The sequence below is a fragment of the Hydra vulgaris genome, chromosome 15 (genome assembly GCF_038396675.1).
Source record: "Hydra vulgaris chromosome 15, alternate assembly HydraT2T_AEP".
Classification (NCBI taxonomy): Eukaryota; Metazoa; Cnidaria; class Hydrozoa; order Anthoathecata; family Hydridae; genus Hydra; species Hydra vulgaris.
Window position 1 is genome coordinate 36959812 of NC_088934.1, and position 72089 is coordinate 37031900.

The window sequence follows — 72089 nt, forward strand, 5'->3', positions numbered from 1 at the left end:
TAAAAAAGAAAAGAAAACAAATAAAGGTTGATCTTTGATTACCACAGGCACTCCAAAGAGAAGTCAGGCTGGCAATAGACTCTGCAATATTACAATTCTTATTTTGTTTAGGTGGAAGGTTAAAACTATTAATTATAATCTAATGTTATTAAAAGTTTGATAAATTAAGAATCGTCGTGTGCCCACTGGGTAATATATAAGCAAAACTAATCATTTCAATAATTATCTGAATGTATGTAACCCAGCAAAAATTGTTTTATTGGATTTGCAGTAGACCTATATAGGCATTTTTTAACGGTTCATTGGAGTTTGCTCATCGGTTACTTTGTGGACCATTAGTGGCAGGCGCTATTAATAGAAAGCCGATAACTTTCCAATATGTTAATAGTGGCTAGTCATTGGTTAGCCCTTTTTGGTGGCTGCCACTTATAGTCGGCTAAGTAAACAATGGGAAAGACTACAGCGGTCATATCGCTCTGTTACCGCTCTGAGTGACACCAACCTTAGCGACGCCACTGAAATGATGTAAATATCGATCGCATTTAAATTTATATAAATACCAATCATATTCATATATATTGATTTCAATATTAGTTATATTCATATTTTAGCGTATATATATTGTATACATATATTTAAATGAAACTAAAAAAATCAAAGAATTATAAAATCAATTAAAAAGTGCCCTCAGAAAAAATATATTGTTAACGCAGTGTTTAAAACAAACCATTGAGCTAAAGTAAATTAAAAACAATCATAAATAAAAACAGCTAAAAGTTGAAAAAACTTCAATTCTTGAGATCAAAAAATCTAAAAATAAATTTTATTTAATGTAATTTTTATTTTATTTTATTTAATGTAATTTTTATTTTATTTTATTTAATGTAATTTTTATTTTATTTTATTTAATGTAATTTTTATTTTATTTTATTTAATGTAATTTTTATTTTATTTTATTTAATGTAATTTTTATTTTATTTTATTTAATGTAATTTTTATTTTATTTTATTTAATGTAATTTTTATTTTATTTTGTTTAATGTAATTTTTATTTTATTTTATTTAATGTAATTTTTATTTTATTTTATTTAATGTAATTTTTATTTTATTTTATTTAATGTAATTTTTATTTTATTTTATTTAATGTAATTTTTTTTACATTACTTCATTATTATAACATTTTTTGAGATGCATATTTGAAATTTTAAACTTTAAATAAAATTTGACTTGAATAAAATAATGATTTTAATTTAAAATTTAATTTTAATACAGCACTTAGATTAAAAAAGCTAAATAACAAGAGTCAAATTTCTTTTTATAAGCAGAGCATGGCAATTTATACTGAAAGCCTATTCATTGCTCACGTGTACTGGGTATATGGCCTATTATTACAGTTTAAGAAATTGCGAAGATTTTAGCACATACGATGAAGAGCTTTCCAAGTTTTTAAAATTAGGCTTGTTTATTCTTTTTTTATTTTAAATAATTTTGCATTAGTATTATTTAATGTTATAAATTTTATTAAATAAGTTTACTCTGTTTTATCGCTTCCACCTTTCTAACTTCTAACACTATTAGGAGTTAAAAAGATAGTACCATAACTGTTGTGGCTAGCAATCTATTATAGTTGACAGACATTTTTTAAAACACCTTATGTTATGGATTGCATATTTTTATAATTCCTTAAATAATTATACTTTATAGATGCCAAAACAGTGTTGTGTATATGGCTGCAAAACAACTATCAAAACATCAAAAATAATGAAAAATGTAAAAAGATACCGGTTTATTAATTTACTAAAGATAAGGAACAAAGAAGTATTCAGATTCAAATTATTAGAAATTCTAATAAATTAGTTACAGATGAAATGATTATTTATCAATTGCAATCGCAAGAATGTTTAAAAGATTTATTATACATGGTTAAACCAAAGATACTCCTACCTGAATGGCTAGGAATGCCTAAAATTCAAATAACTTCTACATTACCACATATTAATAAAGAAGGCTTTTAAAGTTTGAAATATTACAACTGGTAAAATTACTGCTTAATAATCAAATATTTTCAATTTCACTGGTTAGGTTTGAAATTTCACTGGTTAAATAGATTACCGTAAACCAGGGTTACTTTGAATAGCGGGGTAACTTTGAATACAAATCTATTTTTTTTTCAAGCTGTAATTATAGCAAGAACTTATATGAATCTGTTCAAACCTTAAATATCAAAGTGTTAAAAATAGTTTATATTTTGATTATTTAAAGTTTTACTTCTTTTATTGGTTTTTATTGTTCTTTAAAAAACGAATTATATATTTCGAATATTTTTCTCAAAAAAATTAATCAGAATACCTTGTCCACTGCCTCAGCTAGTGTACAGCTTGTTCTCTAAGTTGCACAATTTTTGTTCATAAATTTATTAGGCATGTAAAATCTAAAGAAGTTTGTTAGCCTACTATGGTTATGTTCCATTGCTATAGCATAACATACTTTATTGTATACATTTTATCGCATAGGGTATTTGTCTGTGGGTGTCTGTGTATCTAAATATTTTTGCTGCAAAACACTAAAAAATTTTAAATCTTGTATGAAAAATATGTCATATAATATGTGTATGTACATTCAATATTGTGTTGAATTAAGATTGTTGAATGTACTGTTATTTACCTTTAAATTTGTTTTTGTTTAGCATTTCATCGCAGTACTATCCCACGTTTATACAAAAAAAAATTGACATGAGGCAATATATAAATTATACTGAGTACCAGTTTTCAAACTTTATGGTAACAATAAACATTATAAGATGAAAGCATTAGATGTTTATTGGGTGCAAGTTAACACCTTGTATAATAAAGTTTAAAAACATAATCCAAAAACACATAGTATACAAATATACACAAATGTGTATATTTGTATACTATACAAATATACCTATATACAAACATAGTATACAAATATACACAAATGTGCTTCTAGTCAAATTGTCTCTTGTTATGTTTATAAAGCTGACCATTTATGGACAACATGGACCAAAAGTGGACCACCTAATGTAAAATACAAATATACAAACATAGTACACAAATATACACAAATGTGCTTCTAGTCAAATTGTCTCTTGTTATGTTTATAAAGCTGACCATTTATGGACAACAAGGACCAAAAGTGGACCACTTAATGTAAAATACAATTAAAGTCAGTACGGTTTGATTCTATTCATTTTTTTGACTGGTTTGTTATTGTTTTTTGTCATATTATAGGAGTTAAAGGTCTTATTAGTTATAATCTATGCAATTTTAACAGTGAAAAGGTACGTCAATTTACTAAAGAAAATAGTATCTTGTTGCACAGAAAACAGTATCTTGTTATATAACTGTTAACTCTACCCATTTATTGCAACCTCTTGATGTTACATTGTATGGACCTCTTTAATAGTGTTAGAGGAAAATACTTGATCAATCGAAAACCTCTTGTTCCTAAAAAAGCATAGACAATTAAAAAAAATAAATCTCCTTTGTTCTTTCTTTACTTATAAACATTATATTTTTTTCAAATCAAAAGGTAATTAGCAACTTAGTAGCAAAGTGGTTTTGAAAGACATATGGGATTTACCCATTAGATATAAGTATAATCTTCAATCATTTGCCAGATGGTAGTTGTAATTTTAGTAAGCCAAGCAGTTTTTAATATACTTAACAATTGTTTTATGTTGATGTCAAGGAAAAAACAGGCTCAAAGGAAAGAAATAAAAATTACTTTTGCCCTTTTTTAAAAGTATTTTTTTTGAGGATTTTTTTTGTCCGCTTAATATTTACCCATTAAAAAAAAAAAAATACTAAATGGGTGTTTGTTATGAAATAATATTAATTTATTTTAGAAAAAATAAATTAATGTGAAACAAGACTGTTGTTTTTATTAAATATTAAAATAAAACAGTGCGTTTTTGAATAGGTTTTGCTTATACAGAAAAACGCATTCAAAGTTTCCCCATTTGTAGGGTAACTTTGAATGACTAATTAAATTAATATCATACAAAATCCTATTGTTTAAATATTATTTCGAATTTGAATTATGTAATAGTCAATCTTAGCCCTATATTCATTTTGTTAAATTTCAAATATTCTCAATAGTGAAGGAAGAGCAAGTAAAAGTATCTCAAAAACGTTCAAAGTAACCCCCGGTTTACGGTACGTAAAATGGTTAGAAAAACAATCGTTATTTAACATATTACATTTTATTTCTCTATTTCTTGTTGACGTTTTTAGAAAAAACATCCCATTGTGGATTGAAATGTTATATTATCTAGAAATTGTACAAACATTGTAGATTTATGATCAAAGTTTGAGGTAATAATACATTTTTTAAATGTTATGGAAACAGATCTTTACAAAACCATTTAGCAACAAGAATAAGCTATATCTGTGAATTTAATTAGAAAAAAAATGGTTCAGATGTAGTTATATGCAGTTTTGGTACATATAGTCTTATATTTGATATTTTTTAATATCTTGTGTTACTATCTGCTTTGGAGATTTTTCAGACTAGACATATCGTGCCTTGCTGAGCCATTTTAAATATCTAATCGTGCTTTGCTGAGCCATTCTAAATTAATTTAAAACTCTAAGGATACTGTAATATTTATAAATAAAGTAACAACCTCGTTTAAAATTTTAAAATAACAACCTGGAGTAAAATTTTAAACATAAAAGGTTATGTAGCTCGTGTGAGATAATTATCCTCTAGAAGCAACTTATTGTCCTAATAGTTATCGTCTTCATGCTCTACTTCAATTTAGCGCTATCGTCATTAAAAGATATTATCGTTGAATTGAGTTGTCATTTTGACAATAGGTATCACTAATTAAGATATAATTTTTGTATTAAATGCGTAAATTACTAATGTAGTAGCTAGAATTTTGGTAGAAAAATGATGGATATTACTGCATTTTGTATTAATAATACAAAAGAGTATGCGCAAATTCTTTATTCTTAGCAAAAGTTGCTAATATAATAATTTTGTTTTGCTTGACATCTGCACATTCTACATGGTACCATCCTTGACTAGTAAGACAATTTAACATTTTTTTTTTACATTTTTTTTGCAGAGGTAGTAACCAGCTTTGACTTAGAAGAGATTCATTTGTTTGCTTTTTATTGGTTGCATTAAAGCTCTACAAGAGAGTGTATCTTTATAAAGGCTACTACTCAATACAGTTGTACTAGAATTAGCCTTTTCTTTTGAGAGTAGAAGTTCGTATTGGAAGTCGAGATAATGGTTTTATTGGTATATCAAAACACTGCAAGCTAAAGTCACTAATAACAATTCTGAAAAATTTTCTATAGTCTTTGGTTAGTTTCAATGTATGCAAAATGTTTTTAGTTCTTATAATGTTCTCATAATGTATGCAAACGGTTTTTATTTTAATTTTATCTTGTTTCATTTAATAAGCGATAAGGTTTTCTGTAAATTTTTGAGTGATAGATTTTTAGTCTGAACTTCGTTTTTTTGAAATTAACCGGAAAAATTACAATTAAATTAGAAACAATTATTGTGCACAAGTTACACCAACACCATTATCACCAAGATCCAATAAAAAACTTGCAATAAAACTATTGTAATTGTTGTAAATTTGTATTTAAAAAAATGTATATTTGTTGCTGTTAAATTATATACAAATTGTTTTTAACATTTTTTTTCTTTTTTTAAAATTATTCTTAAATTAAGAAAACTCATTAATAGTCAATATTGACTCAAACTTATCCTTTTTTATAGCAGTTTTGCTAAAAACCTTTACCTCAAAAAAAATTAATTGGCTAATAGCGGCGGCCTACGGTTGCGTGATTAATAGGTCTTCAGTATTACCAGCAGCCGTGGTCTAGTGGTTAGAGCCCTGGCTTTAGAGCTGGAGGTTCGTGGTTGGAAGGCGCCTCTTCCTAAAAGAAAGGAGGCGTAATCTTCCTAGTTAAATGCTACTTTGCGGTGCTTTGTGATAAGACCACAAGGACTTCTTAGAGCTCCTAAATAACTAATAAAATAAAAAAAAATGCAGATTGCCATGAATCATAGCTAACAAAACTATCTTGTTCACTTTTAACAAAAAAAAGTTCCATGGTATAACATTTATCCATAAATAATCTAAAAAGTGCTTTAGCCTGAATATTTTTTTGATTGTAATGAAAGAGAGAGAGCTGTCTAATTTAATAATGAAGATTGTAATGAAAACTGCTAAAACCGCATTACAATTGAATAAAAATGTGCAGTATTTACTTTCTAAAAGCTCACGTTTTATACAGATATAATCAATCTTTTTGTCAGTTTGAGAAAATGAATTTTTAACATTTATCATCCGATACACTAAATATTTAATCTTGCTTCAAACATTCTTAAAATTAAAACGGCTAATTTTAATTAATTTTACAAAAAACCATAAGTCTGTGTTAGTTTTACTATTTATCTAATTAATTTTGCAATCGTTGCTTATGTTTAGACACCTAATTACTGCACATAGTTTGTATATTCTATTTAAATGCCATAAAGAATATTTTTAGATTCGTGATATTTACAACTGCTGCGAAAATGAATGCAATGGTTTTACGGTATTTGCAATTTCTTGGAGTTTAACAGCCCACCTTTTGTTTATTCTCTCAATTATGTGCTTAGATAATAAGAGACATTGCCACAGTCTAATACCTTGAATGTTTAAGCAGCAACAAAACATATTTTAAGCACTAATTTGAGAGACCTCATTATCTTTAGATAGTATTGAAAAGATAACGGGGGTTATCTTTTCAATACTATCTAAAGATAATGAGGTTAATTTTTAAAGCTTGGGAAATTTAGTGAATTTTGCCCATAAATATTTTCTTTTAATTTTACATAAGTTTTTGTCAATTTTTAATTGATAACTTCAAGTAAAAACTCATGAAATTTCTGTTTCCTGAAATAGATAGTCATAACTCTTCATCATACCCAAAATAAAAACTGAATAAAAATGCATTTGAAAATCTTACAAAACTACTTTATGGTAATAATGCTTTATTAATGTATAAATACTTGTTTAACGTAAAAGTACTTTAATTTATATATTTAAATTATCAAAGTAAGACAAAAAATAAAAGTTGATCTTGAGTCATGACCCCATCAAATTTGCAATTATATGACAAGCTGATCTAGAGTTATGATATTTTTTGTTTGCTTGTTTGTTATTTAAGTGGTTTAGTTCATTACGGTCTTATCACAGAGAACCGCGAAATAGTATTTAACCAGAAAGTTTAAGCCTTCTTCTCTACCAATGATACATAAATGATCAGTGCCAGATTCAAACCACGGACCTACTGTTCTGAAGCCAGAACTCTAACCACTAAACCACAATTTTTCAAACACTGCTGCATTTTGAGACCAATCAATGCTGCAGATGGATATCATGAATATATTGCAAGTAGAGGAGAGTATTGCAAGCATAATTGAAAACTAAAAAAGAAAAAATTCAAAATAAGAAAAAGACGATTTTATAATATACTATAAAATTTATAACAATTGTAGTTATACTGATGTAGAATTATTTGTCTTTTGTGGGATTATTGTAATATTATATTACATTATTGGTGAAAATATTATTTTTTGTAATTTTATTAGAATTCAACTGTAAAAGATAGTTTAGTTTTAAGAATTTAAGCTCAAATACTGTTTAATTTACCAAGATTAACTTGCTTTATTTGATTGTTACGTTTATGATAATTTGAACAAGGTTTGTGTTACAATTCAACTGAAATAATGATATAATTCTTGAGTTTATATGCGACTTCCGGTGATTATAGGGCTCAAATGATTTCATTGACAGACATTTCAGCGTAAAGAAGAATATGGTCTGTATTGATTCAGGCAAATCATTTACATATAAGACGAATAGATTTCAGGCCGAAATGCCGAAATCTATTTTTTAACTTTTTTTTTATAACATGTTCCACAAACTGTTAAATTATATCAAAAAAATCATTGTCCTACAGGACAATGAAGAACTATAGGTAAACTTAGGTAAAAAATACAAAATTCTTAACAAACGCAACGTAGTTTTATTTGCAACTATGTAATCAATTATGTAAGGATTTCTAGAAGTTTAGGAATAATGTGGTTCAAAAAGAGTTGCTATTTAGTTTTGGGCAACAAACTAGCTCTTTTTCATTGAAAATATTACCTTTCTCAGAGAGTAGTCTCATTTTAAATGTTACTTAAATTTTAAATAGTTAAAAAGTAAAGGATGCCTAATACAGGAAATATTTCAATTTTAACCTAAATGGATAAATAGAAAACAAAGTAATAACTTTAAATATAGATATTATGCAGGTTAAAACTTTCAATAAATAAAATTATGAGAAATAAATAAAAACAACCTATTAGATTTAAGTGAAACAAGAATCAAATTAATGAAATAAAGGTTATATATATTATAGATTATAAATATATATTATGGAGCCACGACGCTTAGGCGGAGTCTTTCACTTTCAATCTTGAATGTGAAAAATTGCACAAATGTAATTCTCGTTCCGGTCGGAATTCTGGCTGGAATTTTATTAACGATTCCGGTAAATCTGGTTCCGGCCGGAATTTAGGGGTGTACCGGATTGGAAAATTTTCCAATCCGGTACATTCCTAAAAACGTCAAAATAAAAATAATGTTATAATTAGAGATGGGCCGATTCCGACTCCGATTCTCCCGATTCCACCGATTCTCAAGGAATCGTAAGAACCGCGATTCTCAACTTTTTTTAACGATTCCGATTCTTTTTTAAAAGACTTTTTAACGACTTTACTTCTTTTATTATTACTCCCTTGATAATTTAAGTTAATATATACACTCTTTGCCGTTGAGATTTTTTTTTGTTTAATTTACGTTAAATCTTCACTTTTGCATTTAATATCGTCGTTGAAGTTAAATAATTGTGAAGGAAAACCTTAACAGCAGTAAACGTTGAAAATAAAAGTAAAAGTTTATACTCTAAATTTCAATTGATTTATTTTTTTCAATTATAATAAATTTACCGACGGTAAGTATTATCATAAAAATCTTATTTGCTTGTTTTATTATAATAATTATTATTGTTAGTATTATTATTTTGTATTATAATAAATGCTGTTTTAACTTCAGAATATAAACATGTATTCTGAAATTAAAACAGCATTTATAATAATATATATGTTAATATTCTGAAATTAAAACAACATTTATAATAATACAAAATAATAATACTAACAATAATAATTATAATAGTCCCATACCTCGCTTTTTTACGTTTCGGCATGATAATGACACTATATATTATATAGTGTCATTATCATGCCGAAACGTAAAAAAGCGTGATAATGACACTATATATTATATAGTGTCATTATCATGCCGAAACGTAAAAAAGCGAGGTTATGAGACTATTTTGTGATTAATTCAAATGACACTAACTCTGCAATATGCAACTTTTGCAAAACTGTTTTATCCAGGGGTGGTGGCAGAGTTTGTCAGTCATACACAACATCGAACATGCTAAAGCATTTAAAAACCTTTCATAAATCTAAAATCAAAAATCAGAAACATGATAAAGCTAGCGTTATCGATCTTAATATATGCGAGGATAGCTCTACCGCAGGACCATCTTGTAAATCCAGTCCTAACCCCGCTTTTGAAACTCCTATGCCAAGAGAACCTCGATCTACTACACTCGCATCCGCATTCACAAGTCTCAGTCCTAAGTCTGAGGGTGCGGAGATCAATACTAGAAGCTCTTCTTCCACAATTAGTTCTATAAAAATGAAGCCTAGATCTTCATCTACTAAACAACCAACAATACACCAAGTGTTTGCAAAGATCAGGCCTCTCACATGTACAGATCCGAAGGCAATAAAAATTACAAGACTTATTGCTGAAATGATATGCACAGATAACCAACCTGTTAGTATAGTAGAAAATCCCGGTTTCAAGAGGTTACTACAGTTTTTGGAGCCAAGGTATACGATACCAAGCAAAAAATATTTCTCGACTATTGAAATTCCTAGCATTTATCAGAAGGTATCAAGTAAAATTCAGTTCTTGGCAAAAAAAGCTAATCATGTTAGTATAACTACCGACATGTGGAGCTCAACAGCCAATGTTGATTACATGAGCCGAACAGCACATTTCTTCACAGAAGATATGAAACAAATTCACATTTGTCTTGACATGGTACCTTTTCCTTATGAGTCCCACACCGCAACCAATCTTGTTAACTTTATGAATGAATCACTTGAGCGTTGGGGGCTACTTGAAAAACTCAATATAGTAGTAAGAGATAATGCCAGAAATATTGTTTCTGCTATGGAAGTCGGGAAATTTACAAATATTCCTTTTCTTGCCCATACACTTCAGTTGGTTGTGAAAGACGGCTGCCTCGATAATGAACGCATATCTTTACTAACTGCTACCTGTAGAAGAATAGTAGGACACTTTAAACATTTGGTTAAGTCATACAAACTTTTGAGACAATATCAGGAGATTCTGGGACTGCCTAAACAGAGCATTATTCAAGATGAGCCAACTTGATGGAATAGCACCTTCCACATGCTGAACCGTTAAATTGAACAAAAAGATGCGATTCTGTTGGTAACGCCTTATTTCCCAAAAGCTACTCGACAAAACAAGGAGTTGTCAACCGGAGAATGGGATAGTTTGGTTCCTCTCGTTGCTGCTTTAAAAGTGTTTGAAGAGGTCACGCTTAATGCAAGTTCATCGAAAGTGACCGCATCAGATAATATCCCAATAATAAATGCAGTTAACATGTCAATTGATTGCATGAAGGTTTACGGAAATTTTAAAGAATCTCTGTGTCAATCTTTGCATCGACGTTACGGAGACTGCGAGAACGAACCTATATATGCTTTTGCAACTACTAGATCCCAGATTTAAAAACAAGATTTTTAGGTGCAGGACGATGGCTAAGAAAGCTGTTACTTTATTAATTGGCGAGTTAAATGCATTGGACATAGACGAGGGTCATGAAATTAAAGCTGCTGAAAATCAAGAACCTACCACACCTGCTACAGGTGCTGTCTGGTCATTTTATAACTAATTAATCATCACAAATTCTGTAGTAAGTATTGTGCTTTCGAAATTAGTATTGTACTTTAAACATTGCAAGCCTATAAATTGTTTTAATATTTTAGATTTATACTGCACATTGCACAATGTCAGACGAAGTAGCAGTGTACTTGAAAGAACCTCTACTTGCAAGTCACGAGGACGTCTTTGAATACTGGAGGAAATCCAAATTTCTTAACATGAAAAAACTAGCACAGAAATATTTAGGGACGCCTCTATGTACATTGTTTTCGGGGCGGTTGTTTAGTACTGCGGGTCTTATCTGCGACCGGAAAAGAAGCCGGTTAACTCCGGAACGAGTGCAAATGCTTGTGTTTTTGAACAAGAACCTCCCGTTTCTTAACTATCAGTACTAACGGTACTAATATCATATGTAAAAGCTGATTGAAAAGACAACATTCTGTGTATCTGATCACTTTTACCATTACTTATGACTATATTATTTGTTTCTTAATAATAATAAGTTCCATACAAACATATATATTGTTTAATATTATGTTACTTGTTTAGTTGTTATTATTTCACAGGGCCGACGACACGGTTTTCAAAATAAAGGGGGAACACTCCCTTATTTTGAAAAAAAAAAAGTATTTATAGGTCAATTTTTTTAAAAAGGGACATGTCTCTCGGCCTTGGTGTCTTTGGTCCTGCTTCACCTGGACCAATATAACTAATTTTGGTGTTTTCACTTTTAAAATCTGCATATGTATTAAATTAACATGATATAGCGATTAAATTATTAATTTAACTACCAGTTTTAATTAAAATAATAAGAATTGCAAAAGAATCGGAATCGGTAAAGAATCGGAATCGGTAAAGAATCGGAATCGCAACAGAGAATCGGAATCAGTATTTTTTGGAATCGGCCCATCTCTAGTAATAATCTATTCATTTTTATGATGCTAAAACAGATTGATATTGATTTTATTTCTTTAAAGTGAAACAATTCGATTCATCTGTAACTTTCTTTTAAATAAGTTTACCTAGATAAATCCAAGAAATTTTTCCATACAATACAGAATGTCCCGAATCTAGGGTAATTTTTTACCTATTTGTTTATAGAAATATTTTAAATAAATATATTTACAAACTTTGCAATTGAAAGGTGCAAGGTAAGAAGAGGGGATGTCAGTTTTTCGCAAACTGAGATAAATCAAATTTAGTTTTCAAAGTCTTCCTGTACGTTATGTTTTTTCCTTTCCTTATCACTAAATTAGACCATTAATTTTTATGTATTTACTTCAAATTTAACACTGAAGGTAGTTTATGATTTGCACAACATGTTATTAAAAAAATCTCCATATTTTCCAAAACTGACAATCCCTGTTTTTCCCTTGCACCCTTCAATTGTTTTTCTTTGAAATTTTTTGTGTAAACCATCAACTTACAAATACAAAAAAATAGCATTCCAAATAATATTCAATAGTATTTCAAAAATCTATTATTAATTTGCAAATAAGTTTCGCATTTTTCTACTGTATATTTACCTAAAGCCTGTATATTTACAAGAAAAAATGTCGACTAATTATACGTGGATTTTAAAAAAGGCAGCTATTTAGCAGCTTGCCACAAGTTTATGTACTAGGGCTAGTTCTTCATATTATATTTATTAGCAAATAATCAAATGGGTTAACTTCGGAATGCAAAATATATGCTGAATAAAGCGAATTAATTTTACTTATCAATAATATTTACAACTATCAATATAATAGTTCTATATTTATTAATTATTATTGATAATAATTCAATTATCGATAATAATTAATAACTACAATTATCAATAAGAGTCTTTTCACGAGCGTTCAGTTCATTTCTTAGCTGGGGAATGATTAATGTGCAGGATAACTTGAGTTATCAAAACTGATTTTCATTTATTTCTTGTTGTGAACTCAAGGTCGGTGCATAGGAAGGGTGAAAGGTGTAACGCCCCCTTATCAATGAGTTTTTGTTCATTTATTCGGCAAATTTAACCCTTTTAGACAAGTCAGTTGGGAAATGTAGACCACTTAGACAAGTCAGTCAGCGAATTTAGATAGATAGTCGGCATATATAGACTAGTCAGTCGGCAAACTTCAAAAAATCAGGCTCCTTTTTTTTTTTAATTAGCAAAAATTGTAATGGCACCTTCCTCCCCCACGTGACACGTACTCGCTCCGGCCCTGTGTGTACTCATTAAAGTAATGTGGAGCTATAAATCTTTTGCTACGTATTCACATTTCATAATTTTCATTATAAATGAAATACCTTCTGCCACTTATATCCATTGAACACAATCAAGAATTGGAACAGACTCAGTGCAAAGTTGACATAAAATATCAAACGTGAATAGTAACAACATTCTTCATCTATAATAGGTTTACGATAGGTTATTATTAATAAAAATGATACATTATAAAATGATTAATGTATGATGAAAAAATGATAAAGTAAGTAAAGAATTTTGTATATAGCTAAACCGCATTAGTTGATACTAGTTTTCTCATTGATATTATTTTTTTAAATCTATCGCAACTATACTTGATTTTAGTTTAATTAAGGAATGTTTTGAATCTTTTCTATGCATTGAAAGAATCGCATTACCAACTCATAACCCGTAAAGATAAATAATATATGTCAGGAGTTAAGGAGATGAAACTTTTGAAACAACGTTTGATTTATTCTTATACTTGTACATAAATAATAAAATCTAAAATCAGTTTAGTTTGGCTATACCTAAGACCTTCATTGTTTTTATTACATTGGCAATTGTTCGTTTTCTTTGCATCGGCTGTAACATTATATGAGTAACATAATTTATTAATATTATTTAATGCTTTACATGCTTAGTTTTGTAAGCTTTGTAATTTTTTAATTTTTTTTTGAGTGCTTGCCTATGCAATTTTGGCAAATGAAAAATGACTATGAACACGGTTAAAGTACATATATATTTAAATCTAAAATCAAATACGATGAAAACAAATTATAAGCAAAGCATTTGAATTTTGCTGAATTTTTATACTTTATGTCATTCTTTGCTATTTCAAAAAGATCAGAATTGAAAGATGTCACGTGCCCTTTATAAAATGGTTTGTTAAGGGCTACAAAATATTAGAACTGTTTTCAATTTAACACAGAAATCTTGAAGTTCTTTGAAAGTTTCTATAATGGGGTCAGTTATGGAGAATTTAATAACATAAAATTTTAAATAAATTGAAATATGAATTTTTTGTAAATAGATCTAATTAGCATGTTTATTTTTGCAAAATAGCAATTCTTTAAACAAATTTTCAACAAATTTAAGCTAGTAACAATTATTTTTTTAATGAGAAAGTTTGTGAGGTCAAATTTAATTGATTAAATACAAATTATCAACACCATCCATTATAAAACATAATGATTTAGAAATTTATTAAACATTGTCTAATTTTGCTGAAAGCAAATGTCAACCACCAACAGCTGTTTATGAAGCAAAGTTATTAAAAATTTAAACTATTTCGAAACAGTATTAATATACTTGATTTGAAAAATTTGCTAAACAAAATTGAAATTGTTAATAAATCTATGCAACAGCCTGTTATTGAGTTGCACACTGTAATCAGATTGTATGACAGACTCATAACAGGCTTTTGTGACAAGTGCATTAACTTTGTATTGCAAAAGTAAAGTAAGTAACAGTCTTAAAAACATAATGAAAGACTTTGTAGCAAAGACGTTTCTACTATGGAACCGCATTTTCAAAATTTAATCAAATTAGTTGCAGTGGTTTGAACTTTTAATTCAAATAATTTATTTCAAGCATAAAAGGTGGTGCGCGTAACTGCAAAATTACTACTAAAAGTATCTGCAATAATAACTACTGCTTGTAATTGCAATAATGACTATTGCAAGTACCTACAATAGTCAAGATTGCGAGTACCAAACAAAATAAAGAATACTGCGAGTACCTACAAAAATGAGTATTACGAGTACCTGCAATAATGACAATAGCGAGTACTTGCAATAATAACTTTTGCAATTAACTGGAGTTATTGCGAGTACCTACAAATAATGACTTAATGAATAGTTATCGCGAGTACCTGTAATAATAGCTATTTCGAGTTCTTGCAATAATGACTATTGCGAGTAACTGCAATGATAACTACAGCACAAGCCACACAATTATTTGTAAAATCTGTTTATTTGTAAAAATTGTTGCATGCAGTGTTATTAAATTAAGGTAAATTCTATGTTATAAATTTAATTTTTAATATTCTTTTCAAATATATATTTTATGTGTATCTACTTTTAGTTTTTTTTCCTTTTATTTTATAGAAAAGAAGCATGTCGAGTAACAAAGATGCAACATGTAAAAACCATTTTAAAGATTCGGTAGAATATACTAACAACAGCTTTTTAATTTTGTGTTATATTTTTAACGCTGTATTTACACTTGCTGCAAATGGTTTCTTGATTTCAGGCTTACATATTACAAATAAAAACAAAAAGTACACTCGGAACGAGAAGCTTATTTTTGTTTTAGCCATTACTGATATAGTAAATGTTATTACAGTTTTGTCATTTCAAACTATATTACTTAAACTGATTGATAATTTTGGTTGCTTAGAGATATCTATTATATCATTTTTTCGAGTTTGGTTGTTAGGCTTATCGAGCTCAATTTTTTTATTAATATCTTGTGAGCGTTATCTTACTGTATTTTACAGCAATAAGATTTGTGGTGTAATTAAAAACTATGATTTATTCAAATACCTTTTAATTGTTATTATTTTTACATTTACTACTGCTGTTATTTATAGTGTAGTTAATGCTACTTCAAGCTTACATCTGCAGTTCATACTTTATATTGGAACTGGTTGTTTAACGCTGGCTTTACTTGTTATGATTGTTTTTGTGAATATTTCAATGGTTATTCGAGTTAAAAAAAAATTGAGAAAGAGTTCTATTCAAGTTCAGAAAAAGATTGAAATTGAAAACTATATCACAAAAGCAGTTGTGCTGATATCACTTACGCATGTATTGTTTTATACACCATGCTTGGTGGCGCAGTATTATTTGTCATTTGTTTTCTACAAAAATGTTACTTCTATCATTCCCACAGCTCATCAGGTGTTTATGTGGACCTTAGTCGTTAGAGAAGTTAGTTGCTGGATAAATGCAATGATTTATGCTTATAGAAATAAAAAAATTTCCAAAATAATTGGTGCAAAAATAAATTCATTATTTGGAAATAGAGTTCTTAAAATTAGACCAATTCAAGAAACTAAATCTCATGAAAAATTAACATGATTGCGTCTCATAGCAGATTATCATCTATGAGGTAACAGCCCAAAGCGTTTTTTTAGTTTAAATTAATCAAATTATTAACTAAAGACAATGTTAATAGAATGTTTAATATTCTTTAAACTTTTATTTTTTGTTATTTTATTATATTAATTATTTTATTATATTGATTATATTTATTATATTGTTATATTTATTATCTAGTTTTTCTTACATTTATTATATTATTATTTTTATTTGTGTTGAAATTGCTACACAAATAAAAAAATACACAACAAATAGAGTTTCAAAATAAGGTTTAGCAAACAAGTATTTATGATATTTCTATGGACCCAGGAACAAAAGTTTTATAAAATTTCTATAAACATTTGAAACATACGATATCTCAAAAATTTAAAGAAGTTTGTTTAAAAACTATTCATTTCTATAGAAATTACTTTTAATAAAAGTCTCCATATGTTTGACTTTTTTTTTACATTTATTTATATAGAAAATAAAGTTTTCGTTTGATCAATTTTTTTTAAAAATTGATTGAGTTTCTATAGAAATTGCTACTAGAAACATTAGAATTTATATACATGTTTTAAAAGTTTATAGAAATCTATGAAACTTTTCTTCCTGGGAATAAAAAGTTGCTTCGGTTTCAGAACTTATAATTGATTTTACAATGATTATTACCCAGCAAAGAGTTATCCAAAATTGGTCAATAATTAGCCGAAACTAATCGAAAAATGGATAAAACGTTTAGCAAATAATTATTGACCAAAAATAGATCTCTTAAAGCTTTTTAATGTATACATTTTTTAAGCGTTAATTAAACGTTTACAATATTGACAAACATAAGTCAATATTGTAAACGTTTAATCGATGTTTAATAAGCGTATTCATTAATAGGTTTAGAGTGTACATTACAAACATTTCCATGTTAAGCTTACTAAAAGTCGATTAAATGTTTTCAATAATCACTAATAATAGTCGATATTGTAAACATTTTATCAACGTTTAACAAACTTATACTTTAAAAGTCATGAGCAGGAAGTTAATTTTTGTCCAAAAATCTCCCGATGCCAATTTTTTGCGCGACTATCAAAACTAAATTTCGTGTAGACCGGAATAGTTTTACGTTTGTTTCAATTTACACTAAAATATGCAATTAATTAACCAAGGTTCATAGCTTAATTAGTCAAAAAGTGATTGTTAAAATGTAAAATATAAGTTATATTTTATGTTCATGGAAGAATATCTGTATTTTTATATACTCTTTGTATTATTTAAACCGGATATACCAGATATTTATTTCCATATCCGGCCAGATATTTCGGATATATTGAATTTCAGAATTTAGCTTTTTTTTTTTACATACAATATCAGTAATAGTGGCAATTGGCACAATAATTAAAATTTATATCTTACTTTCTAAAAAATAGATATTCAATGTGTATTGTAATTTTTTTTCTCTGCAGCAAAAGAAAACAGTATTATTGTAACTATCATTAAAGATAATTAAATAAATTTCATGTTTTCGTTATAAATAAAAGTTAAATATTTTTAAATATATAACAGTTGAATGTTTTTAAACAAATATGAACTAAGACTAACAAGCATTTTTTTAGAAAACAGCAATTATTAACAATTAAATAAGGAAATTGCAAAATAATGTGTAAATCAAAAAAAAAATTAAACTTGCATTAAATTTTGCATATCTGTCTGCATCATTGCATTATCTGTTTTTATTTTGTTTAAAAGTTAATTAAAATTTAATTACCTATCAACAACCTAAAAATTACATTACTATCTAAATTTCTATACTACATATTATAAATTATATATTATTTTTTTGTTATGTTAATTTATTGTCTTCATCAAATGTAACAATGCCTTTGGAATCAGCAATATTTACATTGAAAATTAACAATTCAATGTTAATTTCAATATAGTGTTTATACCATTTATAGATACTATACCAAAATTGACATCTGTAAAATGCAGATAAATGAGTTGGTATCAAATTTATGTGTATTTTATCATGCAACAACTTTAGGCAAATTCAGCAGCAACAAAATCTTGACCCTCTTTGTCTTGTTCAAGATGTCTTAATTGTTCAAGATATGCTTAAATAATACAATGCATTAACTGTCCGCTTTTCTCTATGCAACCTTTCTAACACGACTTTTAACTAAAAGCATTTTCTAAAAGCTCATCTACTCCAGATATGATGCTCTTTAGTGAGCTGACCTTTAGGCATCGAGACGCTTAAAAATTGCATTGAGACGGATCGATACGGCTTAAAAGCTTAAACCTAAACGCTTTTTTTTTAGTTTAATAATACTATAAAAGTTGCTAAAAATACGTTCAAATATGAACGTTTGAAGGAGGTTTGTATTAAATACGTATTAAAGCGTTTTTAGACGTTTTATGTTCACTAGGTAATAAACCATTGCGCCCGACGATCCCCGTATAAAACTTGTTCAACCACTTAGTGTTTATCTCGAAAAAAGGTTGTAAGTGTGGACGCCATCATCATGGTGCATTATTTATTAATATAAAAATTTTTATTTCAGCCGTGGCGAAGTGGGTTGAGTTTTGCCTCAGAACCAAGAGGTCCGACGTTTAATGACGACTCTGGCCAGATAAGCAACATTAGTAAAAAAATTTTTTTTAGTTAATTGCTCAGCTACAACACTTGGGATAACGTTAATTGCATTTTGCAGTACTTACGCGTTGCACTGTGATAAAACCGGGTGGACATTTTACAGCATCTTGCTCAGCTACAAGACATACATTGGGATAGCGTATGTAAAGCCATCACAAATGTTTTTTGTTTTTAAAGGCAAGTTTAACGTTAATCCATTGTATAATCCCCAACATTGGTTCAATGTAGTTCAAGGAACTTTGATGACATCTTCGTGAACATAAAATGTATTAAAGTCATCTGCAAATAAGATAGCATTCAACATTTTTGAAGCTAAACACAACCATCTATATAAAGTAAAAACAATAATGGTCCTAAAATAGAATCATGTATCTCACATCCTAACAGGTATTTTTTTTAACGTTTTGATACTTTAAATTTGAACTTCTTCCTTCTAGTCAAGTATTCTTTAAACCAAGTTTTGGTTTAAGCCATAGTAAGTTTCATGGTTAACTGTCTAGAACTTTGGATAAATTAATACAACCTTACAACCACTATTAAAGTTACAATCACTATTAAAATTATAATCACTATTAAAATTATTTGAAATATGTTTAACTAATTCTATTATTGCGAGCTGAACATCGGCTCTGCATAGAAGTGACAAAGAGTTTATAAATCTTTTTTTTAATTAGAAATGTCTCATTGTACATTTTACAAGTTGGTTAAAAATAAATCATAAGTAATATTATCCTCGTGTGATTGTAATATAAGATTCCATTCAACGTAATCATTTAATAAAATTTGAAACTGGATATGGAGTTTTCATTGAACTATCTCATGAATACTGTTGATTTGAGGGAAGTATTATTAAGAGTTATACTATCAGCAATTAGAAATATTGGAAAGTGATCAGCTCAATTGATTTTGATAATGGACTTTTTAATACGGATTCTATGGAAACTGTTATATATTATGAAACAATCTTATGAATTTATTAAGAATTTAGATGAGGTAATATTTTAGAAGAGTTTCAATAAAGTATATGACTATAAAGTCAAATACTTTATTGATAGGGCCGACGCACAGTGGTCTGAAAACTTGATTTTAGGCCAAAATTGAAAAAAAAAAAATCAGTAGTATTTTGTTATTATCTTTTTTAAACGCAAAATTATCCAGGTTATTCAAAATTATATAAGTTTTATATTTTTTTTTTTTAAAGAAAAGTCAATAATTTTATCCAAGAGCGATTAAAAATCGATGAATAATTTCTTGCAAAAATACAACATTTTTTCATTTGTGTATAAATTTATGCACATATGTATAAATTTTTTTTTAAACAAGTGTAATAGTTTAGAATTTAATTTGAAATAATAATAGTTTTTTATTATTGTATATTTGCAAAAGTTATTTATGCTTGAAATTAGCATAAAATAAAAGTTTTTTCTTTAATTTCAACTTCTTCCTTATATGGTCAAAACTTAATTTATTAAAAAAATTAATTTTTAGTTTATTAGCTAACTTTGTATAAAATTCAACTGGTTTTTTAACCATATAAAGCATGATATGGTTTTAATAACAAAAAATAGTTAAAAGATTGATTTTATTGATTATGAGTTAAGAAATTTACTTAGGTACGTCCATAACAACCAAATTTTTTGTTGATATATTTATCAAAGAACTAAATTTAAAATAGTTGTTTTAAATTTTTAATTTTGGGTTTGTATAATTACTAAGCTACTTGAAAACCAAAGTTGTAAATCTGATAATGTTGTTAGATAAAATGAGTGTATGAAATTTTTAATTAATATATTGTTTTTAAACTTTGAAGCTTGATTTCTAGTTTTTTCTAGTTTTTTCTTTAGTTCAATTGAATTTTTTTGTCTGACTGCGAACAGCAAATGATTTATTTCTTTTTAACCAAATATGTAATTAAATTTTCAGGGTTGCTTCTTTATAGATAAAACTGCAATACCTTACTATAACTAACCTTAAACTTGCTTCCATTTGAATATATTTATATTTTACCAAAGGTTTTTGCACCAATAATCTCCTTTAAAATTAAAAGAGCTGCCATTTTAAAAATAATAATTATTTTATGTTTTTCTTGTAAGGTTTTGTTTATTATACTATAATCTACCAGTGTGGTAAGTTTTAGCTTGTAATTTCATAAAAAAGCTGAGAAAATGCAGTTTTCTTTTTTATTGGTTTTTCTGCATTTTATATTGAATCAGCATAAAAAAGAGTAAATAATTTTTTTTTCAGAATTTTAAATTAAATTAAGCATTATTTAGCCTTGCTACTAATTTTGGTAAATTTGAAATCCATGTAAAATGCAAAGTCCACTATTAAAAAACTATATTTATAGTATATTTAGATATAATTAAAATAAAGGAACCGGTGTTCATTGTAAACTATACTGTATTGACACTATATCTGTGTTGTTTTTATACCACATTTTTATCATATCATTGTTATTCTGTATTGACAGCTCTAGATCATTTAGCGGTTTGCGTGGTCAACAATTTGTGTGGTTAAACAATTAAAATAGTTTTTAATTGATAGTTATAGATAGATAAATAGGGTTCGGGTAATATAATAATAATTCACATATACAGTTATAAATGTTCATTTTTGAAGTTTATAATTCAATATAAATTATTGCTAAAAATGATGAAAAACTTGTGATAAATAAACGGAAATCATCCCCAACAATTTTTAAGTAAGATATTTAGTTTTGGCTCGATATTTATTTGATGTGAACTTTTTTTTCTGTGGACGTGGGAGGGGGCGGGGGTGGCTTTGCCTTTGACCCGCCCCTTCCTTCCCTCGCTACATATATATATATATATATATATATATATATATATATATATATATATATATATATATATATATATATATATATATATATATGTACATATATATATATGTATATATATATGTATATATATATATATATATATATATATATATATATATATATATATATATATATATGTATATATATACATATACATATATATATATACATATATATATATATATATATATATATATATATATATATATATATATATATATATATATATATATATATATGTATATACATATATATATATATATATATATATATATATATATATATATATATATATATATATATATATATATATATATATATATATATATATATATATATATATATATATATATATATATATATGTATATATATATAAATGTATACAGCGGTGGCCAAAAATTAAAGACCACTCTTTTTTTTTTCAAAAATTATTTATAACCTTAGTATAATTTTATTTTGGAAAAAGGTGTCAAAAAAAGAAAAACATTTTTAGAAAGAATTTTTATTGTATTTTATATTTATTATAAAAGAATTTATAATTTTTTTACAAAATAATGTTAAAAAATTAAAAAACTGACTAGTAAAAAATATAAATGGGAAAAAAAATTGGGCAAAGTTTTAAGACCAGTTTCAAAAATATTTCAAAAAGCAATAAAAAAATAATTTAGAAACATGTTGTTCCTCCATTTGTTTTCAAGCACTCTTGTACTCGTTCTGGCTTTGAATTCATTAAAGTTTTGATTACTTCATCAGGCACATTTTTTAAATGATGAGAGATTTCAAATCTTCCAAATTGTAAAGTTGTTCTTTACCAAGCTTGTGATTAAGCCACGACCATAAATTCTCTATTGGATTGAATTCTGGACTATTGGCAGGCCACGGAAGCACTTGAATTTTATTAGAATTGAACCAATCGCTAACAACATGCGCTTTATGACACGGCGCATTATCTTGCTGGAAAATAAATCCATTTTGCAACTGCCATAAATCAATGCTAGGAACAAGCGAGTTTTCCAAAATTTCGATGTACCTTTCCTTGTTGAGTCTACCATCGAATAAATGAAAAACGCCAACTCCACAGGCACTCATACAGGCCCAAATGCCTATTGAACCACTGCCTTGTTTTGTTCGTTTCAAAATGCATGATTCATCGAACCGTTCGCTTGGAAGTCTAAGCAACATTACGCAACCTTTTCTGTTGTCTACCTCAACGTTCATTTCACCACTAAAGACCACACGGCTCCACTGATCTGTTGACTAATTTTATGTAGTTTGCACCACTCTTTCCAGGCAAATTTTTGTTTTTTATTTAAGCGTAGTTTTTTTGCAGCAGCACGCCATAAATAATTTAAATTGTGGAGGACCCTTCGCACAGTTCTAGGGCTTGCTTTCAGACCATTTGACAGTGTCCATTTCGTAGACAAGTCTGTAGATGATGCTTGTCTGTTTTCTTTCATTAATTTCACTTACGAGCGAACATCACGGTCATTTGAAATTTTATTGCGTCCAGTCCTATGACGATCATTAATTGACCGGGTCTCTTTGTATCGTTGAATTATGTTAATAATGCAAGAGTGAGACCTTCCGAGCTTTTCTGCTATTTGTCTGATGCTATAGCCTTCTTCTTTTAATACAAGAGCCGCGTATCTGTCTTTTTCTTCGATCTTTGCGCGCATTTTTGCAATATTTTGATATCCTTATTTTTATTCAAAAAATAAATGTTTGTTTGATATCGAAACTCAGGTTTCGACATTTTATTTTATAGCCAACGTAACAAGCAATTAAGACAGTTAAAAAAAGTAATGGATTATTATTTTTAATAAGTGCAAATTAAAGATTTGAAAGTCGCTAAATTTTGTCCAATTTATTTAAAGAAGATTTATAAGTACTCATCAGTTTTTTTAATAAGTTAAACGCTATTTAATTAGAATTAGAATAAAAAAATTATATCACTTTAATCCGTATCTTTTAATTAACAAGATATTAAAAAAAAAATTTCATATGTCAATTAGAATCTTCTTAATTTTAATTTAAAGATTAAGAAACCAACTAAAAAATGAGTGGTCTTTAATTTTTGGCCACCGCTGTATATATATATATATATATATATATATATATATATATATATATATTATATATATATATATATATATATATATATATATATATATATATATGTATATATATATATATATATATATACAGTCTGTCTGTCTGTCTGTGGACATATTCGTTTTCCAAACTATGTTACATAATAAAAAAGTAAAAAATGAAGTTTGTTTATAATCAATGTAAAATTGATCTTAGCAAAAAATTATTTAATAAAGATTTATGGTCGTTTTGGTAAAAAAAAAAAAAACTTGGACTAATTCTTCCTCGCGATTGCGTGGGTCATCCTATAAACTAAATTAACGCAGATAACTTTTGACTTTTACTAAAATTAAGTAATTCAAGTTTTTTTTTACTTCTGCAACTTTTGTTTTTACGTCACCAACTAAAGTGTCAAATATTTTATAAAATATTTATTTATAAAATACTTTATAAAATGCATTTCATATTGGTAGGCATATAGGGGATTGTTTTTTTTTTTCATAGCTACTACATAAGTAAGTAGCGGGCTGCATACATATGTAGTTCCTTTGTTTCGTGACACGTACTATGTAGTAGCTATGTAACTGGCTATGTAGTAGTTATGAGCAAACGTAAAAGGTATGAAAGAAAATAATTAACTTTTAACTAATGAACATATTTTCAGTTTATAACAAAGGCTTTCTCTGACCAAAAATAAGATTAAAGGGTTTACAAAAATGAATACACCTTCCACGTTTAAATTATGAACTTGTTTCAAATTAATACAATACTCCTCACTTTAAAATTAGATCCAAATTACAGTAAAAATCAATTGTATTTAAATAAGTCTAGAGTAACAATAAATGCATTTAACTAATTGTATAGTTTGAGTTGGGGACTCTTTTAAGATGGAAAAGCCAAAAGTTACAAATTAAAAATTTTTTCAGTAATAAAGAGCTACCAACATCTTTATTTCAATATGGTTTAATATTTGTTGCTAAAGAACTGCATCCTGACATCGAAAGAATAACATGAGGTTTGCGAACCCCGGGTAAACTTTTAAAATATAATGTAGACTATGCATTTGGATAAATCTTTTTTGTTTGCATTAACCAACTGCAACTTTGAAAAAATAATAGTGTTACGAGTAAACATCTCGTGTGTGCTTAATTAGTTCTGTATATGTCGGGTCTTTTTACAGCACAACGCGGTTTTTAAAAAGTAGGAATATAAATAGCTTTGTTAAAATACTGAAGGTTAAACAAGGATGTAATACAGGACTGCAAGCACTGCCTAATTTTCCGTTTTTTAAATAATTAAATTTATTTGAAAATAACATTGGTGAAAGTAACATTGTTGACGTAAACTTTTCTTGACCTCCACTTCCTCCTTGTCAACAACTGTCAAAAAGTTCAAGCCCCTCCTCCCCCTATTTTGTTGGCATCGTTAATGAACAGCCATTTAACAAAATATGTACCTGTTCATCAAATGCGCAATATTTGCTTAGGTGGTGGTGTGAGCATTTTTATTCACAATTTTATTGACTTTATTTTATTTTATTTTTTCTGTTTTAATGTAACATAAGAATTTTACAACTTCGTACTTCATAATAAAAAGTAGGCAAAACACATAGGGGCTCAAAGAAGATGAAGATGACAGTACGTCATCGAAATCTTTTTATAGAGATCCTTTAACAAAATTTCAATAAAACATCGTAATATGTAAAACGTAATAAAATTTCGTAAAATATTTACGTAATAAAATTTCAATTAAATATCGTAATAAATATCATAAGAAAAGGCGTAATTCGCTAATAAGATTGTTAAGCAGCAAACAAAAGTAGAGTTGTAACGTTAACCAAAAACGTTTCTTAGGTTTTAAAAATTTCTTTTTTTGTTATAAACTTGAATGAAATTAACGAATATACAGTACCTTTGAATGCTTTTTTAAAGATATTCCATACTTTAGGACCTCGATATAAAATGCTAAATTCTAAATATTTATTAAAAATCCGAGGTAGTTTATATGTGTTTTTGACGTAATAATCTTAACATAAATGATACAGATTCGAGTAATTGATACAATAAATTTGTATATATATATTTTATATATATATATATATATATGTATATATATATATATATATATATATATATATATATATATATATATATATATATATATATATATATATATATATATATATATGTTAGGCTCGTAGCAACCGGAGGAGGGGTAGCTGGGGCATTTGCCTTCCCAATAAATTATCAAATAAATAATTTGGAAAATTTTGACTGAAAAAATGACTAAAAAAAAATAAAATAAAAACTCAACAGTATACCGAAAGAGTATCTTTCAAAGGAAATTGTTACCAATAATCAATGGTCCACTTAATGACTTACCAAGAATGCCAAAATGAAAATTACAAGAAGATATCAATTTCTTTAAAAAGATAAAAAATTGAAAAATGTCAGAATGAAAGTGATAGCTGATGAACTGATATGAAATTGGAGGAAAAGTTAAATTTTCTCCTCATTAAAGAAAAATCAATAAATATTGATGTATTAATTAAAAAAATATGATAACTTTTTGAAATACCATCAGGAATGTGCTCAAGTTAAATTTGCAAATGTGTTCGATATTACAAAAACAGATAGCATTTGGTTAACAACTAAAGATAAAAAATTTTATGAAATGCAGATTTCATAAAATTTTTTATCTTTAGTTAAGGTAACAAATAAAATAAAACACAAGAAAAAGTTGGATAAGCAACAACAATAAATGTTAAATTGCATCCATCCACAGTTGACAGAGAAAATATCTCAAGCAGTAGTGCATGTAATCTTCCTTCTTCAAATAAAAATCAAATCTGAAAATACACTGTTATCACGCTTTGTATATATATATTTGTAAAGTATTTTTAATAGTTTATTTTATTGTTTCACGACTAACATTGTAAACTGAATAAAAAAAAAATTGCTTCCAATTAATAAGAATATTCGGAAACTTCTGATTATGATACTAATAACTGTATGTACATACTGTTGAACCGCCCGTTAAAAAAAGAAGGACCAATCAATATTCCACTACATAAGCTGCAGTTCATCTAGTGAAACAGACTAATTTTTGTTCCTCTAAATCAGCAAGAGTTTGTGAACAACTATCTGACAAAGATATTGATATCCCTATACCAATTCAATTTGCAATATATAAGGCAGTTTTAAGAGATTCGTAAAAAAGTTTTAAAAATAAAAATTGGGCTCTGCACTTTGATGGCAAAGTTCGTCTAGCAGCACTAACTCTTAGGGATGGAAAAGCATTAACATTGTTTAATAGAATAACTGAGGTGTACACCAATACCATTTGTGGGAAAACATTAAAGTTTCTGTGATACCACAAGTGTCAATACTGGAGTGAAAAATGGAGTTGTTGTACTGATCCAACGGCCAATTATAAAAGAAGGCTTTCCTATACCTCAGTATATAGGATGTTCACATTGTGTATTAAATTTATTCCTAAAGCATTCAGTTGACTGAATTCTTAATGGAAAGACAACATCTCATACTATTTCATATAATTTGTGCAAAAATTCAGTGATAACTATGCGAATCTGAGAAATGACATTCGATAAAGTGATCGAACTCAAGAAATGTTTTCTAATTGAAGTGAGATGCTGACATGATTTATTGCTTCAAGAGCTTTGAACTAAAAGTTTTTTATGATGATGAATTTAAATGACTGAATCCATTTCATTCAATTTTCCTTCATTCAGTATATCAGCAGTTAAATCAATGTTATGAGACTTCTAAAAAAAATATAAGGGTTTTCAGAGGTCACTTAACCAACGGCTTCACAACCTCAATACTAAATTGTCGTGATGACACTGTGGATAATTCCTCCGCACCCTTCGATAAACTCATTTTAAAAACATTCTATTTTAAATAATAAGCAATAATTGATGACAAATCAATAAATTTTTTGATACTCTATTATCAAAAAGATAGCCTAAAATTGGTTCAAAAGTTTAGAGTATTGTATGATATATTGTACTATTATAATTTTTATTCACTTTGTTTGATTAATCCAAAAAGAAAATTTAAGGTTTTAAACTTGAATGCAAGAAATTTATATAACTATTTTTCTGATAACTAGCAAATTCAAAAAAACCTGAGAATCTCAAGTATGTAATACATTTTAACCATATTTAGTACTATGTTTTTTGTAAACAAAACAGCCCTTATATATACTTTTTCCGCAACTGCTTCAACAAGTCTCAGATAACTAAGTTAAATTTTATCATAACCTAAATTACTAAACTAAAAAACTAACTTAAATTTTAATATAAGGAGCCTAACAAACACAATCATTAATGGCAATCTATTTTATTAAAGTTAAAAATTAATTTTGGCCGCTGTGCGCCTCTTCTGATCCTGCGCCCAGGTACAAAGTACCCAGTGACCCCCCATCCTTCCGCCTTTGAGGGAGATATATATGTATGCGTAAATTTTCAACAATTTTTTTAAATTAAATCCCAACCACCTGGGTTAGTTGACCGGTTGGATAGAAATGATTTTTACGCAGAAAAAAAATGGAGGGTTTGTTTATTCCTCCCCCTCCCCCACCCACTCCTCCATCTATTTTTTTTTTTTTTACAGAATATGTATCTGCCTTGAAGTTTTATTTTTACATAAAGTTTGATTAGATTATCATATAGGCGCTACAAAGTTTGCATTTTAATGAAACAATTTTATTTTGCATAATCTCATGTAGCTTGGATAGTTAAGGTGAAAAAATAAATTTTCTGCTTAGAAAAATATATAACAACTTTGTTAAGGTTGAATTGCAAACTGCCTTTTATAATCTTAAAACTAACAAATGTTCTGGATTTGATAAAATTAACGTTAATGTTGTAAAATTTGTTTATGATATAATTGAACCTCTTTTGTTTCACATCTTTAATCTTTCTTTTAAAACTAGGGCTACCATAGTCCTGATTTTCATCAGGACTATCCTGATTTGAAGGGTCTGTCTTTGGAAATCTTTGCGGGACTAAAATCTTTCTTCTGTTCTCAAAAGCAATCTCCAGTGATAATTAGTAAGTTCTTTAGCGATGAACGTGGTGAAATGTATCTTTGGTTTGTTCATGGTCAGCTTCAGACATTCAACAAAACAATTCTGAGAATTGAAAAAACAAGAGCAAGTGCATGTGATATTGTTAATGAGATAAAAGTATTGCAGAATAATCTGAAGGAGAGATTTGAGAATAAGTTTATTCCACTGGAAGCTAAAAAGATACTTGCAAAACTATTTGAAGACGGAATTATTGACGAAACTGCTGTCAAAAAAGAATTTACTGGTTTTTACGAAAGATGTCTTTCTTATATTGACCTTTGGAAAGATAGCTTTGCTGATGCTGAAAAGTTCATGTGGATTCAAAACAGTGCAATAACATTTCCAGAGTTGGAAGAAGCTGTAGAAAGATTTAACCGAAAAATTGGACGTACAACAATAAATACTGATGAACTATTTGATAAAGTTGTTTTGGTCAAGGCATACTTGTCAACTAATTCTGAAACTTGGAAATCTGATGATATGAGTTGTGAAGAAAAATGGGTCCTGATGATGAAACATTTTGGAGAAAAGGGCATTTCAGTAGCAAATTTTTCACTGGTGTTGGAATACATTTTCAGTCTTCCTGGAACTTCAGCTGCTGTGGAAAGGGTGTTTTCAATGATGAACAATATTTGGTCTCCTGAAAGAGGTTCTTTGCTAGTTTTTACTGTGAAAAGTTTGCTTTTTTGTAAGTTAAATATTGATCTCAATTGCTCACAGTTCTATGAAAAGATAAAAAATGACCAGTTGTTCCTGAAAAAAGTACACTCTAGTAAAAAATATGACTGGTTTAAAAGCAAAAAAAAAGAAATAATTCTTGTAGTCATTACAAAAATGTAAAATAAAGCTGGTTTTTAATGTTGTATATTTTGTCATTTTCACTTTTAGTGTGACGAGCTTTTGTCCTGATTTAGACTTTCTGCTTGTTTATATTGGTCCTGATTTGACTGGTTAAAAAAGACATAATGTCCTGATTTTTCCAAAATTTCATATGGTAGCCCTATTTAAAACAGTTAATGTCCCGGAAAAATTAAAAATTGCACGAATCACACCGGTTTTTAAGCTTGGCGATGACTCTATTATTTCTAATTATAGACCTTTATCTATATTACCGTGTTTCTCAAACTTGCTTGAAAGAATAATGTACAACAGTCTATTTAATTATTTATCAGAAAACAATATGTTTTATTCAAAACAGTTTGGTTTCAAAAAAAAATGTTCCACTGAACGTGCAGTGGTTGAAATAGTCAATCAAATAACAAACGCATCGTGTACTAACTACTTTACATTAGGAGTTTTCATTGATCTGTCGAAGGCTTTTGATACTGTAAACCATAACATACTAATAAAAAAATTTGAATATTATGGATTAAAAAATAATAACTTACTTTGGTTCAAAAGCTATTTGATCAATAGAAAGCAATTCATCCAATATGAGCAAAAACAAACAATTCCATATGCAGTAACTTGTGGTGTCCCCAGGGCTCTATTTTAGGACCCTTATTATTCATAGTATATATTAATGATTTAAATTTAGCAACAAATTTCTTAAATTGTATTCTTTTTGCAGATAACTCCAATCTTTTTTATTCCCACAGAGATATTAAAACACTTTTTGAAATAGCTAACGAAGAGTTGGGTAAGGTTAATGAATGGTTTATAAGTAATAAACTGTCCCTAAATGTGGATAAAACCAAATATATTTTATTTCATAAAGTGAATAAGTTTAAAAATATTCCCATTAAACTGCCAAATCTAATAATTAATAACACTAACATTAAAAAGGAAAATCCAGTTAACTTTGTGGGCGTAATATTAGATGAACATTTACGTTGGAGTGAACATATAAAAAGCATTGAGAAAAAAATATTGCTATGATATATAGGGGTGAACCATTTCTAAATAATAAGTCTTTAAAAAGTTTATATTTTTCTTTCATTCATTGTAATTTGATTTATTGTAATATTGCATGGAGAAGTGCAAATCATACAAAATTAAATAAATTGTACAGTAAACAAAAATATGTGTGGAGAATATTATTTGAAGCTGATAAAATTGTACCATGTGAGACTCTTCTGCATATACTAGATGCATTAAACGTTTATAAAATCAACTTACACCAAGTTTTAATGTTCATGAATAAAATAACGATGGGACTATCTCCTAAAATATTTCAGTCCTATTTTGAAAAAGTAGTGCATAAATACCCGACAAAATTTTCAGATAATAATTGTCCCTAAATTTTCAGATAATAATTGTCCCTAAATATAATTCAAAACAAATTACGCATTCAGTTCAATATAGTGGGCCTTATTTGTAGAAAAAGTTTCCTTATATTACAAATACGAAAAAAGGTAATAACACCTGTTTCAATTCATTTTTAAACAACAGTTTAAAAATGAATTGAAACAGGTGTTATTACTTATGGATTTTAACGTATCCGATTTTAAATGCTTCTTTTAAACTAAAACTCAATTATATAAAATATGTCTCAGAATTTATCAACTTTTTTTTCTCATTAATTCAGTTATGGTGTTTCCCATCTTAATAGTTATTGTTGAAATCTAATCTGAGTTCTTGAACTTTTTTTTTTTTTAACTATTAATGAATTCTTATTTATTTTACTTTTATTCAAATTGGTTTTAAAATATACATGAATATTACGGTTTTTGTAAATTAAGTACTCTTTTTTTTTTTAATTTTTCATTCTATATTTAAATATTACTTTATAATAAATTGTTATATATTTAATTTTCATATTTTTCAATACTTTGTATAATATACGTAGACATTGTGGCTATCGTAAATAATTTATTTATTTAATAATTTGTGCTCTTTAATTAATTTATTTTTTGTTTTTGTTTTTTACTTTTCTTTCAGTTTTTCTTGTTTACTTGATTATTACTCTTAACATGAATATTGTTCATGAAGTATTTCTTAACCTAATTGTTATTTATTCTTATATTTATTATTTTCAATAAATAATTTGTAAAGTATAAATATATTATACGGTTATTGTAAATACGTGCGATTGGGGCTCGGTGATAAGACAAAATGTCTTCTACTTGCCCCGTCAGTTTTTTTTTATTTATAAACTTTTAAATTGTAAAAGTTATTAAACGGCGAAATAAACAAACAAAAAAAAAATAAATAAATAAACAAACAAAAAAGGTCAACAATTATAAATTAGTAAATAATCATAACAAAATTTTCTCAAAAACAGCTTCTAAAACTATAACTCAACAAACCTTTCTTCGTGTTTTTGTAAAAAATCGAATAAATATTCTCCAAAATTATGTTTTGTAAGCGCCATTTTTTTTCCCGCTCTCCTCTGTTTGTACTTTTTTGAACTCCTTGAGTTGATCCCTACTTTCCTGAGCGGCCAACATTATATCTTACCTGTCCTCTTCATTGTTAACAGAACTCAAAAACTCTGAAACAAGCTTAATTGCCCGCTCAGAGCAGTTGTTGACTGTCACTGACTACATATATTTGGTGAACAAACTCAATGAAAGTTTTAAATTGGTTGATAGTGCCCCAACAAGACGAAGGACAGTTCAGCCAAGGTTTATCATCATCTTTATTTAAATTTAACAGACTGAAAATAAACCCCTAGTTCCTTCCAATTAACTGTGAAAAACTAGGTGGTTTCTCCTGGGTGAAGTCAAGAAAATTTGGTAAGATTGGATTTTCAGACTTCTTATAGTGTGTAGGAACAAATTGTGAGAAAAGAACTTTTAAATTTTTTCTTTCTCATCATCTTCGAGTTTTTTTTATCTGTGAGACATAATGGAATCAAGGTTTGATCCAAAAACCACGTATGTCTCTCCATCTATTTCAATATTTCTTCAATTCCCCCTAGTAAATCATTAGCTCATATTGGATCATAAGATTCAACCCAACTTTTATACTAGACCATCTGCCAGTATTCTTTTATATCTTGAAAAGGTGCTGATTTCCTTTTGTAAACTAGCTGACAATTGGTAGGGTCACTGATTATTTAAAAATGAGTTGTAAGATAGTATGTAGACTTTGCCATAAAACGTGCATGGGAAGCTGATCCCGGAGCATAAACATTAAAGCTTACTTCTGGGCATAAGTAGGTGAGTGTAAGTTATACTAGTTTTTTATAATCACCTCTTGAAAATACTATGTTGGCAAGTGTATATTTGAAAAATTAAACCGTTTCTTATATTTGTTTTTCTAGATACGTTCTTTTAACTGCAACTTTGTAAAACTTTTTGAGCTTTGATTTATCCATAGTTTTCTTTGTTGCGTTTCAATTATTTTGGAAAACTTTGAGCATCTAATTTTCAGAAGCATAAGTTTTACCAATGTGAACTTTTTCCCAAAAATGTTTACAGTGAAGCTTGTAAACATGTCTTCAACATGCGAGCTGTAGTATAATTAAACCCTGTGTTTGACAAAATCTAATGTTTGTGCCAAAATGTTTTCCTGTATTAGCTGCAGTTGTGTCAAAGCACAGACCATTTATATTCTTAGCATATACTCATGTAAAATGTTTACTAAAGTATCATGATGAGATTTTTCAGTACTATGTTTTATTGGCGATTTAAAGTTTCTTGGCATTATTTATATAATGTCAAGAAGTTTTAAACCACCATCGATATTTACAAGAACAGCAAAACGATCTCTTTTTTGTTTTTTACTGTTGGTAACATCCTGTAAAATTTTTCCATCAAAGTGTGCAATTATTGGAAATTTACTTTGCCTTGCAGGTTTTATTATATATTCGCGATATTTAGCTGCACTTGTACTTACTGCTTTCTTTTTTGCACGTCTGATGGTGGATTCAAAAAGCGAGATAAATATCAAACTGCCCCCAGAAGTAACTACGTCAAGTAACTATGTCAGAGAGCAAGTGCATCATATTTCTAAATGAAATGTTTTTAGAAACAACTTCTTTTGCAAATTTTTTTTTTAGTTAATACTGTTGAAGCACTAGTACCTGATTTAATTTTGTTTTGCTGAATAGTCAGAATCCTGACAGGAAGAGACCTCACTTTGTTCTGATGATAAAAGTTTTCTCAGTTTGATCCTCTTGTCGCTCAATAAATATCGCAATCTTCTTTCTTATATTTTTTTCATCTTTCGGCAATAATCTAAATCCTTTGAACCAAGTGTCATTTTACGTTTCGTTATTTTATCGTTTAAAAATTAAAGATGTTTTTAGTTAATTCTGCTGCGTTGCCTTTTTTTTTTTTTAAATGTTGCCCATTTTTCAACAAGAGCATTTAATAGTTCCGTATTAAATACATAATATTTATTGAATTTTGAAACTGCTTTAAAACTTTTTAATATAGTCTCATATCAGAGTGAAAATAGTCAAGTTAACAAATTAATAAGCAAAATTAAAATTCGGTAAAATTAAAAATAAACTATAATTATATATTATTTTGCAAACCTGATGTGCTTGTCATTAAATATATCGCTATCATATCCTCCATCAATCGAAGGTTTTTTAATAGCAAAAGAAATGCAGTTTTGAGGATATATTGCTAAAAATGTCTTTGAAAGTGATCTCGTAATTTTTGGTAGCATCTTTACTTTTTTATTTAAATCTTCTTTTTATTTTTAATTTATTTTTAATAACGGCAGTTTATAATTAAAAAAATATTCTTAGCTTAACTAAAGTATGGCACGAATTCCTTTTTTAATCATTTTTAATTTTTTTAGAATATGTAGTTTGAAAACTAAAGTTTGCAAACAAAAAGCACAGAAGTTATCCGACAACTGGTAAACAAAGAATATTTTTCCACTCTGAACAAAATAAACAAAACAAACAAGTAGCCCAGTGAAAAACAAAAGACTTTTTTCGTTAAACAACGTAAATGTTCCAGTTACTATAAAACTAGTCCATAAATACAGAGGTTTGATCAACATAAATATGACAAGCAGAGCTTACAACATCAGAACAACTGTTATGACATAAAAACAAAAACTGGACAAATTTTTTGGTGTTAAAATGACAGCTTAAGACAAAACTTTCAGATAATAACTAAACTGTCCATTTTTTGATGTTAGAGGTAGCTAACTTCCAAACATGGAACAAACTCCAAAAATTTATATGTTTATACTTATGTCAAATAAGGATGCTTTGCGATGATTGGAGTCTGGGAACAAAAAAGCCTTAAAATTTCGGCCGCAACTACCCTAAACAAGAGAGTAACAAGTTGATATATTTTTTGAACTATTCCTAAATAAATTTATTTTCAGTCATAAATTCTAAATTTCATAACATAATCTCTAAAAATAAAATTAGTAAATTAGTAACCCCCTCAAATTGAAGGGATTCAAACTTTGTAAAGTCATAATTTTTGAACACAAGGAGATTGTAGAATGAAATTTAGCATTTATTGATGAATATAGATTCATTATTTATAAGAATAATTCAAAAATTAACTTGCTGGATCCGCGCCTGTTGTCCCTATATTTAATTCAAAACAAAATACGTATTCAATTTAATTTCGTAGATCTTATTTGAGGAAAAAGTTTGCCAAGAAAAAAAATTAATATACAGCAGTTTAAAAATGAATCGAAACAGGTGTTATTACTTATGGATTTAAACATACCCAACTTTTAATGCTTCCTTTGAACTTAAACTCAATTATATAAAATATTTCACAAAATGAAATAAATTCAACTTTTTTTTAGCTGTTTTGTCACCATTTAGTTTTTTTAGTTGTTTTGTCACCATTTGGTTATGGTGTTACCTCTAATCTTGAAGGTTATTGTTGAAATCTAATCTAAATTCTTGAATATATATATATATATATATATATATATATATATATATATATATATATATATATATATATATATATATATATATATATATATATATATATATATATATATATTCAAGCGGCAAAGACTAAAAAAATTTATAGTCTACAAAAACATGCCTGCAGAATCATTTACTCAAAAAATAGGCGTGAACACGCTAAGCCCTTAATGAAAGATATGAAAATGATGAATGTGTTTGAAATAAATATCTACCAGCATTTAATTTTCATGTATCGTTATAATCACAATATCTCTCCTATAAGCTTTAATAACAAGTTTAAAATAAATAAAAATGATAGCTATAATCTTAGAGCGAATATGTCCAACACATATAAACTGCCTCGGATAATAAACAAATAGTCAGAGTACAGCATTCTATATCGAGGTCCAAAAGTATGGAATACTTTTCAAAAAGGATTCAAAGGTACGGTAAATTCGTTAAGTACATTCAAGTTTTTAACAAAAAAAGAAATTTTTAAAATATAAGAAACGTTTTTGGTTAATGATACTTTAAATAATTTCTCATAAATCTGTTTTTGTTTTATTTCTACTTTTGTTGGTTGCTTATCAATTTTATTAGCGAATTACGCGTTTTATTACGATATTTTATTGAAATTTTATTACGCATATTGTAACATATTACAATATTTTTTTGAAATCTTGTTATAGAGGCTCTATGAAAAGATTGCGATAACGTACTGTCATCCTCACCTTCTTTGAGCCCCTATCTGTTTTACTTATTTTATTTATTGAAATTTTATATTACGAAGTTGTAAAATCTTATATTATATTAAAACAGAGAAAGAAAAAAAAATATATATATATATATATATTTATATATATATATATATATATATATATATATATATATATATATATATATATATATATATATATATATATATATATATATATATATATATATATATATATATATATATATATATATATATATATATATATATATATATATATATAAAATATCTAAATAAATTAAAAAGCACGCATTAACAAGAGCCGTAATGTATACTTATACTTTGCAACTTATTTTATTGAAAAATATAAAAATAAAATATATAATAATTTGTGGCTGGTTAAGAAAAAGTTTTAAAACCAATGTTCATGTAAAAAGTAATATTTAAGTAAAGAACGAAAAATTAAAAACAAAAGAGTACTTTATTTACAAAAACCATAATATAAATGTATAACAACTCATTGATAGGTAATATATAAAAATTCATTAAAAGTTTTTTATATATATATATATATATATATATATATATATATATATATATATATATATATATATATATATATATACATATATAAATTGCCACACTGCAAATTATGAAGGAAGGCCCTCTTTAAGTTTAAGAAACGACACTATAAATCCAGGAGACATTTTTCCTAAGTTTCCGATAAAAACTAGATAAGAAATTGAGGTAGCCTACCGAATTTAAGGAGAAGTAAGTTTTGGGTTTCAGATTATTCCAGAGATTGTAGCGTGTTGTTAAGAAAACAAACGTTTTGAGGGCAAAGAGATTTTAAAATGTTACGGATATGTTATACTGGACATGGATCATACTATCGATCAAAAGTGTTTTGAAACACAGAGCAGAAAATAGGGAATCAGAAACAGTTGGATATATCAATTGGAAAAAAATGTTCTCATTTCTGTGAACTTAAAACACACTCTTGAACAAATTGCAATAGACAATATATTATCGCCAAATTATACTAGTTATCCGGTATCACAGAAAAAACCACTTAGAAACAAAAAGATTTTGTTTCTTATTGGTTTGGCGAGATAATATTTTTCCTGCAATTACTAGGAGTTGTCAAGAAAATAAAAAAAAACAGAGAACTACTAAATATAATTCAAGGTGGAACAGTATGCGGTAGTATTTCAAAGACAAATTATCACAACCAAAAGCAGCTGGAAACAATGCTGACTTGAACTGTGGCAGAGAAAAACTTTTGTTGCTATCTGGACTGAAATTTTAGAAGCATCGATTTGCAAGTAAAAAGTTTTTTCTTTCCCATTGTTGATCCGGGCTCAATGAGGTATGGAAGGACTCCAATTATGAAATTCAGAGCACATACAGTAATATTGTGCAGGCGCAATAGACTAATCTCATTTGCAAGTTGGAGTTAGAAAAACAATTGCATAAAAATGTGTGGTGGAACTACATTAATACAAACCATTTCTAAAAAGAATATAGAAAAAACCAATGCCTACCTGCTGAACTCAGGTTTTGGATTTACCTAGATTTAAGCTAGAAAAGAATGTTGGAAATTGGAAAGGGCATGCGGCAAAGAAAGAAAAGTCCGGCAGGTGGAAGCTAATTTCTTAGCTACAGTGAAACAAGAGCGTTAATTGAAAGTAATTAAGCTTTAGAAATTGAAAATAAAGAAACAAGGAAAAATGTTAGCGCTTTTTGAAAAATGCAAAGAACACAACGGTCCTATAACTCCAAAAAGTGTTGATGTTTTAAACTCGCTCAACCTGAAACAGCTAATCAATGAGATTTTATATCTGCGTCGGACAATATTGTCTGAAATCAAACAGCAGCAATAACTTTAATTAAATTAATTCAAGAAAATTAAAAATAGTTAGCTTCACAGTTGAGATGTACAAAGGTATTCAACATCTTGCATGAATATCAGTATGAGTATCAATGTGTGCATCAATTTGTAAAGTTATTTAAATATTTACTACTATTAGTAAATTATAAAATTGATGTTAAACATCTTAGTTCAGTTTAACTGATTTGAGTCTTGTATAGAACAGCATCAATACACCGCTCAACTCAGTCCTGTTATGAGCAATGAGATGTTTGTTCATGTGAATTATGATAAGGATATTTAAAATGGTGAGATTTCATGATATTTAAATAGCAATAACAATTATTTGTTGATTCAGTTAATTAGTGAGTCATGCTATAAATATTACATTGCTACTTTAACGGAGCCAGTTCGTTTTAAACGGAAAAAAATCCAGATGACGTCGATATTGGATTGTGATACGTAGTATGCATGAAATAACTGCAGATTTAATTTTATATATGCAAACTACCTTTATTTTTTTGCATTATGTAAAGAAGATATGCATCTTCTTTAAAATAAAAAAGTTTACGACAATATTCAGTTGCTAAACTGTTGAATGGCTATGTTAAATTTTTATTTAAAATCTTCAGCTGAAGTTACTGGTTCTTCAAGTCTTTGGTAAGTTTTAACAAGACGTTGTCTTGTTAAAACATCCACTCCAAAGGCGGATCCATAAAAGAAACGAATACCCCCATTCCTCTCCTTTAGATATTTTGGAAAGAATTTTTTTTTACAAGTTTTATATTTAACACAGCATGTTGCTCAAAAACGGCAGTAAATTAGGGCGGCTGTTTAAAAGTAATATTAAATTTTATTAAATTAAGTGGTGCCAATTTTAAATCGGATAGTTGGTACACCAATAGATGACGTAATTTCATTTTTTTTTTCAATATTTTTTTTTTGTATTTGAATTTTAAGCTATATTTTGCTATGATATGCTCTTATATCCGATAATATTGTTGGATCAGCATAGGAGCAGTCACAGATACTCATTAAGACTGATGGAAAGTAGCGTCCGTTATTGACAAATATTCTCTCTGCTCAAACACTGAGTTGGCGAAGACCGGATTTAAACTCGTATCGCCCAGCAGTCTTAGAAAATACATTTTTTTGACTCCCTAACCAACATAGTTATATAGATTAAGACAGTATAAGACTAATATTCTAAGAAAAATTAACTGTAAAGGTTTTATGACTTGTGGGTTTGCTTACAAATCATTAGTCCCAAAAATAGTTTTCCCTGAGCTTAACTAGATAGTCTTGATTTCCTGAATCAAAAAAACTTGAAAACTTTGGTTTCTTCTTCCTTACAACTAGCCTGGATACAAAAATAGCCTCCTTTTAGTTGATAAGGTTGATCCGCCCCTAATCCACTTGGGCTCGTTCCCAAAAAAATGTTAGACATTAAATCATTTTCAAAGTTGTCAACGTATCAATGTTGATCCATTCGACCGTTATATAATATATTTTGACTTAGGCCATCATATCGGATCCAACTCTAAATATCAACTGGTATCACCTCAAACTTATAACAAATATCAATTCTAATTTGTGACAAATACCACCTCCACCTTGTAACTAAATACTACCTCTACCTTGGTACAAGTAAGCGTAAAAACAAAATAAATAAATTTATTTAGTTTTTACCATTTAGGAGGTTTAATTTGATTCATCACTGAAATAAATTTTTTTTAATTTATAAGGACTTGTTTTAAAGTTGCTTTACAAAATTTAATTTGTTTTAAACGGACTATTGGTTTTAGCAATGCTTTTCTGACATCAACACAACACCAAAGAACGGTCAGTTAGTCTTGCTAATTTGTTTTGCCAAGTTTATTTATAAAATTTATAGTTTATTATAAATTTTTTTATAAACTATAAATCCTTATAATACATAAAATTTATAGTTTATTATACGGATTTTTACTAGTGATATAAATAAATAAGTTCTATAAATAGAACTAATCACCAGCAATACTTTTAGTCATTCTTGGTCGTCCAGACCACTTTACGTCAGCAGGACTATCAGCTAAGTTAAATTTAGTAATGTTTCTACTTATAACTGACATATAGTTTAAAATTCGAGGTATCTCAATATCAGAGAGACCTCCCATATTAGGGCCAATAATATGCTGTTTGATTTCTTGACCAAATGTTATTTTCCCAAGGCAAATTTTAAGACAATAATGAAGCAAAAAGGAAAAATTAATTCAAAACAAACTTTCAAAATACTTCAAGTTATTTTAAATATATCGTTTAATATTTTATTAAATAGGAGAGTTTATTTTACTTTGATGCACCTTTTTCCGCAATAAAAGCTCTCCTCAAAAGCTTTAAGGAGAAACAACGTGCATTGAAAGTCTTTTTTAAAGGCGTTAATGTATGCACTTAAAAAAAAGGATATACTTAAGAAAAACTTTTTTAAACTTTCTTATTCTTAAGTCTTTTTTAAACTTATTCTTAAAACTTTTATTCTTAAAACTTTTTTAAACTTTCTTATTATTATTAAGTCTAAATAATTGATAAATAGAGAAAATATTTTTTAATAATTATGAAAAATAGTAAATTTATTTCTGCTGTGTACTAAACTGTAAGCACTTTTATATATATATATATATATATATATATATATATATATATATATATATATATATATATATATATTTTGATTGCAAAAAATAAAAATAATTTAACTCAAAATTTATAAATTAATTTCTCAGTAAATAAAGCAATGTGAACGAAACTTGATAGATAATGTAATCGAAACTACATTTGAACTTTTTTTTTAAATCGGAGATGTTGATCTGCCATTAGACGTGGTTTCATAGGTTGGCTTTGGCTTTAGATTGAGATTTGAAAATAACGACCTTATTCTTGAACCAAATATTTTGGAAATTTTTCTGTTTCTAAACGCATAAATTAATGGGTTAATCCATGAATTAATTTCTCTAATGACTATGGTCCACATAAGTACCCGATAAATTGCCGGAATTTGAAAAACATTGTTTTTCGAGAAAATAAACGATAAATAAAACTGCGTTACCAAGCATGGTGCGTAAAACAATACATGTGTAAGTGATATTATTACTACGGTTTTTGTTATATAGTTTTTGATTTCAATGTTTTTCTGAACTTGAATAGAACTTTTCAATTTTTTTTTGGTTTGAATAAGCATTAAAAGATTAGCAATAACAATCAGAAAAAGTGAAGCCATTGTTATAAAACCAGTTCCAATATAGAGAATAAACTGCAGATGCAAGCTTGATGAAGCATACACTACGCTATACAAGATAGCAGTATTAAACGTAAAAATTATAACTAATGAAAGGTACCCAAATAAATAGGAGTCTTTAATTGTAACTCCACAAATCTTGTTGTTATAAAATACAGTAAGATAACGCTCACAAGAAATTAATATAAAAGTTGAGCTTGATAAGCCTAACAACCAGATTCGAAAAAATGATATAATAGATATCTCTAAGCAACCAAAATTATCAATCAGTTTTAGTAATATTGTTTGAGAAGGTGAAACTATTAGAGCATATAGTATATCAGTAATGGATAGTGCAATAACAAGCTTTTCGTTTCGAGTGTACTTTTTGTTTTTGTTTGTAATATGTAAGCCCAGAATCAAAAAACCATTTGTTGCAAGTGTAAATACTGCGTTAAAAATATAGCATGAGATTAAATAACGGCTGTTAGTATATTCCACCATATCTTTATATTGGTATTTACATATTGCATCTTTGTTACTCGACATGCTTCTTTTCTGTAAAAACAAAAAGTGGTTCTAAAAGATACATTTTATTAAACGTACATTTTAAAATTTTTATCTTGTATATTTTTTAAACTATGCCTAATAAAATTTGCTTAAGGTGACACACAACTGAAAGCAAGTTTTTTTTTGAGAAGAAAAAATTTATATTAAAGAAAAATTAAAAAAATAACAAAAAAATTATTTAAAAAAATTCATATTTTGCAGAAAAAGCGTTGTAAAACTTGTATTAATTGCAAAACTTCAAAAGCTATTTGAAGTTTTGCAATTAATACAACTTGACTCTGTCTTTATAACTCAAAATAAAATTTTGAAGATATTTTCCAAGAATATTTCATCCTGCTAGACCTTAACTTGGTTTTCTGTTATTCAAATTCTTTCAAAAAATATTGCATTTTTAACAAAATTACTTTTTGCTAATATAAAATATCAATAATTCCAACCTTTTAAACAACAATACTTCATTTTTTACAGCTTTGCATAAAAAACTTCAGGGGCAAAAAAAGTATAGTATTGTATTAAACAAGTCCTGAAAATGTTATAATTTAGCAGAGTTCTGATAATGCGAAAATGTGTTTCTAAGTTTCATGAAAGATATGTCGCTAAAACAATAAAAATAAGAAAAAATATATATAATAGTAGCATAAAAAAGATCAAAATCCACCAGGGATGTAACTGTCACTTGTTTCTTTTACTTGCTGATCATCAATTGTTTTTTTTTAACTACTCTCAGTTTTTTTTTTTTTCATTTTAATTTTATCCGTTGACTTTCACATGTCACACTCTGGTTTTTCCAATTTTACTTTGTGATGTAAATGAGACAATTCCCTTCAAGCCAACTTTAAAACTTCTAATACTATATTAATATTCTCATTATAATTTAGCACTGCTGAGTATGTTCTCATTTCCATTGCAAACTTACTAACAAATAAGTGCCATTTGATACTTATGGGGCAGATCCAGTATTTTTCGAATTAACTTCCTGACATGGAGCCAACTCCAAACATTTATATTTTTATACTTAGTTAAATAAGGATGCTTTGCATTGTTGTAATCGACATAAGTATAACTGAAAGTAATAAAGTTTGATGATTTAATGAGAAGATTTAACATGCAACATTAAATAAGTGCTATTCAATCTTGATGATCACGTTATTAAGTGCACGTTGATAATTTACTAAAAATGAATTGAAACGGTGCGAAAAGATTGCTGTTTTTCAAAAAGTATTTGGTTTAACGCCTAAAAGGTTTGTTGCAATTTGTTGCAAATTTTGAAAACATGTAAGGCTTGTTTCCGAGTTGATGAAAGGTTTTTAATATTGTTTTTTTTTTAAGCTTTCACTTTTAAAAAACATTTGAATCAAAAAATTTGCAAGGAACTGTAATGTATTCATTTAAAACTTCTTTCATAATATAGTTATCATAGTTTATAGCTTATTTTTTTATATTTATATTTATTTAATTATAGTTTATTATAAATTATAGTTAGTTCAGTTTATTATAGCTTATAATGTTTATAATATTTATTATATTTTATAATGTTTACAATATTTATTATAGCTTAGAAATGTCATATATAAATATCGCTAAGAATCACCTTGGGATTCGGGCATCCTGGAGTTAAAAACTAGATTCTTCTAAACGAATCTATTTAAGAGAACGTTACAGGTAAATTAGTTTTTTTTATTTTCATAAGAAAATAAAAAAAGTTAATAATCAAGTTAATTTAATAATTATACTTATTTTATTGTGAACTTTTTTTTAACTTTATTTTATTCTTAGCGACTTTTAAACAATATTTACTTATCGCGACGTTAGAATTATCTTGTTCTATCTCCACTTTTTGAAAAAATTGAGTTATTGATAGTGTTGTGTACCTCAGAGTAATGTTTTTCTACTGTATTGAAATCTAAGAAATAAATAAAAAAGTTGCTGAGAAAACATAAATTATAAAAAAAATTTTGTATGCCGTCTCCTAAAATCTTTATTTTTCAAATCGTTTTATCTCAAAACTCAAAAATGTGGAGATAGAACAAGATAATTCTAACGTCGCGTTATTAAACAATATTTACTTATGACATTGAAAACATTTTTATTTGTCTTCATAATATTTTAACTAGTTCTATTTTCAATATATTCATTTTTTTTTTTTTACTTTTTTGACTAATTTTTTCTTGCTTGTCATTTTTAATTGTTATCTTATTAATTTTATGACGACTGATACATTTTTTTTTAACAAATAATTATTCAAGGTTACATTTAAATTTACGAGAAGCCAGCCTTTAGAAAATATATTTTGGCAATCGATCATGATTTTGAGGCGTCTAATGTTTTTTTATTCCTTTTTATGGGAACACAACCAATTACTTTTAACTTTTTTTTATAATTAGAGTCATTACCAACATGATCTAGTTCGCTGAATTGCGTCGGAAATGGTTTTTTGAGGTAAATCTTTTTTATTTTAAAGTGGCCCATTGTAAACTTTTTTTTCGTAATATCAATGCGCTAAATAAAATTCGCAAATTCTGTTACCTTTATGGTTTGACATTATTTCTTATAGAAGTTTACAACTTTTGTACAAAAAAAAAAAAAAAAATATGTATAAAGAGTATAATAAATTTGTAACAAAAACATATATTATTAAAACTCAATAAAGCTTTTCGGTGTATTATATTTTAACCTTTAAACTTTTCATGGATTTTTATTAAACACCTGTTAAACAAGAAAAGACTCAAAACACATGTTTAAATGTAATAGATTTAGAAATGGTAAAACAGCCAGCAAAACATAACAAAAGCCTTGAAAAGTTTTAGCTAAAAAATGCTTTAGTGGAGAAAAAGAAAAAAAGGAAACAAGTTTTTCATAAAAGTAAAACTGCGGCAGTACAGCAAATTTTTGCATCAGAGGGTACTTAATGTTGTGTCATCGTGACATTTTTCTGATAAATCAAATACTTTAAAAAGTCACGCAAACCAGCTGGCTACCTTTAATGATGCTAGAAATTTTTTACTCTTTTTGTGTAATTTCAGTTAAAAAGCACAAACGGGTGATACGTAAGTTATTGGCAAAATAAAAACGTCAATAACTTATCTATAAATGAAGAAAAACTATTTTTTTAAAATAAAGTATTTATCTTTAATAAAAATACGTTATTTTTTAAATGAAAAAACACCACCATCTGCAATTGATCTCAGCGCCTTTTACAAGCGACTGTAAAAAATTTAAATCGGTTTCTTGTAGTTTTAATTTAATTCGATCAGTGAAAACTTGTTCTGTTGAAGCTTGCCAACATCCCTCATAAACCTTCTGTGCCAAATGTATCTAAAAGTTTTCAATTGGTCGTGCTTGAGGCACATTTGAGGGATTGTATTCTTTATCTACTTAATAGAGATTTTGGTCCATCCAATTTAGAGAATCTTTAGAATAATGGGAACTTGCTAAATCTGGTCAAAATAAATAGTTAAAGTCTTCATGATACTTGTGAATGAATGGAAGAAGTCGTTTTTATAAACATTCATCAATATAGATTGATGAATTAATTGCAACAGCCTTGGAAGTGCAAAATAATAGCTCGGACATACCACGATCAGATTTGGCTATCCACATAAATAAATTTTTTTGAAAATTTCTCTTTTCCTATAAAACGAACACTTTCTGGACATGTTTTTTTGTTGTTTGTGTAGTATAAAGAATTTCCAGGCATGTTGTTCCCTGCAAAAAAAAGTATTTTTTGTCATCAATGACCAGAAGAAATTTTGTGTTATAGAGTTGCTTAACTAGTTTTCAGCTTCTTTTCTTTGCCTTTATTTGTTGTTCTATAGTGTATTTTGAAGTCTTTTCACGTTTTCTATATTTAATATTCATTTTTTTTTAACTGATGACCCATTGTTGATTGATTTACACCGAATTTAAAACCTATTTTTCTCTGACTGACCCCATTTCGATTGTTGACAAGTCTCTTTAACTCGGCTTTCTTTTCTCTTGTCCAGAATGTTAAACAACCCGAGTGCTTTCTATCAGAAAAGGGTTGAACAATTTCAAGTCTTTTTAGGTTATCATATAATGTACTTTGAGCAAATCCTTCCTTTTCAAAATGATTTAGAACTTTTTATATTAGATTTGTTTACAAAAAAACATTTTGAGTTGCTTACGAAAAGATTCTTGTTCAGCTGGATTTAACCTCATTTTAAATAATTGTGCTTCAATTAATAAAGTTTATATTTTATGGAAAGTTTATGCATACACATAAAACCACAAAAACAAATTATAATGCTCAAATAATTAAATTCAGATTTGTCCACATCACCCGTTATGCTGCTAAGTAAAGAAGAATACAAAAAAACGTTCCTCGTTACATTTTCTCCAATTTAAACCCAGCTATTTAGGGAAAATTGTAATTTCAGAAAAGCACCCAAATTAATATTTTACAGAGAGAGCTGGACTGGACAATTTTTTGTTATTTTCAAAAAACTAGTTAAAAAAACAATACTACTTTCACAAGACCAGTCAAAAATAGAAAAATCTTGTTGAAGATATCTTATACCTTTTTCTTCATAAAAGTATAAAACCTACACCATCTTGATTTTCATAAGTAAGATGCACACGACTACTTTTTATACCAAAGAGAGGATCGATCTTCTCACAATTATTAAACTTGTTTGCACATTAACAAAAGACATTTTTGTTAATGTGCCAAAAAAAATTAGTTTGTAAATATATTTTTTAGTTCACAAGTATGCTTTTAATACCTTCTTTTACTTGTAATATATTTATATCAACTGTAAAAAAATAATGTCTCTTTTCATGTATTTTTTTTCACGGGTAACAATTTTAACAGCTTACGCTAAAGCAGTATTTTTACATTAAAGAAGTATTATTACGTTAAAAAAATATGCAAAGGGTATCTGATGCACTTCATTTTGATCGTAGTTAAACGTTTTTGTTAACAATAGCTAAACATTCGAAGTTTTCCTGGATCTAAATAAAGCATTTGATACTGTCAACCACAAGATTCTTATCTACAAACTACGCAATTATGGGGTTATTCACTCTAACTTTAAGTGGCTGTAATATTAGTTTGTAAACAAGGAGTACCATATGATTTAACATGCACACGATTTGAATCAATAAGTTGCGGTGTTCCAAGGTTCAATAATTGGGGCTTTGCTGTTTTTTATTTATATAAATGATATTTAATTGACGTCAAAAATACTTAACTACGTTATTTTTGCTGAAGACACTAATGTTTTCTTTTCAGACTCAAATTTAAAAAATATTTTTCATTATGTAAACGCAGAACTAATATATCTTAATGAATGGTTCATAGCAATTAAACTTTCATTGAATATTGATAAAACGAAATATATTTTGTTTGCTAAACCGTCTAAATCCGAGAACCTTCCACTTAAACTTCCAGAGCTTACAATTAACAATATTAAAATAAAAAGAGTTTTTTCAATGGAAATACTTAAAATATTTTTCGATAAACGTTTAAATTGGAAAAGCTAAAAAAAGTAGGTCTAGGATAAAGTTTTAAAGACTCTGGGGATTATGTTCAAGACAAAAGGCCGGGTAAATAAAAAAAAAAAACAATTGCTTTTACTCAGCGCTTTTGGAGTAATTGCTCAGTTTTACTCGAATAAAAATTTGAGCAAAGTTGCTTAAATTTTTATTCACGTAAAGCTGAGCAATTTACTCCAAAAACGCTGACAAAAAGCAATTTTCTTTTTTTTATTCACCAGACTTAGAACATCTTTTAAATAAAAAATGTTTAAAAACTTTATAGTATTCATTTATACATAATCATATTAACTATTGTAATATTGCCTGGGCAAACAATTATTCATCTTTCCTAAAAAATATTTATACAAAACAAAAGCAAGCAAGTCAATTAGTTTGCCAAGCCGTAATTCAAGAGTACCAAGCCGTTATTCAAAAATAAATAAATGCTCTAAACGTATACGAGCTAATATTTACCATAACTTGTTACTTAGGTTTTAACTTCAAAATGAAATAATTCCAAAATTTTTTTATCAAATTTCTAAAAAATAATATGAAACAAGACACTCAATAAGTAATTACTACATTCCACTAACATCACTAAAAAATCCGACTTCTCAATTAAATATCGGGGACCACGCTTGTGGAACTCGGTTCTTGACGAAAATATGAAAAAAAATATATATCTCTTGATATATTTTAAAGAACTATAAAATAACACTTACAAAATTTAAACAAATAATACACTCTTTCATTTTTTTTTAAAAAAAGAACTTTATTTTATGATAAACCTTTCTTGTTGTTTTTGTTTGTCTGTCATAATTTTGTATAAAAAATATAAATAAATGAATTTAAATCTTCAAAAACTTTTTAATCTTTTTTAATATATAAAATCTCTTTTAAATATCTAAATACATTTAAATATATATTACGAATTGCATTAAATATGTATACCTATATGTACCGGTTTGTTAACTTTTTTCTAAAGATTTTTTCTTTTTTGCAAACTTTTTAATTTTTTTCAAACTTTTTAATTTCACTCTTTTGCATAATATTAGAACTTGGAAAATTTTAGTTTGTTATTCTCTATTTCACGTAGGGGCTTTGTGATAAGACATTTTGTGTTCTACCTGCCAATAAGATTGTAATTATATATATTTATTTGAACTTGATTATATATATATATATTAGGGATATGACTTTTTAATTTTTTTTCAAATAAAATGTTTCCTGTATCATAAATCGATGAACTTTTACCTAAAATCATGAAAAAAGGCCCAAATAGCTTTCTGCAACAAAAAAAGGTCACCCCCAAAATAAAAATTTGATTTACCATTTTTATACATTCATTTTTGACCGATGTTTTAATCTTAAGCTTAATTCTCAGCTTAATTCTATTTATTTCATTATTTTGTTATGAATTTATAAATATAACGCCACACGTTACCATGGCAACGAAACGGCCGTGTGCCGGCAAATACTTGGAATTGTTATGTGATGACGTCATTGTGTTACCACGGTGATATAGACGACTGTAACAGGCTGTAGAAGATTATAGATCTTAGTAGAACATTCTGGAAGCTCTAAATAATTATATAAGCGAGCTGCTGTCAGAGCTCAGTGTTGATAATGTGAATAGTTCTATGAAGTACTCTGCGTGTAACTGAGCTAATAAGGAACTACTGTAGCGAACTAAAGACGCTGTAAGTGTACGAAGTATAAGTAGTTGTAGCATTATCGTTAGGATACGGACTGGATTATCGAACTGTTTTCAATATTGACTGGATTATCGAACTATAATTGGATTACTATACAGTTAAAGTATTTTATTAATTAAACGACTTTATTAAACGGATATTTTCGCTCAGCTATCCGTAAAGTCGTAACAATATTATATGATGTCTCACAAGAAAAGTCATACCACAGTAACAAAGAACAAGAAGACTTGGACTAAAAATTTGGTGAGATTTCAAGAGTCACACAGAAGAAGAGGAAGCGTGGCTGTAGAAGAACATTCACTTGATGAAAAATTCAGAATACCACTTCAATTGCAGATCGTAGGAAGATACCAGTTTCTCGGAGCATATGTTAAAGGAAGAAAAGAACGAATAGACCAAATTTCTAAGGAAATTACAAAATTGTGGGACAATAAACTGAATTTTCCACGTGTGTCTGATCAAGTGATAAAAGCAAAGCTTATGAAGGTGCTGAAGGTCTATGATGAATGTGTCAAGCGTGGAAAATATGATGTTCTCAATGCATTATTTGACGAAAGTGAATGGCCAGTGGTTATCCTCGGAAGATAAACGTCTATACCACCTACAAAAAGAAAGTAAAGGACAGGTGGGGTACTCAACAGGACAAGTGGCAAGTAAAGAAACCATTCACCCTTCCAAGAGAAGGAAAGTCCAGTCTGGAACAGCAATACCTTCCACATCACAAGTCCTGTCTACCACAGACAGTGGTACTGAATCTGAAAACTGCAAAAGTAAGAGTGAAGATAATGAAGACGACGACGGTGATAAAGACGATGATGAGGACACTCAGAAAAAAACTAGAAAGCACTACAAAAGTAAATTTGCTGTAAGTATGGTTACATCAAGTGGAGTTTCCACAAAGAAAGCTGCTAAAATATGCAATGTATTATCACAACAAGGTATTGATATTCCAACTCCAAGTCAATCAGCAATTTACAAGTCCATATTCAAAGAGGCAGGTAAATTAAAAAAAGAAATGATACAACAACTTAAAATGGAACAGTGGTCCTTACACTTTGACGGCAAATGAATAGATGATAAGGAATATCAGGTAGTTGTACTTCAGAATGAAAGAACTGACGTGAAACTTGATGCACTGCGTTTAAAAGATGGCAAAGCTGAAACTGTTGCTGAAAAAATTGCCAAACTTATTGATGAATACAATTTGTGGAATTCAATTAAGATGATCATTACTGATACAACAAACGTCAATACTGGGAAGAGAAATGGAGTTGTTGTGAAGTTGCAACGTATGTTTAAATTAAAGGGTGTCACAATACCACAATTTATCGGTTGTCAGCATCACGTACTAGACAGGATTCTCCGTCTGGTGATGGACGAAGAACTTGGGGGTGATACCAAATCTCCAAACATTGAATACCCATTTGTGTCTGAACTGTTGAATAAGTATGATGAACTGAAGGATAAGTTTGTGAATGGAACTGTAGAAATTCTTGATAAATCAGGGTGGAGAGACGATATGAAGTTTTTGTACCATTTAACAAGAGTGTTTAGGTTCTATGAAGAACAAAGAAACTTCCCTCTGATTCACTTTCAGAACATTCCTAATATGAGCAATGCCAGATGGAACTCAAGAGCCATTCTCGCCATTCTGGCGTTCATTCTTATGCCTGAAGCGAGAAAGAATTTGGAGAAGGTTTGCAGGTTCATTTCATATGAGTGGGCAGAACATTGGTTTAGTAGTCAAAAGTACAATGACAATGACTTCAAGAATTTATCTGATGTATTGAAGCCTTACAAAAAGGCATTGCAGTCATTCAAAAATCACTGGAAGAAAGAGCCATCCGTCATCGACATACCACGAAGTAATCAGATAGCTGAACGTGCAATCAAGGTGATGCAAGACCTGTATGCTTCCTGCAGAAAGAAAGACAAACTGCAACTTCGATTCATTCTAAGTAATAAGCGCTAGACTCTTTATGAGACGTGAGCATCATGTGACCCATGTACTAAACACAGTAGGCCTATAGACACAGACAGTTATGTATATTGTTGTACTAGACGCTTTGATACTGTTAATTTTGTAATACTTGTATAATTATATATCACATAATGTTTTTTGTTATATCACAGTACATGTTGCATAAATAAATAAAATAACAACAGGAGTATGACTCTTACAACATCTTCAGCCTTTAATATTCATTTACTGTACAAAAGTGTACCTATTGAAAATTCGATTTTTTGGTTTTGGGGTGACCTTTTTTCAAAATATGTCAAAATGAAACATCTATTCGTTCTTTTTACATAAAAGTTCATTGAATTACGATACAGGCCTAGTAGGTTGCAAAAAAGTCATATCCCTAATATATATATATATATATATATATATATATATATATATATATATATATATATATATATATATATATATTTAGAAAGTAATTATATTTATTAGAGCATTGTAAAATTTATGCGAGTTGGCAAAATATTTCAACTAAATAGTTTGTGAAAGACATTAGCCACTAGATTATTCTACTGTTAATGATTATGGAAAGCTGAGACTTTGTAATGCCTCGGCCAGTAGCGGATCTCCTATTAGGCTAAGTAAGCTGAAGCCTAAAACCTCCAAGAGAAGAGGGGCACCCAATCAGAAAGAGTCCAAGTACCAACTACAAACTACAAACTAATGTTTGCCTGCGCTACGCTAAGGAACAAGATAAAAAAAAAAAATAATGCTTACCTCATTATAAATTTGCAAAATTAAACAGCCTTTTCCTATCCAACGCTGTCGAAGTAAGTTAATCATTCAAAGAAATGACCTGTTCGGAAAAGGTAAAATGTCTTCGACATTTTACCTTTTCCGGCCATTTTAGTTTTTTTTAAATAAAAAGGAAATTGATTCATATCCAGAGTCTAAGCAAAATTATAAAGATCAAAGCAGATTTTTTGCAACATTTTTTTAGTAAACTCATGAAAAACGATCAAACAATGGTAAGATCCTCGCTTTGTTATTCTTTATGCATAGGAGCAGCATTTTGTATACCATGTAAATTATTTCCCCATTCAGGAAACAGTAGCGTTGGCATCTGACGGTTGCAAAAATTGGAAAAGCATAAGAAAAAGTCTTGTATCTCATAGAGAATCTAATGACCGTAAGAAAACCATGCTAATCTTCTTCATACGAAAATCAAATTGGAGCAGAATAGATATAGAGTTAAAAGAAAAAGCACTAAAACTGCAAAATATTTTAGAACTGGTAGTAGTATCAATAAAATTTTTATCTAAGAGAGGTTTGCCACTACGAGATCATGACGAAAAGTGGGTCTCCACGCAATGAAAATTTAATGGGCCTCATAGAACTGATTTCAGAACTCAATCCGTTCTTTAAAGTACATCTAACAAAGTGTCAAACAAGGGCGATGAAGTATACTACTTGCTTATCCGAAACTGTATATGAAGAGATAGTGCAACTCATGGGAAAAAATGTTTCAAAACAAATTATTGAGCAGATAAACGATGACAATACTAAATATTATATCCTTATTGTAGATTCCACGCCAGACATTGCTCATACAGATCAGCTGGCAATAATATTTAGATACTGTTATATCGGAAAAATATTTAAACGATTTACTACCTTTCTACAGATGGAAAATCTCATTAGCGAGATACTAATTACAAAAGAATTTCAGTTTTTAAATAATGCTGTTAAATTTAGCTATCAAAAAATACTCGATACCCTTAGATGTGTATTTGATAAAGGTTCTGAAAAAGCATAGTAGTAATTAGAGGCAAAAGGTTTAATCAAAGGTTAACGAAGCGGTAAACGGCTGTTTTAACTGTGATATGGAAACTAATCTTTGATCGATTTAATAAAGTTAACAAAATGCTATAAACTCCTGGAATAAATATGTGAAGAAAATACTTTACTCCATTAACTGGAGTTATATATAAAATCTTTACGTGAAGATTCCAAAAATGAGTCCAAAATTAGAAAATTTTAGCGACACGCATAAAAGAGTAATAACAAAAATATATTCGGATGGAGAAAAAAGAGGAGATATTTTTACTAGAAGGGATAAGCTTTTTATAGAGGTATTAACGTTTTGTTAGATAAGTTAGGGGCTGAACTTGAAAAATTAAGCGTTGCATACAAGGTTATTTGAGATAAATTGCAGAAGAGAACAAACTTTTTTAAATTTATTGTTGTTATAATCACTTATAATTATAATTATGTAAATGTTATTTTTTTAGTTTTAATAGAATTTGGTTTTCAAGTCTGTCGTTTCATTTGTTCACAAAAACATCAGGTTATTTCAAATATTTAGAAAATTTAGCTTCTAGTGTGCTAGGTTAGAGCCCTAAAATTTAGATCAACCGTATTGATAGAAATGAATATAATCAATATAGATATCAAACAATTTAGCTAACGTTAAAGATTTGAATTCATTTAATACTGTTTTATGCATGCAGACATAAAAAATCTTATATATATATATATATATATATATATATATATATATATATAATATATATATATATATATATATATATATATATATATATATATATATATATATATATATATAGTTGGGTATATTAAATATGCATTTATTTACATTAATATATATTTATGTTAGATGGCTATAAATATTTGTAGGTCTTATAAATTTATGTTTTTATAAGGTATGAATGGAAAATATGTCATATTAACAAATAATGATATCTAAAGACCAAGTATTTTATTTTATATGATTTGATTTAAAAATTTGTCGAGATAAAAAAAATTATATCTAATGACCAAATATTTTACTATTTATTTATTTTTTTAATAATATCATATACAAAGATAAAAAGCAACAAACTTTTATTATCATTTAACTATTAAATATTAAAAATGCAGGCAAAAGTGTTATTAAAGGTATGCCCATGCGCGAAACAGCTACAATCGTGTGATATATTTAGAGCAGCAGCAAAAAATTTCAAGTTTGCAAGATATCAAAAGATGTCTGGAAAACTTAAATATATGACAAAAACTGGAAAAAAAAATCTTACTTTTGTTGAATGTATGTAAAATTTACTGATAATGTATGTTATCAGTGTATACATGCAGTTTCTTGAAAAGTGGATTTATTCGAATATCAAACGATTTTAAATGTTTTATTTAAGTATCATAAAATGCAAAATTTTGTCAACAATTGCAACCTCTATATAGAACTAAAGAATTTTTCAAAATTTATTTTTACTTTCTGATGACAACCCACAATAATTTCTCGATCTTTGATCAGGCGTGTTTTATTACCCGATTTATTTATAGTTATTATTTATTTTGTTTTTGCCTTACATAAATTTATTTTATTCAAGCTCTCTGTGTTTGAAAAGGATTTTTTTACCTCCTATAATTTTAGATTGTTCATATACCTTTTTGTTAACAATACAATCCACAAAGACATTAAAATCACAAATGAGATTTTTTTATCGTAAAAAAAAAATATATATAACTTTTTTGTTTTACAAATATAAATTTTTTATAGCTGACGTGTTATCATTATTGTTGCATAATGTAAAATTATTCTAAATAATAAATAAAAACTATTTTTTAAGTTGCGCTGTTGCAACTTGTCCCTGTTGCAATATCCCCGAACTTTTTCTACGCGCGAACTAATGGTTAACTCCTCGCAAGCTAAACAACTAAATTAAAATATTAAATGTACAAAATTATGCAAATCATGCATAAAAAAATCTTTTGTTTTAGATCGTATATTGTTAAATAATTTTCAAGCACTGCACGGATAAAAGTGAAATACACCGTTGAGGCAAACATTCGCGCTATGATTCAATAAAAACGGTTAAAATTTGAATACTTTTAACTTTTTTTACTTATTTAATAAAAATAATTTTCATGTAATTAAAGTACTTTTGTATTTAAAATTTCCTTATCTTTTGAAAAATCTCAATTTACATTAGGAATCTTTTTATCGATCTTTCAAAAGCATTGAAACTGTCGATCACGATATTTTGCTTTAAAAAATTAACTTCTACGGAATAAATAAAATAGTAATTAAATGGCTTCAAAATTGTTTATTTAAAAAAAAAATCGTTTCGTGTAATGACCTTAAACAGTTATTGTTTTCTATGGTTTTCTGCAACTTTTTATATTTGGGCCACTTTTGTTTTTAATAATACATCAACGACTTGCATAACGCAATAACTTCAGTGGACACGGTACGTTTTTTGGACGAATTTTTGAAACGTTCTTTAAACGTATATATTAGGTTTAAACCTAAAAAAAACGTTTTAGAAACGCACCGTGCCCACTGGGATTCTTTATGTATGCAGTCACTAATAGATAAAATATAGTTTGCTAATGATGCAAACTAATTTCTCTCTATTAATAATATTTATCTATTATTTTCTATGAATGAAAATCTTTAAAACGTATCTAATTAGTTTAAATGCAACAAATTAACTTTAAATGTAAGCAAAACAAAATCAACTCTTTTTCACCTGCTCTCTCAAAAAGGTTTCTACTCACAAATTTAGCAAAAATTCTTTCTTTACAAATTGAAATAAAACGAGATTTTGTCAATTAATATCTGAGCAATTTTCTTGAAAGAATATCATCTGGAAACACCATATTGACTATGTAAAAAGTTTAAAAAAATCTAATCTAAATCTTAAATAAGACGCGACCTTATTTAAACAAAAAAACTTTTTTTACTCTTTTATTCATAGTTATATAAAATATGGAGTTGTTGCCAGGGAGTTGTTGCCAGGGGAAGCACTGATAAAAGCAAGTTACAATGTTATTATCGCCGTCAGAAATAAGCGATTTGATTAATTCTGGGGATCGATTCTCACATTTTTTTTTAATAAAACGAGAATTCTTGATATATATATATATATATATATATATATATATATATATATATATATATATATATATATATATATATATATATATATATATATATATATATATATATATATATATATATATATATATGTATATATATCTACGCCAAATGTATATGGGAATATTAATCTTTTATTTACATGTGGCAGTGTTGTTTAATTCCTTCAATTTTTAAAGACTTATTTCAAATTTATTTCAAAACCATTGAACAAGTTTAACATGAGAAATAATAATGTTTTGTTCTCTCTATTGAAAATATTTTACAATACAAATATTTTACAATAATTAATTTATCTTGTGACGTAATTATGTTTTATTGTTTTAAGCTATGTATGTTTCTTATTATATTCTTATAATAATGTATTGAAGATTTCTTGTTTTTATGTTATTCTTACGTACTCTTCCTTATAAAAGGTTTCTAACGATAATATGCCGTTTATCATTGTGATCTTCTTTTAGCCTCTTTTGTATTTGTAAAATATGCAATATATATTACGTCAAATGTAAACAAAACTAAAAAATAAAAGAAAGGAAAAGTACTTCAGGTCTTTAATTCGTTATGCAATACTCAAAACCTTTATGGATAAAATGTGATCATGAAATATAGTGAGATAGTGAGGTCTTTGATTTAATGAGTTGAAATTTATGCACAAATACGCAATGTTTAAACATAAACTTTCAGTTTTCCAAATCCCTAACTTTTTTTGAGCCAAATAAAAATTCACATTATTTTGCATCCTAACAGCCTTTTTAATACCTATAATATATAGGGTGCCATGATCATATTTTGAAAAATAATTTTTGTTTTCTTGTGAAATATTTTGAATAAAAATTAGAAAAACTGTTTAATTATCATTACTTTGTTTAAAAAAAAATTACAATACAAAATTACAAACGCTTACACCAATTAAACGAAAGAAAAAAGCTACTAATATATGACGAAACGACATATTGTTTGAGCCCTTGTGTTTCGCCAAAACTTACTTTCATAAACAAGTTTTGTCAACAACAAAAAAAAGCATTAAAAAAAAAAGATTTAAACACATAATAAAAGATCAAAACATCCTTTTTGTTAAGCATTACCTAATTTTGATTTCGCGTAAGTAACTATTATTTGTAGCACAGTCGGTCATGTACCCCCTCATTTAAAAGTCGCTCAAAAATCGTAAATTGACAAGATTTTAGCTCGTTTGCTGCTTTCATGTTTATTGGTACCAGTTATATCTTTTGCGCTCGCCGCCAAAATGTGTCTAATTTTAGAATAGTGGAGAGCCGTAACCACAATTTTGATATTAGGGGGGCCTATGGTTCTTTTAAAGGAGGGAGGGGATAAAATATTTGTTAAAAATATTTTACATATATGTTTTTCCCTAATAATGGTCCCCTGGCCCCTCGGTGGTTACGGCTCTGTAGTGTGATGAGGTTTAATTAGGCTAAAACTCACATCTACCATTAATGTGAAGTTCTGAATGAGAAAGACACTTGGTTATATACTTGTTAAGATTTTACACTTCTTAGTTGGATATTATTGCATGCCGGAAAAATACTTTCGGCTCATATTTTGTTTTTTTAATGCCTAACGTCATTAGGTGTTTGATACTGATATATTTAAATAACACAATGCATTAATTATAAGAAGGACACTAATTAGTGTATAAAAGCTCATGTATTTAATAATAAATCTAGTAGCTGTATGAAGTACAGGCGAAAATAGGTTTATTCCTGCTCCTACATATATTACCCAAATGGTTTGATGGCTATTATTAATTTTTTTGTTGTTGCGGTTTTTCTAAATCAGCTGTACACTTTTTGTTCAGTTTTCGTATTTATATTATTGGAAAAGACTAGAGCAAGAGTAAGATGCATATTTGTCTTGTTGTCATATAGACAAATAACATATATTTGTACATGAAAATATCGACAAAGACATATACATTGTATATTAAACATAAACTTTAAAAAAGTAAGTTTAGCAATTACTCTGTGATTAAACATTTATAAAGTTCAAAATCCTCTTGTTTTGACCATAACTAGAAGTATTAGAGTATATATTTTTTGGTTTCTCAATTGGTTTATTTAATTATCAAAAGTTCATAGCACTTATCTAAATATTTGTTCTTTGGTCAAAAAATATAAAAGTTATTAATAACCCGTTAATATTACGATAAGATTACAATAAAATAATAAATTGTAAATATTAGATAAAATTCAAGTAAAGTTTTTTTTGAGGACAATATATACAATTGACGACAACCTTTTTAAAATACAAATAACTTTTTGATAATTATTCAATTTTCGGCTCCGTAACAATAATTTTTCTTTCTTCAAAAAGTAGACGTAAAACTCTTGTAAGTGACAGTCAAAAAAAAAACACCTAATGCTGTAAAACTTTTTTGATCTAAACTTTTCAAGCATTTTTTAAAAAAATTGTGTTTCCCATTTTTGGTAAAAATGATGTTGAATGAAACAAGCTAATTGTTAGCTTGCATTATATATGCATAACCTGCATTATGTATGCATAAAACCTTGTTTAACTTGGTAAATGCTTTTGTTAATTTATCATGTCTAAACTGACCAATTAATCTCTGTAAAGTTTTCTTTTAAATTTATATTGCATGTATTAAATTTATTCAAATATAAAATATGCACACAATAAAATTAGGAAAACGCCAAAAAAATTTTAGTTAACAAAGCTGTTGAATCAATCATATACCAGTAGCAACCATTAACTGGCGTGTCAATATTATAACTGAAACAATAAACAGTTATTCAAACACGAGACAGGTGTAACAACTTGAATCAACTGTGGTAGATATGGTCCTCAAATTATCCAATCGAGAGTTTGGTAGAACTTACAACGACGTCGTAGCGCAAGTTATATATTATTGAAACAGTAAAGCAAATCTTATCTGTTTTCCAAACGGTACACCGGGGAGAGAATAGTAAAAGAATTTTATCAACCGGTAGAGCTATGCGCTAAACCTAAGTCAAAAGCACAATTTCATTAATCAGAGCTTCAACTTGCAAGCAAGATATAGTAGCAAAGCATTTCAACACACTGCAAAAAAAAATTAACGATGTAGGCATAAACAATAACACTTGCCAATTGAGGAACTTTGACAAAATAGGTATCTCTGGTGATTAAAGAAAACAATTTATAATTTGAAGGCGTGATGCTGAAACTTTGAATATAGTTATCATATAACAACAATCGAAAAATGAACTATGCAGTTAGAAAATGCACTATTGCTGCTGAAGTGTTATGCGCCATACCGTAATTTTTATTCAAAAAAAGGTAAAACATCCTGAATAGATATAAGGTAAACTTTTCGTGCAACGGCATACTGGCATACGCCAGTGATACTTCTATCCGTTCCCGCCACTTGAAAACATATTGGCAATTAGTTTAATTTTTAGTTTAATCAATTATTCATTTATTTAAATAAATAATCTTAAAGAATTTAAATGCATACATACATATATATATGTATATATATATATATATATATATATATATATATATATATATATATATATATATATATATATATATATATATATATATATATATATATATATATATGTATATATATATATATATATATAAGTTAGTAAAAAACACTTATCTAACTTTTTCTTCTACTTGAAGTTTTACCATTGCTGGATCATCAAGAAGAGTTAGTATATTACATATATATATATATATATATATATATATATATATATATATATATATATATATATATATATATATATATATATATATATATATATATATATATAGATATATATATATATATATATATATATATAATAGATATATATATATATATATATATATATATATTTATATATATATATATATATATATATATATATATATATATATATATATATATATATATATATATATATATATATACAGTATTGGGCAAAACATTTGCAACCAACATCGAACAATGCTAAAAAGTGTTCCTAATTTTACATGTCTTAAAAACGAAACGAACTATACGACCACAGCAAACAGTTCAGGAGTCTGGAGTCATAGCATGCCATGACATGAGCAATCAGCTGACCGGTGACAGCACACAGGCATAATTTCGTTGACAAGTGCCATTTTGCAGCGGACAAAACAAGTGCAACTTTTTTTGGTTTGTTTCATTTTCTTAAGTCTGGTCCATGTCAACGTCACCGAAGTTTTTTAATAATTAAAGGAAGTATCCAGAAGTTTCCAGAAGTTTCCAGAAGCATGCAGAAGCTTCCAGAAGTTTTCAGAAGAAGCATCTGGAAGCATCCAGTAGCATCCAGAAATATCCAGAAACATTCAGAAGCATCCAGACGCATCCAGAAGCATCCAGAAGCATCCAGAAGCATCGAAAAGAAGCATCTAGAATCTTCCAGAACAGGTTCACACAGGTTCATTTTACTATATAAGAGACGTAAATCGACATGTAGTTCACTCAGTATATCGAAGTCAATCAGTCAGTATTATCAAGACAGTTTATCGAAGTGAGTTTTATCAAAGTGTTTTATCGAAGAACATCAATACAAGAAGTGAAATACAACAAGTGTTTCATTACATCAATACAGTCCACATCAAACCAAGACGTTGTGTTCCACAGAGCACTATTGTATCATCACAAGGTAAATGTAACACGGTAAGCCTTGAGAAGCATGATTATTTATTTTTATTATTTTTATGACTTCAAGTGCAAAAATGGCTCCCGACAGTCTTGGATTGGAACTAAGAAAGAAAATTATTGGCGATTACGTAAGTGGAATGTCACAAAAAAGTATTTGTGATAAATATTGCGTGAAAAAATGGACCGTATCAAGACTATGTTCCAAATATCGTTCTACGGGGAAGTTGGCAGTTGATAACAAAGGTGGAAGACCGCGTTCCACCACTTCTAGAGAGGATTCTATGATTGTCAGATCCGTCAAAAAGGATCCCTGGATATCATCAGTCGAGATACAAAAGCACTTAGAGCTGCCTGTATCGGACCGAACAATCAGACGACGTGCTGTTGAAGCCGGATTGTTTTCTCGACGCCCTGCAAAGAAACCGCTGATTTCACTAAAAAGCCAGAAGAAAAGACTCCTGTTTGCTACATCTCATATTGACTGGAATGTGCAGAAATGACGAACTGTTCAGTGATGAGTCGAAGTTCAACACCATTGGGAGCGGTGGCATTTGCCGTGTACGTCGACCGGCCGGAAAACGCCTCGATTTACGTTACTGCCATAAGACCGTGAAGCATGGTAGAGGCAATGTAATGGTCTGGGGGTGTTTTTCTGCTAACGGTCTAGGTCCAATACATCGAAACGATGGAATAATGGACCGTTTCATGTATAAAAATACCCTGAAAAATGTTATGTTACCTCATGCTGAATGGAATACGCCAATAAAATGGGTTTTTCAGCAAGACAACGATCCGAAACACACTGCAAAAGTAGTTGAGCAGTAGTTTCAAGACAACCACCTATCGGTGATGGATCGGCCGCCTCAATCTCCGGATCTCAACCCTATCGAGAACCTGTGGGAGATCGTCAACCGCAGAATTAATCGTGAAGGTGTTCGTAATAAGGATCAACTGTTTGAACAAATCCAAAAGGCCTGGCCAGCGATTCCACAAAGTTTCATTGATCACCTGATCGAATCTATGCCTCGAAGATGCAAGGCTGTGATCAACAACAAAGGATTCGCCACGAAATATTGATAGCGAAATACAGCTTTGTCAACATTTTGTCGAGTTGCACTTGTTTTGTCCAGAAGGAAATCAACTTTTTTTAATACTTTTGATTAATTTATTAATTTTCGTGTACAAATAATGAACTTTGTGATGAATAAAACTTGAAGAACTTTGTCTCTAAACAGTTACATAGTTATTTCTCTAAATTGAAAAAATGCAGCACTTTTATTTAAAGAAACTAAATTAGCATTATTTGGTTGCACTCGTTTTGTCCGATACCGTATATATATATATATATGTAGTATACTAAAAAATAAAGTAAAAATAAAGAGCTAAAATTTAAGTTGTTTAACAATTTTCATAACATCAGAAGTATTTAAGTATATTATCAAGTGAAAGAATGCACTTTTTAAGGTTGAGCTTAAAAAGTAAAAGGAAATTGGTAGATTAAAATTCCAAAAAGCAATATTAATCCATAGGTAGGGTCAACGATAAGCAATGAAAATTTGATTAAATCTTGTGTGACAAAACGTTTAATTAAAAAGATTCATTTTCTCAAATCGTATTTGTTATTAGGTTTTAGTTTAAAAGTATTATTAAAAATGGTACGAGATTATTTCTCTAAAAATAAAAAAATAAAAAATTTTTTAAATACATTAAGTTCAAATAAATTTAATAATCTCATTTCCGTAAAAAAAGGTTTTGTATGTATGAAACGATCAACATAGTTAATTTTGCATATCGCAAGTTTCTGACGGCGATAAAGAAAGTTCTATTTTTTGGAGTACTTCCCCAACCAGTGTTAACATATTTTATGTAACTGTAGATAAAAAAGTAACAAAATGGGCTTAAACAATTTTTATTAAATAGTTTCAAGCTTTACATAGAAACAAAATTATATTTTTAAATTTCAGTAATTACATAATCAATGTGTTGATTTCAGGAGATGTTTTCATATAGATAAACGCCTAGGAAGTTTGTAACCGAATCACTTTTTATTTCAATTTTGTCAGTATAAAACTATGGCAAATTTGTTAATAAAAATTACTTTTCTGCATACGAATGAAATAAAGTCCGTTTGGTTTTACTATTATTTAAAGTTAGCTTATTACATTTAAAGCAGTTAGATATATGTTTTAATTCTTCATTCATAGTAGTAAAGAGTTCTTATTTACTACTGCTTGAGATGAGTAGATTCTTACCATCTGTATTATTCAGATCATTTATAGATATCAAAAAAAGTATGGGTCCGAGGATTGAACCCTGAGGAACGCTGCAGACAATTTTAAGACACTGTTTTAATAACCATCTTAACTAACTACAAATTGTTTCCTTTATGTTAAATAGCTTCTAGACCATTTTAGAGCAATACCTTCAATTCCATAATATAAAAATTTTTGAAGTAAAAAGTGACCATCTACTGTGTTAAAAGCTTTTGGTAGGTCAATTAATATGTCTAAAATAAACTGCAATTTATCAAAAGATATATAAATTGCTAATATATTATATATATTCCTTAATTAAATAAAAGTTTTGCAAACTTTAAAAACAACATATTTTAATATATCAAAGCAATCGATAATCACGTTTCTATTAATTTCATCTGCAAATCCAATGAAACAAATGCAGTATCTATTTTATCCATAGGTGCAAGAAATTGATTAAAGGAAGCCGTTGTATTTGGAATCTTATTTGATAAGGAAGGAAAAATCAAAAATTTATTTAATTCAAAGGGTATGGCTCTTGGATCATTTTTTTTTACTTTGCGAATCATTTCATTTTTCAGACTTTCTGAAAAATGAAATGATTCGCTTTCTTGATTGCTTTAAAACTTTTTAAAGCAATCAAATTATTATTTTTGATTAATTTGAATAATTTTTGGAATGCACTGTTACGCATGAGTAGCGCGTAACAGTGCGTTCCTAAGTTTTAACGCAATCAAAGTATTGCAATGCAATCGCAAAATATTTCGAAAAATATTTGTAAGAAAGTTAACATATATAACTATACAAAAATGTATACATTATTGTGCTAAAAAAAATTGAAGTTAAGTAGCCATGAGCGAGACTAGGTTTTTTCAAACCGAGACGAGACCGAGACGAGAAGTTAGTACTTCTCGTGAGACCGAGAACGAGACGAGACGAAAAATTTAACAATTTTTAAAAACAAATTTATTAAAATCCAAGTAAAAAAAAAATATGTAAATATGGTTTTGACAAATAGACACAAATGACATTTGTCAAATGTAAACAACTTTTTCAAATATTAATTCAGAATTTTTTTGCCAAACTTTTCCAACAAGACAATGTTTTCTCTGATTAAGATGATTTGTTCTACTTTAAAGCAGGATTTAAGTAGTTTGCTGCAGCACTCAATAAGTTTCCAGTGTGACAAAGAGGAAAGCTTTTCTCAATGCAGCTTTTCAAGTTTTTTTGCATACAAGACACCGTAGCCATTTTTTCCATCCGTCTCAATAAATTGATCAATTTTGTCATAGATTAAATAAAGAGAATCGGCGACAGTTTTACTTGTTGGAATAGACTCAGCCGATCACGCTTCTGTAGCTTCTTTAAGTGGTGCCAAAATTTCTACTGCTCCCTCGATTGATTTCCACTGTGATGCACTGATGGTCTTTGATAAGAAAAAATATCTTCATTTGCACATAAGCTGATAATTGCACTCTTTAGATTTAGGACAGAAGCCATGCAATCCAGTTCACAATTCCATCTTGTGTCAACAGATTGGCGTAACTATCTAAAATTGATTCCTTGAGCGTCTGATTCTGATTCAAGCAACTCAGCTGCAACTGTTGACTGGTGAGTTAAAGAAGCCAAATCTTTGCATGTTTGCAACGCATCATCCATTCCAGCAGTCATTCCAAATGAGTCTCGAACTTCACATTGCAAAATATGATTGTTGCACAAGTATTGGTCAAGACGCTTTGACAATTTGACTGCAAGTTTTATGTTTCTTGCCTGGTCGTTCACGCAGTACATTGGCAAATCAGCAGGCAAATTTAGTTCTTCTAAGAAAGAATCCAGCTTTCCTTCAATTAAGATACCTGTGTGTCTACCTGGGAACTGTTGGACATGGGGTGTTTAGTGATGTAGTCTCCAATTTTCGTCAATAGCATAAAAAGTCCAAGAGATGTAGCTGTCCTGAGCTCTAGAAGTCCAAAGGTCAGAAGTAAATGCAGCACTTTTTAGATTTGGCGTAATCTCCGTTATTATGCTCTTCATTCCAGCTTGAACTTCTCTTGACCGAATTGAAAGCTTTCTTGAATATGTTGTTCTGTGATGAAGGCTCAGTTTAGGGTTTGCAATGTCAAACAATTTCTTAAAGCCTCTTCCTTCGACTGCTGAAAAGGATGCCAGATCAGTGCAAAAGTAATCCAGCATTGCAGAGTCAAACTGTTTTTGAATGGAATTGTCTTTGTCATATTTGGACTTTGTTTCCAGCATTTCGACCATGGTTCGTTGTTTCTTCTTAGGAGGAGCAATAAGCGAGTCGTCAGTTTTTTCAGAATACTCAACTTATTCTTGGCTGTGTTTTTTTTCGAGGTGACGATGAAGTCTGCTTGTGTTTCCATCTTTTGTTTTAAAAGACTTTTTGCACGCCTTGCATTCAGTACCGTCACTTGTTTTTTGAAAATATCTCCAGATTTTATTTTTTCTTGGTGACATTTTTCATCGTTGAAATGAGGCAAGAATATTTCTTTTCAATATGAACAATATGTGTCAAGTTGAATTCCACTGGTAAACTAATAAAATTAAGTCGAAAGTGCACCATTTTATACAAAAAGGTTTGGTACTTAAAATCTAATTAAAAATATTTAAAATCTAATTAAAATTTTTTAATTAGATTTTTAAAAAAAGTCTAATTAAAAAATCTATTTAAAAATCTAATTAAAAATTTAATTTGTTTTTGTCAAAAACAAATTAAATTCTTAATTAGATTTATTAAAATCACGGAGTCAAAATATCAATTAATTAAGAAAACAAATTATTAAGCATTTTGTAAATTATAATAATTTTTTATTTGGAAAATAATATAATATTTAAGTCTCGTTCTACTTCTCGCGAGAATTTTCTATTTCTCGTTTCTCACGAGAAGTCCCATTTCTCACGAGAAACGAGAACGAGACGAGATCTCGCTCATGGTTAAAAATAAGAATTTTAAACCAATCAAATAATAAGACTTTGTCTGGTAGTCTGTAAAGACTTCACCCAGGTTTCACAAAAATACTTGACGATTTTTGAAAACAATATGCGCACGACAGGTGTACTTCAAATTTCATATACCAGTAGATAAATAAATTATCTATAATACCGTTTTATTGCAAACAGGACACAACGTTACTTAAACAATTTAGTTACTCAATGTACCTAAGGACAGATCTATAAAGTATGAAATTGCTTAGGCGACAAAATTTAAAAAGTTAACTTTCTGATATACGAAGTTCCAAACAAAATACTTCAAGTTTTTTTTAGCGAATCTGATCAAAATATCTCTTTCTAAACTACCATGGTTAAAAGTTAAAGTAATATTAAAAGTAATATTAAAATTTTTGAAAATTTGAGATCGTACGAAATCGATTCGAGATCGTACGAGAGGTTTTTGAAAACGTATGTTTGCTTCACTCAGCGAGGGAAATATTTTAATTTGCCATACTTGCCAATGTTTATGTTTATAAGTTATATTAAACATTAGAAATTAGACTAACAATCTTCAAATTCTGGCTAAATTTATTGTTAAAGTTTACACACCTATATGGTTTAACATTAAATTAAAATCTTTATGCTCGAATGGTTATAAATATCTCTTAAAACTTATTTCTTAATATCGCTATCCAACTAATGATCTTGAAAAAAATAGTTAAAATCCAGTTATTCAAAGGAAAGGATAATTTGCTGCAGAAAAAATTCTTTTCTCCGTGCCATGTGCAGACTCCTAAGTGCCACGTGTTTGCGTAACAAATAACTTTTATCAACTTTTGAAAATATTTCTTATTCGGTATTAAGTAGCTGATAAATGAAAACAGATTTCTGTTATTTTATCTATACTATACTATATATATATATATATATATATATATATATATATATATATATATATATATATATATATATATATATATATATATATATATATATATATATATATATATAGTATAGTATAGATAAAATAACAGAAATCTGATAAACAAATAAAATATTTTTGTGGAAATCTTGTTAACTAGGTGGTTTTTTAAAAGACAAATGCAGTGGAGAAAATAGATATAGCCTCACCATGTACTGATCCAATATTTTGTAAATCTGTAAGCAAGTTTGTGCGGTGTATCTTTTGTATCCACGTTAGTGAACGGAAACTTTCGGCTTCGGCCGAAATTTCGGCCGACATCGAAACCGAAATTTCTGCTTCAATAATTTTTTTACTTTTCCTGTTTCGGCCGAAATTTCGGTTCAAACCGCAACCGAAATGAGCCGAAACTTTTATAAGATTTTTTTTTAAGTTTTAATTTAGAGTGGTATCATGACGGTTTCCTAATTGTAATCGTTTGTTAGTAAATCAATTTTTAATTATAACAATTGTAGAAATTTTAATTGAAATCACGTTACATAATAGTTTTAAATTACTATTCTCAAATCATTCTTAAAATGAATTAACATTTAAGTAAAGCAACCCAAACCAATAGTTTCATCAAAAGTTTCTCAATGCTAAATTTTACAATGGAAAATAATCGATAAAAAACTGGTTTATGGAATCATTTTACCGTGACAGGTAGTGATTTCAAACACGTGATCGCACAATCCAAAACTTCAATCACTTAGCGGACTTTCATCACATTTGAGAAGTCATTTACTCTAAAAAATCTCCTAACTGAAAAAGCAATACTCACAACTACCGGCAGTCCTGAAAATATACCAACTTTAGATCAAGTTGAGCCTATTACAATTAAAAAAAGAACAATACCCTTATTTGACACCAGAACAAAACAACAGAGGGCTGAAATGTTGCAATTTGCAATGCCTGGTTGGGTTGACAATATCTCAAAAATTGATTCAAACTCTGAAGTAGGTCTGAAGTTTCATAGATTTATATTAGAAAACAACATTAAAAGCAAAGTTTGGTTTGACAAAAGTAGCAAAGAGATTCCTACGACCTCGACCAACATCTATCAAAGTAAAAAGGTTGTTTTTAACTGCTGGAGACATTCTTTCAAATGAAAGAAACAGACTTTAGCCAGAAAACATGAAAAAAAATGTATTTTGCAGAGAAAATACTTCAATTATTACCTTTAATTATTGAAATTTCTTGACATATTATAGTTTTTATCAAACTATGTTTCATGGCGATTCCTTTGATATATGTAAAATAGTTTTTTTTGCTTTAATTCGGTGATCATAAAAGGTTCAGGGATTTTAAACATTCTTTTTCAAATTTTGGCCGAAATTTCGGTTTCAGTTTCGGCCGAAATTTCGGCTTCGGTTTCGGCTACGGCTTCAATGAACCGAAATTTCGGTACTTTCGGTTTCGGCTCAAATTTCGGTTTCGGTCGATCACTAATCCACGTACATATAATTATTGTTACAAACAACAACTTTTTAGTTTATAATATAGCATAATTAAATTGCGGTACATTTGATAAAACCATAAAATGTATAATACTTGATACTTGTGGTAGCAAATAGAATTAACCTCATCAATAAATATTTTCAGTTTACTTAGATACTTTTATTTGGTGATACGCATTTGCGACTTAGTTTATTATTATTATTTGTAAGTTAATCTAAGACTGTGAAATCAGTGCTCAAATAGTTTTTAACATTTGGTTTTTGACACCTTAATTTGAAATGGGACGTGGTAAGCGTTTAACGAATGAAGAATTAGCAGTAATCAAAGCATACAAAAATACAGGCTTATCTAATCAGAAAATTGCAAAGAAAATTTAAAGATCTCCAAAAGTGGTTAATAATTACTTCAAGATCGGCGTTGCTTATGGAGCTTATAAGGAATATGGTGGCAAACATAAAATTGATAATCGTACTTAACGAGTTATTGTACGTCGTGCTTCTGCTCAGCACATGACTGCATCTCAATTTCGTGCTGATTTACAGTTATCTGTATCTGTTCAACGTGTGAGACAAATCTTACATTAAAATCCAAACACAGTTTGAAAAAAACGTAAACCAAAACCAAAACTTACTGCTTGTCATAAAGAAGTTAGATTATAATTTGCAAAAGAACACATGTCTTTGCAGGAAGAGTGGCATCAAGTTCTCTTTAGCGATGAAAAAAAGTTCAATCTAGATGGTCGTAATGGCTATCAATATTACTGGCACAATCTTCGAAAAGAGAAAGGAACTCGGATGAGTCGTAACTTTGGTGGTGGAACTGTTATGGTTTTGGGGGCTTTTTCCTTTATTGGAAAACTTCCACTGGCATGAGTTTCAACAAAAATGAATTCACAAGACTACATTGACTTATTAGAAATAAGTTTGCTTGAACATGGTAAGGAATTGATGGGTGAAAATTTCACTTTTCAAAAAGATAATGATGCTATCCATAACTCAAAGCTTACAAAAGCTTGGTTTAGAGAAAAAAATAGTCACGTAATGGAATGGCCCGCATCTAGTCCAGATCTTAACTCAATTAAAAATCTATGGGGAATATTTTCTAGAAAGGTTTATGAAAATGGTAAGCAATTTGAATCCACCTTGGAGCTGAAAACTCGTATAAGAGAAGCTTGGAATGAAATATCAATAGAAACTATCCAAAATTTTGTGACTAGTATGTTAAGTCGCATATTTGAAGTCATTAAAAATTCAGGAAGCAACAGTAAATATTAGATGAGCGCAAAAACAAAATATTTTTTGTATTTTTTTGTATGTAACATAAATGAGGCTAATTCTATTTTCTCCACAAATTGAATACTTTTAATTTTTACCATACCAACATACCAATTTATAATTTTCTTAGTTATAGTAGAAGAAAATAAGAAGTAAAGTAGACTTTATAATTGTTTCACTGACATTTTTGTTAAATCAGAACAAAAAATAAAGGTGAAGCTAATTTTATTTTCTCCGCTGTATGCTGATTTCAAATATGGGGTCGTCCATAAAGTACGTACGCTTTTTTTTCGTCGAACCCCCCCCCCCCCCCCCGCATTTTGCAATACGCTTTTTTGAGTACCCTCCACCTCCCTAAAAGTACCTTTGCTTTTAACCTATTTATCTAACATTTTATGATATTTTTTTAATTTAGAGTATCCTTTTATAAATAATCAACCCACTGCCCTCCCATCTCATATACGCCATCTGCAGACTCCCTCTTCCCCTCCGAGCGTACATACTTTGTGAACGATGTTTTTTATAAGTTAAGTAAAATATTGTAATTGTAAAATATTGTAATTCTATTATATATAAACTTTTTTTATTTTTAAATTCGATTAAAGACAAATAAAAACACAAATTTTTTTTATTAAAAATAAAGTTTAATATTAATAAATATTGTCTGGTTTAAATTTTTGACTTTGGATTTACGCTTGTGACGAAACTTCGGCAAATCGCGTTGAAGTGTCCAGCAGTAATCCGCTAACATTGTTGCACTCCAACGACCTTGATAACGCGACTCCATTACCATTATATCTTGATGAAAGCGTTCACCATAATCGTCGCTTACAGAACCAAGGTTTTCTGGAAAGAAATTAAGATGCGAGTCAAGAAGATGAATTTTGAGGGACATGTTGCATCCCATATCTTTATAGGCATTTATGCAATTTTTAACCACATCTTTAAAATTTACAGACTTGTTATTTCCGAGAAAATTAGCAACGACGGATTTAAATGCCAGCCATGCATTTTTTTCAATTCCACTAAGTAAATTTTCAAAGTGGATGTCAGTAAAAATCTTTTTTATTTGAGGACCTATAAATATACATGTCCCATTCACATACAAAGCAACATTACTTTGTGTAGCCTGTTTGCATTCCCATGAGAAATGTAATTACTTTTACCACATATTCTCCAGTTATATTTACCATAATCAATTTTATTTAATAGCAGCGGATCGTATGCTTCTTTTAGATTGGCAGAATATGCAATCAATACAGATGCATATATATTTCCGTTGTGAAGCAATACTGCTTCTAAACTGCTCTTTGATGAATCAATAAATAATCTCCATGATTCTATATTAATTTAATGCCAAGATTTTTCATAAGATACTCAATATCCGTGCAATAACATATATTCTCATTAAGTGAAAAAAATTTTACCAATTCTTTGTGACGGTTTCGAAATTTAGAAATTATTGTACCTGGTGCCAATAAATTAAATTCTTGGAGTCGAGATCCAAGTAATTCAGCTTGGCCTTTTTTCAGCGCCAAGTCTCGTACAAGATCGCAAGTTTCCGCATTATTAATTAAATGGACGTTTTCGTCATGCTCGTTGTAATCAGAGTCTGAGCTACTGACAGAAGACGCAATTTGAAATTCGTCTAACATTTCTACATCGATATTATATTCAGTAAGTGCAGTAGGTATTGGCAAAGTGGCAGAATTATAAAGTATTGGCTTTGAAACTGATGCCACTTTAGGATATTTAATAGACAACCGAGTTTTATATGAAAATCCAGCAATATTTACAGAACAGAAATAACAATTCGTAGTATGGTTGCTAGACTCCCGTCATATCATTGGAACACCAAACGAAAAATGGTTGTTCTTTTTTGCTTATCTTATCCAACCACGTAAGTTGCATGCTCATGCTGAGCAGATAAAATTTAGTGCCCAAGCCAAATTTACTTTTGAATCAAAATATAATTCATACGCTTTTTTTAGAAATGGTGTAAACGTTTTCCGATGAGATTTGTGTGTTAAACAGCCGCAGGCATAACAAAACATATCTTTTAAATTAATACAGCCTCTGAAAACTATGATATTAACCTACAAGTCAATTTAAATTTAAATAATGATAAAATTATGTAAACTTTTTTAGAATTTTTAGACTTTTTTAAAC

The 72089-nt window shown here is 28.3% G+C and overlaps 2 protein-coding genes across 2 annotated transcripts; one reads left to right on the forward strand and one right to left on the reverse strand.

Moving 5' to 3' along the window:
* The first annotated feature begins 9525 nt into the window (after positions 1–9525).
* Positions 9526–10560, forward strand: LOC136091920 (zinc finger BED domain-containing protein 4-like). Its single transcript, XM_065819641.1, has one exon. It carries the CDS (start codon positions 9526–9528, stop codon positions 10558–10560), a length of 1035 nt encoding a protein of 344 aa, XP_065675713.1.
* Positions 10561–41143: 30583 nt separating this feature from the next.
* LOC136073878 (olfactory receptor 5D13-like) lies at positions 41144–54805 on the reverse strand. The gene is made up of 2 exons (XM_065819091.1): positions 54517–54805; positions 41144–42235 (listed from the first exon to the last, which is right to left on the reverse strand). The coding sequence occupies exons 1-2, from the start codon at positions 54568–54570 to the stop codon at positions 41252–41254; spliced, it is 1038 nt and encodes a 345-aa protein (XP_065675163.1). The 5' UTR covers positions 54571–54805; the 3' UTR covers positions 41144–41251.
* Positions 54806–72089: the final 17284 nt, after the last annotated feature.

Coding starts and splice junctions, on each gene's coding strand:
- LOC136091920 (XM_065819641.1), top strand. CDS start 9,526: ATGCTAAAGCATTTAAAAACCTTTCATAAATCTAAAATCAAAAATCAG.
- LOC136073878 (XM_065819091.1), bottom strand. CDS start 54,570: ATGTATACACTGATAACATACATTATCAGTAAATTTTACATACATTCA. Junction 42,236..54,516: donor TTTACATACATTCAACAAAA/GTAAGATTTTTT, acceptor TTGTTTTTACAG/AAAAGAAGCATGTCGAGTAA.